The 56,930-nt window shown below is 31.8% G+C and overlaps 2 protein-coding genes across 2 annotated transcripts; one reads left to right on the forward strand and one right to left on the reverse strand.

The window, feature by feature from the left end:
* Nucleotides 1-9,791: 9,791 nt before the first annotated feature.
* LOC130943459 (E3 ubiquitin-protein ligase PUB23-like) lies at nucleotides 9,792-11,756 on the forward strand. The gene is made up of 2 exons (XM_057871343.1): nucleotides 9,792-10,372; nucleotides 10,871-11,756. Exons 1-2 carry the CDS (start codon nucleotides 9,907-9,909, stop codon nucleotides 11,707-11,709), a joined length of 1,305 nt encoding a protein of 434 aa, XP_057727326.1. The 5' UTR covers nucleotides 9,792-9,906; the 3' UTR covers nucleotides 11,710-11,756.
* Nucleotides 11,757-17,695: 5,939 nt separating this feature from the next.
* Nucleotides 17,696-19,217, reverse strand: LOC130946532 (E3 ubiquitin-protein ligase PUB23-like). Its single transcript, XM_057875299.1, has one exon. The coding sequence runs from the start codon at nucleotides 19,215-19,217 to the stop codon at nucleotides 17,979-17,981; it is 1,239 nt and encodes a 412-aa protein (XP_057731282.1). The 3' UTR covers nucleotides 17,696-17,978.
* Between the last annotated feature and the right edge of the window lie 37,713 nt (nucleotides 19,218-56,930).

Here is a 56,930-nt window from a genome sequence, read left to right on the forward strand (position 1 = left end):
AGGTCTTTTCTTTTCAAGTTATGGACAACGAAGTTCGGAAGATCTTAGTTAATTTGTTTCTGTTTAAATGCTATGTTATGTTGTATTAGTTACTTTTTTCCCTCGCCTTTATCCTTACAAGTTTTTATAAGAGGGATAGGAATTTGGATTATGTAATGTTTGTAAAATTAATTTTATGTGTATATATATATATATATATATATATATATGTATGTATGTATGTATCCTTTGCATGTATTGATATTCGTATGGATGTATGTTACTTATTAAAAGAAAAAGTCTTCTGAGCAGTTATACGATTTAAGTTTTAAACAGGCTCATATTTTAGTATTAAATATTGTAAAAGTCGTCGTAATTCTCGAGCTATCAAAGTGACGTAGTCGGAAGCGTGACATTCTGATAGTAAGGGTGTTACAAATTGCATAAAACTCCTTGTCATAAGTGGAATACTTCATTTTAGCGTCATTAAGCTTTTCACTGAAGAAATCAATTAGTCAACCTTCTTGAGAAAGTACAGCACCAATGCCAACATTTGAAGCGTCACAATCGACCTCAAACTTGGAATCAAAGTTTGGAAGTGCAAGTACAGGAGCCGTAGAAATCCTTTCCTTCAATGCCTCAAAACTTTGTTGCGCCTTAGCATTCCATGTAAAGGTGTCATGCTTAAGACATTCAGTAAGTGGAGTAGCAATGGAGCTAAAATTCTTGATGAATCGCCGATAGAACGAGGCTAATCCATGAAAGCTCGTTATATCATGCAACGTCTTTGGAGTAGGCCAATTAACAATAGCATCGATTTTGCTATGATCCACCTCAATGCCTTGACTTGACACAACATATCCCAAAATATTACTCTATTCGTCAAGAAGTCACACTTCTTGAGATTAGCATATAATTTTTGCTCTCGAAGTACTGCAAATACTTGACGTAGGTGGACTAAATGTTCATCATGATCCTTACTATATATTAAGATGTCATCAAAGTAAACAACAACAAACTTCCCAATGAAGGATCAGAATACCTGGTCGATCAAGCGCATAAAGGTGCTTGGTGCATAAGAGAGCCAAATGACATAACCGTCCATTCGTACAATCCATCTCGTGTCTTGAAAGTTTTCTTCCGTTCATCACTAGGCCTCATACGAATTTGATGATAGCCACTTCTTAAATCAATCTTAGAGAAGATAACAACACCATGTAATTGATCCAGTAGATCATCAAGTCGGAGAATAGAGAACCTGTACTTGATGGTAATCTTATTTACAACACGACTATCAATGCACATACGCCACAAACCATCTTTCTTTGGAACTAGCAGAGTAAGAACAGCGCAAGGGCTATCACTTTCTCTAACTAGGCCTTTGTCTAGGAGATGTTTTACTTAGCATTGCAACTCGTCATGCTCCTTAGGACTCATACGATATGTTGGCTTGTTTGGGATCACCGAACCAGGGACAAAATCAATGGCATGTTGAATATCTCGCATTGGTGGTAATCCGTTAGGGATCTTCTCAAAGACCACATCAAAAAATTCTTCAATCAAAAGCTTGACATCCTCATGCACAAACAAAGTCTCTTTGTTCTCTTCATAAATCAGTAAAAAACACATGAAGTTGAACTTTCGATGAGTTTTGTTAAGGTCTGACCTTGTGATTAAGGATGGCTCAACTTGCTTCTCGTACTCATCATGTCTTAATGGAGTCAATACAATCTTCACTCCATCCTTGAAGAAGGAATACGTATTCTTGAATCCGTCGTGGACAGCACAACGATCATATTGCCACGGACGTCCTAGCAACAAGTGACATGCATCCATTGGGATGACATCACACCATACATCGTCTGTATATTCACTCTCAATTGAGAATTGAATGCAACATCGCCTTGTCACTTTGACCTCATTCCCTTTTCTCAACCACTGCAACTTATAAGGGTGAGGATGTTCCTCAGTTGGAATCTTTAGCTTCTCCACCATATAAGTCGCAACAACATTCTCACAACTTCCGGAGTCAATGATGACCTTGCACACCTTTCCTTAGGCAGTGCACCTTGTGTGGAAAATGTTATGGTGGAGCCATCCTTCATCTTCAGTTAGCATGGCAATATTCAAAATACGGAGAACCACCAAAGCTTCACCACAATCCGCTGGAACCTCCTCATCAGCATCATAGTCAATAGCATCCTCCTTCTCGAGCTCTTCACTTGGCTCTTCATAGTTTTCTTCTTCAATTAGACTGATAACTCTTTGATTTAGACAATCAGCAGCAATATGCCCAAATTCTTGGCATTTGAAACACCTTCTGTTGGATTCAGTAGAGCGAGAAGAGTTGTGCTCCTTATTGGCTTGTGAACTTTTTAAAGGACTTACCTTAGAGGATTGTTGAGGAGTCCATTTCTACTTTGGAAGATTAACCATCCCCCTCTCTTTTGAGAAGCGATTGCTCTTCTTCTGTGTTATTTTCCTTTCAACCTTCAACGCTAGTCTTGTAACATCATCCAACATCCAAAATGGTTGTAGTTGAACAATGTTTGCAATGTCCTCATTAACCCCTTCCAGGTAGCGAGCAACAGTTTGTTCTTCAAGCTCTTGAATGTCACATTTCATAAGAAGCTCTTCAAACTCTACAGTGTATTCCTCCACGGTCAATGATTTTTGTTTCAAATTGTGAAATTTGATGAAAACTTCTTGCCTGTAGTGCTCTGCAAGAAACTTTTTCCTTAGTTCACGACGTATTTTATCCCATGTCTTGATCTTGTTCCGTCCTTCTCTTTCTCGCTGACGCTTGAGATTCTCCCACCATACTGATGCGTGCTTCTTTAACTTGATTGCCACAAGTTTCACACGCTTGTCATCTGGAATGTCTTTTAACTCGAATACTTTTTTCACTGTGCAAAACCAGTTGATGAAATCATCAGGTTGGAGTCTCCTTTCAAACTCGAGAATATCAATTTTGATTCCTAAATCTTTATTAGCTTTGTGATTCTTATTGTGTCGTGCTCTTCGTGTGGATAAATCTTCAGATGAAGTATAATAATGAAATGGATTTGCATTATCCTCTTCGTTAGAAGGACTGTCTTTAGTTTGGTTTCTATGATTATGTTGAGCAGCTTCATATTTTGCAAGTTGCTCTTACAACTTCTTAACTTGACGGCGTAATTCCTCCACTTCAATTTTTTGAATAGTTCTACGCTTCGGAGCCATCTTTTACTACTATGCAATGAGGCTGATGCTTGGATGTTGATGTTGTGATGATGATGAGGATGCACAATGATGATAATGATAGAAATGAACGAAGATAATCACCAACAGAAATAGCTCCAAAAAGAAGAGAAAAGAATGATATTACCCGAAATTTTGCAACAGAAATCTGTACTGATGACGACTCATACCAACAGCGAGAAAACCGTACTAAAGACCATACCCACGAACCAAATAAAATTTTATTGGAATTAGTCGAGGACCGACCTTGCTCTGATACCGAACTGACGCCGGAACGTTGCTTGGGCCACCAATCTTGGCGAGATTAATAACCCCACTATGGTGAAAGTAGCCAAGAACTCACCTTAGTTGGCGCCAAGTATGCACCTCTTACTCTCAAAGAGTCTAGAGAAAATTAAGCACATAACTTATTTTATATTCAAATCAACTTAAACTCTTAAATAAAAGGGGTGCATATACATATTTATACTAGTAGGAGAGGGAAAGCCTTTGAGTTTTAGGCGATGTGGGACTAATTCATATGCATATTATAATAACATAACTAAACTTTACTACTTTAAATAATATTTCTACTAACCTAATAGATGCTCCTGCATCAGTTCCGTCTGTGCTTCCTTCCGACAGTTCCATCTGTATCCGGTCTATCGATTTATGCATTTTTTTATTTCGTTGTTTTAAATAAGTTGATGTTAGAATTATTTAGCATATCTAAATATTTATTATGGGATATTACGTCTTTATTATTTTGATTCTTTTAGCACCTATAAATACATTTCTATATTATATCATTTTATATAACTTGAATACACACGACTTCTTTTTCTATATTGCCCTCTCTTACTCTTTCTAACAATATAGATTAAGAATTTTGAGACTTTAAGGTATCTGATAGAATGGAACACAGAAGCATGAAGATCACACTAAACCAGAAAGCTAAGAGTAAAGAATGATTGCAGAAATGTGTATCTTGTATTGAATATCTTGTTATCATGTATTTTACAAGTCTCTCTTATATATATAGGTAAATAAGGTACCTTGCTATCTAAAAGAGAGGGAAAATCAGTTGCTTCTATAACTACTTTTTACACCTGTTATAACCAATTCTGTTTTGGTTAACTAACTCTGGTTTACTTGCTTCCTAGGTAATGTGATCTCTCTATTTTGTTAATAATATAATATTGTTGCATTTCACTAATTAGTAGAAGAATATTTTAATGGAACTGATGAGGGTCCCCTGTGTGACAACAACCTTAATGGTTTGCATTAACATTTCACTGAATAGCAGAAGACTACAAATGTGTTATTAGAGCATATGTTTCTGCTAATGTTGATTATTACAATGTAAAAAAACAATCATCTATCTATGTACTACTCACTTGTGATTTTTAAGTATGAGAAAAATAATGAGTGTGATTTAAGCATGCATGCTTGTTGAATTTACAAGAGTGCATAGTACAATGAACTAACAAGTCATGCCAGCAGGTCATTTTATAATAGTTACATCAGTTATCTAGAAGTAACAACCATTAAATTGAAACTAATAAATCAGTGTGAATATGTGACATATAACACTACTGAATCTGCATACAACATTTCTATGTTACATATCATATGGATAATCATTCATTCAATTAAACCACTTTCAGTCTTTTTTTTTTTAATGATACCTTCTTCGAATTATTTTCTTAGCCACTGAGCCCAATTAGAAAGACCCCCAATAACTGCTTACTCTTCTTTATCATTAATATGATGTGAGATTTGTGTGTCAAAAACAAAAATATGATGTGAGATTTAATTAATTAAGATCCCATGCTACAAAACAAAAAGAGTGAGAGAGAGAGAATTTTTCCCTCAAAAAAGAAAAAAAAAAGTCAACAATATGCTTATCAATATCTAATTACGAATTATGGAATTTTAATGGCAGAAAATAATTTTGTATGATCATGAAATATTTAAATGAATTATACTCAATTCAATACTTACATGAATATTTTTTTTAAATAAAATATATATCGTATCATATCATATATATATGGTGGTGTCTCTGGTGGCTATGATTTTGGTGGCTAGTGGTGGCTATAGGTTGACCAACAAATGAGAAACTGACAGCTGGAGACTAGAGTGTGGTATATTGTCTTTAAGCCTTGTATTAATTTGCTAACTACGGTAAATTTTGGTTCGTTACCGCATGGCTAATAGTGTAAATAAGTGATGTGCCAAGGGATATAAATGTCATTTAGTGAAATGGCTTGTCGGCGATTGAGGGCGTGGCAAGCAACCACCGGAAATGGACGAGATGTGCGGTTGACATTGCTAGAGAAAATCAGCGTGTAGTGGAAGAAGGCTACGTGGTTTCGGTATCGAATCTTGTGGGCTTAATCACTTTAGCAGCAGCATCTCCATTTTTCAAGGATATCAAGCACGTGAAGCATATGAATGATGGAGACAGCAAAGCTTTTCATTTGAAGAGAATACCAAGCGCTGCAAATAAAGCTCGAGGGTGGCAGCGAGGAGGCTTGAGCACCTTGTCAGCGCAGCGACGGTCAAAAACACCAACAAAGCCAGAAAACTCGAGTGCGCACCAGGGATCAAGCGGTGGCGACAAGTAGCATAGATACGTGCAGCAGCACCTTCTGCTGAGACGGACTAGGTCGGATCCAGGTGCATCAGCCGTGGTGGGATGAAAATGGCCAGATATATTCTTGTAGCAAGTGTAGAGGAAAGTTCGACAAAGAAGGTGGAGCAGATCCATGGTAGTTCAGTAGAGAAATTGGGTTGGGATTGGGTAAGTTTTCTCAGTTCCGGTTGAAACCCGATCTATTTCGGTAAGGACCAGCTTGTTAGTTCAAAGCCAAAAACCAAAAAGACAAGAAAAAACCGATTACCAACATCTAACAATTACTGACCTGATTATGAAAGTTACTATTTTTCCAAACTTTCTTGGGAGAGTCAAACCACCACGTGTCATGTTATTACAGGTTTATCACTCTTAGCCACCATAGTCATAGCTTTTCCCAAGCCATCACAGTCTACACCTATATATATATGTAAATCTTAAATATTTATCTATTGTTTAGATTTAACACAGTTCACCGAATATCATATTCGCGTCCAAGAATTCTTTTTGACTATCATATCTAGCTAGGGAATGGATAAAGAAAATATGTCCTATTTTTCTATCCAAAGTTTGAATTCAAACTCATCAACATCACATACAGTAGACATCTTTGAAAATTCTGCACACCAATTTTAAATCTCGACAACCGTTTGTTCTTTGCACTGATCTATTAGTTTAGTAACATAATACACATCTAATTAAAGAAATGTATTCCAAAATACACATAAGAGGGGGGGGGGGGGGGGGAATGAGACAATTTTGATTACATTTCAATAGTAATATTACTGTATATATGCTGCAATTATATATTATTGTTGTTACATAAAATTTTTGAAATTACAAATGTTATTCTTGCTATTGCATGGGAATAGTACATAATTAAGGATTTCCCTAAGGAATGTCTTACGGATGGTTGTTAAGGATCTAAAAATAAAAGTTTTATATGAAACTCGTATATTTAATATTGAATTTAATTTTGATACACGCACTCTTAGTATAAAATAATTTTACACATGTATTTAATTACGTTAAAAAAAAAACTTTTTATATTGATTGTATAAATGATTATCCAAAAAACAGATATAATTAGACGACTATATAAAATATTTTACACTGTCATAATATTAAAATTAAATTTATTTAATATTATAAAAGATTTCAATTTTTTTCCATAAAAAATCGTATTTTTGAATAATTGACCATCAAAAACACTCATTAGCAAGTAAAGACTTTAAAATTTAGTTAATCTATTAAAGTGACCCAATACAATTATTAGACAAACTAAATTTATGAAGGGGAAGGGTTCTCTTGCACCGTTCTAAGATTTATTGAGCTTATGTTACACTTTCAGAATCTTGTAAAAATAATCAACGTTAACATTATGATTAAATAGTTTACTTCTGCATATATCAATTATATTTGTGTACGCCAAAAATTAATTATTAATTTATTATTGTACATAGAAATATATTTAATATTTTATAAAAATATTTTTGTATTATTGTAAATAAATTTGATTATTTTGACTATAAAAAATTTAATTATTTTAGTGATCAATTATTTTGTTAAAAAAATATGTGAATTAATATATATATATATAATATATATATATATATATATATATATATATATATATATATGACTAATTTTAGACACAAAACATGTTATATGGGAAGAGGGAAATGGTCTTCCTAAACTGAATATTTTTATATAAAAAATTTTTTATTTTATAGTTTAGCTTCCCTAATTTTTTTTTTCTCTTCTCAAATTATATTTTTCATGCAAGGCTCTTCTAAGTAAAAGCTCTAGCTTTATCCTTGAGTAATTTAGTAGTTATTTTTTAATGTATATATGATATCTTTTATTCAACAAATTAAAATTATATTATATTAGTGATAAACTTTCAATTTAACAGTTAATTTTGCGTAAGAATTGAATTTGACTTATATTAGTGTAAGAATATGTCTCCTCCATTATAAATTATTACAAATAACCTTTTCATTTTAAAAAATACTCATTATTGAGTATTCATAGCTACTTGAGCATCATTTAGTTTGAAACTTAGTTTGTTTTGCTTGCTCTGTTTCTTTTGTGTTTTCGAAAGTTAACAGATAATCTAAATAAATAGATTTTTCCCTACATAATGACAAATTGACAACAAAACTTAAATTTAAGTTCTTCTGCACAGTAGCCAAACTCTTCACAATCTATATCGACCCTAGTGCTTATTAAGGGATATATAGAAAGGGGAATGGTAGGGGGATAATGACTTTGTTGAACAATATGAACAACCACCAATCAAATAAAAATACATTACATCTCTAAATTAACCTTCTAAATTTTAATATTAAAATAAACATCTGTACACTAGTAAAATGAACATCCGATATATCTATTGTTTACATTGTTTAATATTTCTATTGTTCACTTGTATTTTTCTATATAAAAATTATGATTTTAAATAATATAGTTAATGCATATCTTAAAAATGTCCATAGATATTTGTTTTTATTTATAAATAAAGTATGTTAAGCTTGACTGAAAAAATTTTTAGACTATCGAGGATGAAATCAAAGTCAAAAAACAATACTCTCCATACTCCAAAACAAAAATAACATGTATTAAATATACATTTGTGGACTATAGCATATGCAAATAATTCTATCCAACGCAATACATGCATCAGGTGCGGTAGCAGCCGTCGTCTTAGATAGGTGACCACTAATATCATGACATGTGGCAGAGAGTGCAGTGTGCATCTAGAAATTCATGCATCTAGATACGCACTTCAAACTGCGGTAGTAGTTATGTTTGACCAAACAACACACCGTTGACAAACTTTGAGCCTTTATGACTCGTAAAGTGGTAATAACTACGATTTATTATATTTATCACATGCTTATTTATTTTATAGTGTGAATCAATTTTCTTTCCATTATATATTTCTATTTACTTTTTTGTTTTATTGAAATTAATAAATAAATTTTCTTCTTAATAAAAGAGATTCATTCTACAGAATGAAAATTTATTTGTGATTTCTTTCTTCTTTTATTCAAAAATTAACTAGTGTTATTTGATAAAGAATATTCATTAAGACTGAAGATCTAAAATATTTGCAGATTTTATTATTATTTTTTAGAATTATATTATATATACACTAAAATTAGTTATTAATATTATTAAAATATAAATATAAATTATATTTATATATAAATATATTGGTAATTGATTTTAATAGTTAATTTTAATATAAGAATAATATTTTTATATTTTTTATTATGGTTACTTTCTAGAAATTTCTTCTGTTACGTTGCCAATACATGCATGTATATATTTATATTATATGTCATTAGTGTATTAATATTCATTAAAGTATTTATTAATTTATTTTTTATTTATTGAATGCATATAATATAAAGTTAATTTAATTGGTAAGTATTTAAAATTTTAATTAAGAAACCTTGAATTTAAGTTTATAAATAATAAAATAATTTACATAATTATTTATTTAAGTAGTAGATTTTAATTATTTGGTTAATATGATAATGCAAAAATTAGTTATTCATATAAAATTATTTTGTTATGATGAAAATCTAATTCTTTTGGTAATTATACGTGATAATTAAATAGTATTTTAAGAAGTATATTTATGCACCAAAACTTTTTTACCATTAAATCAAAGTACTAAAACACACATTTTTATTTTTACTTTATCAATTTTTTATTTTATATAATAGATATATACATAAAATTATATATATTTGTAATACAAAAATATTATTCGTATATCAAAATTAATTATTAAAATCAATCACCAAAATAGTTTAATTTATTTTTAATATATATTTATATTTTAATATATATTTTATAATGATAGTTAACTTTAATTACTGATTTTAGTATACACATAGCATAATCGTTTTTAATAATACCTTAATTGATATATTTATATATAATAGCCACTTTCTCTTACCCAAGTAAGCAAAGACATATTTTCTTTGTTTCTCTCTTCATTCGAGAAACATATCTTCGTCATGCTTTACGTGTATTCCTAATAATCTGAATCAAGAATGGCGGAAATCAAAGTTCCTGAGTTGTTACTGTGTCCCATCTCGCTTGAGATAATGAAGGATCCGGTGACAACCGTAACAGGGATAACATACGACAGAGAAAGCATAGAAGAATGGCTGCAGCAGAAATCTAATAAGAAGGATTGTATGTGTCCCGTTACAAAGCAACCATTGCCGACGGACCCTCATTTCTTGACTCCAAACCACACCCTCCGGAGGTTTATCCAAGGCTGGTGTTCAGCCAACCAATCCAACGGCGTCGATCGGATTACCACCCCCAGGTCCCCTCTCGACAACTCCCAACTTCACAAACTCCTCACAGATCTTGATGCTCCTCGCACCTTTCAAACCTCATTGAACAAGATGCATGATCTAGCCACTCAGAGCCAGAGGAACCGCAACTTCATGGCTCAACAACCAGTACCCAAGGCCATGGTACAATTCATCACCACCACTTTCAAACAAGGTACTATCAAACCATTTATTTTGGTATTTGTAATAAGCCATAAAAATTCAAATACCATATTTTAATACAAAAATGTTATGGAAAAGTATAAGTAGATAATGAAAATACTAAACAATGTGAATAATATATATATTGGATGTATCTTAATATTAAGATTTAGATGAATAATTTAAAAGTGTAGTGTGTTTTTACTTTATTGAATCAATTTTAGAACCTATATTCACATTATTCACAAAAATCATTGTCTACCTAACAAAGTCTAAATATTATTTGTACAATAAAATCAGTTATCATATATTATGAATAAATAAATACATATATTATTTAACTCATTTTTAATATATATTTTAATATATACATAATATGATTATAATATTTTTTTTAAAATTTTAAATTAATATTAAAAAATACATAAAAAATTATATTTCTAAGAACAACAGCATCTTTCTACCAGTTTCATTTGAGTTCATTCTGATATTGTAATGTCTGAATAATTAGGCGAAACCAGCGGCGTTGAAGAAGCTCTGAGAATTCTTCGCTTACTATGGAGGAGCACTTCATCATCATCATCATCGTCATCCTCGCCAACTGGCGGCGGCGGCGGCACAAACATGAAGCCCCTGGTAGGTGAAACCTTGGACTTCATCAAATCGTTGACTTGGATTCTTCAACTCCCAATAATCGACAATGACCTTAACATGGTTAACGAAGCAATGCAAATTCTAAAGCTGACCATCGAAATCACCGATTCAACGCTCTTGGGAAGCTTAAACCACGAGTTCTTCAAACAAATCGTGAGCACCATGACGAGACTAAGCAAATCATCATCATCATCAATTCCCCAAAATGCCCTGAAATCCGCGTTACACGTGCTCATAGAAACATGCCCCTTAGGAAGAAACAGAACGAAGATCGTGGAATCCGGTGCAGTTGGCGAACTCATCGAACTGTCCATGGATAAACCAACGGAGAAGAACCTAACGGAGCTTATATTCAAGATGTTGGGTCAACTGTGCTCGTGTGCAGAAGGGAGAGAAGAGTTCTTGAAGCACCCGGCGGGAATCGCTGTTGTTTCGAAGAGGACGCTGAGGGTATCGGCAGCGACAGATGATGGAGCCCTTCATGTGTTATGGCTGATTTCAAAGTTTTCAGCTACGAATGAGGTGGTTCAAGAGATGCTGAGGGTTGGTGCTGTGTCAAAGCTATGCATGGTGATGCAAGCAGATTGTGCTTCTTATTTGAAACAAAAGGCAACAGATATTCTTAGGTTTCATTCAAAGGCTTGGAATAATTCTCCTTGTATTCAACTCTATTTGTTAACTAGACACCCAAGATGATCATCATCAATTAATCATTGCTAGAATGCTAAAACTTTTTTTTATAATTTAGTGTCTTCTAGATTATAATTAATCAGTAATGTTAAGTTTCAGGATATTTTATAAGAGGTTTGCTACACATATAAGTCTTTTTAGTTTATAAGTCTTACAAATTGGCACAAGCCTAACAAAAACACACGTATTACACTCCCACATTGTAAATAAATGCACGTTATTCAATCACTTCCTGTTTCTAAAGCGCGCTACTCACCATGCATTATGAACGACTCTTCTTCTTCTTCCTCCATGAAAACGAGTTTTTTGCCAAATTTTAAGATAATGAAACTTCAGAAATACACCAAACGATTACAGAAATACACCTAAAAAATTTAAGAAATACACCAAAAATTTATTGAAGTACACCTTATGCATAATTCAGAACTCTTTCTCTTTCTCTTCCTCATCTTCTGCTGCTTTTTCTTCTTCAAAAATGATTTCAGAGTTTGATGTCAAAAAATAATGGAAATAAAAAATAACAAAAAAAAAACAAAGAAAAAAGCACGTAAATGAAGAAGGAGAAAGAGAAGGCAAAAAACGAAATAAAAGAAGAAGAAGAAGAGGAAGAGGAAGAAGAACATGCAGTAAGAAGAAGAAGAACGTGCAGTGAAAACGTGCAGTAACGGTTTGAAGCACGTTAATATAAATGACTCGTAAAGACTTGTATAAAAAAAAGTTTGTATGTGGAGAATTATTCATTTTATAATTTGTAACTATTAGTCATTGTTAATATTTTTAATAGTATAAAATTATATCTAATAATATAAAATTATACATTTTTTATAATTAAATAAATATTGATTAGATTTTAATAAAATTACTGATTTATGATAGTTTTTCATAAATTTTTTTATTTTATTGATTCGATTACTAATTTAGATTTCAAATTTTATTGGAATGTGAGTTTTTTTTCTTTTTAAAATCAATTAATTTAATTTTGGAATTAGACTTCTGATCGTTTTAATTAATTTATTAATTTATTCTTTATTTTTTATACAAAAATTTCTCATATATAGACTTGAATTATATATATATGTTTTTAAAATATATTTTATTATACAAATTTTAAAAAAAACGTAAATTTATAAGAATCGAAGCCAAAACATATTAATTAGATTGTAAAATGCTTATTATCTTAAAGATAATCTCAAATATATTTTAATTATATATTCAATAAATAAAAGGGTAGAATGTATCTTTTAATATATATTAGTTCTATTCAATCTCCTATTACATATGTCACATAATAACATGTCATGCATTTTCTTAACTTTGTTATAAAATTAGAAATTAAGTATTTATATTAATCATGGTTTTTCACAACATTCCAGTAACGGAGCCGCTCTTTTATTCTTGTGGGAAAATTTGCTTCATGATGAAGATGCCAAGTAAATTAATTAAAAATATTTGAAGACTTGGACGTTTCTACTTGGGAAGTGTATATACATACAGAATTTAAGAGTAACTTGTGGTGTAAGTAAAAGTGTGGTTGCTTGGAAGATTGAAGATTCATCTGAGAGTTAAACACCTTTAACCCGACTCAATCGTTGCCTCAACAAATTTGAATTGAATTTCATTTTTATCCACAACAGAATTTTCAGGCTCAAATTAAAGCCAAATGATTATTATGAATTTCATCGAATTGAATGTTTCTTTAGTCGACTTGTGTGAAAAAGTTAAGTCCTGTCTGTGTCATATGTGGTGCGTTATTGTAGTTCATTTGAAAATTGAATTGTTGCAGCAGAAATTATAACTACTAGCTACTACTCTCTACTCTATTGGCGATTATTGATTTAGTCGATGCCCAACACACGCAACCATTGTTTTCTACACATCAAATATTGATATTATATCTCAAAGCTTAATTGAGACTTTTCTTGTTCAAATATAGTGTCTTATTATTTGAATTATCTGGAAACAAAGCAAGTTCTTCTTGGGCTTATTATTATTATTATTATTATTATTATTATTATTATTATTATTATTATTATTAAATTAATTTCTCAATCTTATACGGGTGTTAAATTGATCTTTGACCATCAGTATCGTAGTCAAAATGAACTTTAATTTGAGTTAGTAGTTGTCTTGAAGCTCACACTTTTGACGCCTTTGGATAATGACTACTCAGTACTCGCATGATTATTTCTCATAAACATTCCTAGTCGAGCTTAAAACAGTCCTATGTTGAGTGTTTTTTACTCCGTAGTAGGTAAGGGTGTTAAAAAAATTTTAACCAAACTATTTCGTATTTTCGTATAAACCAGTTTTTATTAAAACCACTTTATATAAATTATAACTTTAATCTTTTGTTTTTTTCTTTTTGGTTTTTTGGGGGTGGGGTTGATTAGAAGGGGCTAAAACGTCCAATTATAATCTTGGTATTAATTGAATGGGTCCAATTTTAAATTAGGGGTGAGCACGGATAGAGAGTATTCGATTACCCGTACGAATCCGAATCGAACTAATTAAATTAATTATGGAATCAACGGATAATCGAGTCCGATTCGAACCAAATCAATGGCTCTCTCTGGTAATTGGTTTGGATAACGATTGTGTGAGTGCGAAACTCGAACCAATCCGTGGACCCGACCATATATTAATTAAATAAAAAAATTAAAAAATATATATGTCTTTTAATGATTTTGAATTTCTCTCTATTACACTTTTGTATTTAGTTTTTAACGTGTTTGGTGTTTAACATATTTGGATTTTAATGTGTTTGGTGTTTAATATATTTGTATTTTAATGTGTTTTTTAATATATTTGGTGTTTAACATGTTTAGATTATTTCTATTGGTTTTACATGTTTATTGTACTTACAGAATTTTTAAGATAAAAATTTTGTTTTTTTATCAATTTCTGTTTTATCGAGTATCCAATTACCCAAACCGAACCAATTCGTTCATAATCGATTTGGTTTGCTTCGAGTACATACACAAAAAACAATGTAAATTTAAACCAAATCAAACTAATTACAATTTAATTGGTTTGATTCTAATTTCACCATAAATTCGAACTAATTCCACCAGTCTATTCTAACTATTGAATGAGTCCCTCCGTAGGCACCAACTATTAGGGAATAATTCGGATTAGATGGGCCTATAGAACCCACCAAAACCCCATCGCAACCATAATCTGGGCTTTATTCAACATTCAACTTTTAGATCAATAATAAGGGGTATTAGCATTGTCCTACAATAGATGATTGTCAATACTTTGGTAAAACCCATTTATATAACAGTCTCAAAAAAAAAATGAAATAAGCGATATTTAATTATTTATACGAAGAAAAATAAATTAGGGAGGAAAGGAAAGTGTATAAAAAGGTAGGGAGGAAAGAAGTTGAGTATAATAGTATATTGTTATTTTACATAGATATGTGAACAGAAAATGGAAGGGAAAATAATAAAGATGGATTCATTTCCTCGTGTTTTTGGATAAAAAGGTGGGTAAAAAACGCATATAAACCAATGATAGATTTTAATTACGCAATTCAGCCAAAGCAGATTCTCATTTATCAATCAACCAAAACACACTATAATATAATTCGAAGCAACAAAATTCGAATTAGATTTGTTCATAATTCGAATCGACTTAGCTCGAATTATGACCAACCATTGCGCACAAGTAATTCGAATCAAATTGCCACGAATTACAAAATCATAGTTCGAATTTAGTCAATTCGAATTACATGCATTTCGTGACATAGGAGAAGTTCGAATAGTATCAATTCGAATTACTCTTTTTTGCATGTATGGCACTGGCGGAGGAGAGAGAGACTTAAATGTGTTGCAGATGAAAGACTGAGAAGCTGATGACAAAGCAGCGCTCTGCCTCTCACCCAATGTTCTATGTTCTATCATAAAAGCAATTAAGAGTTAACTGCTAGAGTAATTACGTATTACTTAGAATTTTTATTTAACTTTTATTATTAAAAAAAATTTAAATATTTTTATTTAATACATATAAATAAATACATTTAAAATTTAAATATTATATATTTTTAATAAAAAATTTAAATTTATAAATTTAATATGTACTCTTAAAGTACAAAATAGATAAATCCTAAAATTTATGCTAAATTTAACAATTTTACCATTTAAAATTTTATTATAATTTTATATTTTATGTACTTAATTTATATTTTAATTTTTTATAAAATCCCAATTTTTTCTACTCTAATAATATTTCATTAGATTCATTACTCCATGTTACATTAGGTTAGCATTATTTTTCACATTTTTACTTGGATAGTTGGATATAAATCTTATAGTTGATACAAAAGATATTTACTTTATAATTTTATTTTTCTAAAAATATTATATATATATATATATATATATATATTTTGATGATTACACAATTTTAAAAATATTTAAAAAGTATTATTAAAATTAAAATTATATTTTTTATTATTTGACAATAATTTTAATTTTTTTAAATTAAAAAGTGTTTCTAAAAACTAAAAAAGTGTGACCTTAATTTTAGTAATACTATTTAGATATTCTCAAAATTTTATAGTTACCACAATATATATATATATATATATATATATATATATATATATATATATATATATAACCAATATTTTTTAATTTAAAATTAAGATATTTACCATTTTAATTAATTTTTATATATTATTATTCATCATATTTAATAAATAAAAAATGTGAACTCTAAAACTTATTAGAAGGCCTACAACCAAAACTAAAAGATTAAAATTATAAATCTACAATAAAATAAAAAATTAGTAGCCAGTAGTTACAATGGCAAATTTGTACCCTAACAAAAATATTAGGGATTAATATTATTAGATAGACAAAAAATATAGCCAAAATTTATTTTATTTAGCATTAATTATATAAATTTGGTTACAGAATATTTCATTAACAAAATTAACTATTAGGAGTTAAATAAAAATTTGATATAAAAACTTAGAAGAGACCAGTCTTCTTTTCCAAAATGGAGTAATAAATCTAATGAAATATTACTATAGTAGAAAAAATTGGAATTTTATAAAAAATTAAAATATAAATTAAGTACATAAAAATAAAATTATAATAAAATTTTAAATTGTGAAATTGTTAAATTTAGCATAAATTTTAGGATTTATCTATTTTGTACTTTAAGAGTACATATTAAATTTATAAATTTAAATTTTTTATTAAAAATATAAAATATTTAAATTTTGAATGTATTTATTTATATGTATTAAATAAAAATATTTAATTTTTTTTTAATAATAAGAGTTAAATAAAAATTCTAATTAATACATAATTACTCTCGCAGTAAACTCTTAATTGCTTTTATGATTGAACACAGAACATTGGGTGAGAGACAGAGCGCTGCTTTGTCATCAGCTTCTCAGTCCTTCGTCTTCAACACTTTCAAGTCTCTCTCTCTCCTCCGTCAGTGGCACACATGCAAAAAAGAATAATTCGAATCGATACTATTCGAACTTCCCCTGTGTCACGAAATGCATGTAATTCGAATTGACTAAATTCGAACTATGATTGTGTAATTCGTGGCAACTTGATTCGAACTACTTGTGCGCAATGGTTGGTCATAATTCGAGCTAAGTCTATTCGAATTATGAACAAATCTAATTCGAATTTTATTACTTCAAATTACATTATAGTGTGTTTTGGTTGATTGATGAATGAGAATTTGATTTGGCTGAATTGCGTAATAAAAATCTGTCCTCGGCTTATATGCGTTTTTTACCCTAAAAAGGTTATAGAAAAGAAGAGATAATAATTTAATATAATTTATCTGCCCTTATTCTGTAAGAAAATACTTTTTCTATCTATAATTTTACATTTATATAAAAAATTAATGGAAACAAGAAATCATAATTTCTTAAGTTTATCCATTAAAATAGTATAAACAAATATAACCAAAAAAAAAATTTCATATATACATTTCAAATGCAGAGTAAGTATACATATTCAACGCCTCTTCAGGTGCATTTTCTCTCCATTTTTTTTAATCTCTATTAGAGAAGCTACATATATACTTGAAAAAAAATAAAGAGGCAAAATCTATCACTATCAGTGTATATATGTAGGAACATGAAAAATCACGAAGTCGTTAATTTGTATGAGAACAATGTTGTGCAAAAAATTGATAATTATAAATCTTTTTTCCCTTGATATAACAAGATAGAATAGTTTCATGAGTCCTATAGTGAAGAAAAATGAAGTTATGAACTAAAAAAGAGATTAATTAGATGGTCATGGATACGATGATAACAAAGGTAGAGGAATACATGTTGAATTCTTCCAAACCTGAGAATGCAACTTGAGAATCTCTTTAGCCCTCTCTTTGGTCTTCAAAGCGCTATCAACTTGAAGCACCAAACACAGCTTGTTAACGGCTCCTACCTGCATCATCTCTTGAACCACTCTCCCGCTTCCACAGAACCTACAAACCGACGCTAATATCCTAACTCCTCTGTCACTCGCGGCGCGTGAAACTCTCAATATTTTCTTCGAAACCACGGCGATTCCCGCGCCGTGCTTCACCAACTCCGCGCGCCCTTCCGCGCAACCGCATAGCTGATCCAATGCCATTAACGCCAGCTCACACGTTCTTCTTTCCGTCGAATCAAGAAGCACTTCCACGAGCACGGACACAGCGCCGGCTTCCACCGCTTTGATTCTGTTTCTTCCCCATGGACAGAGCTCAACCACCAGCTTCAATGCCGCCTTATGAGCCTGCTGCGATATACGATCGCGTATCACTCTCGTGATTTCAAACAGCATTTCGGTTTTCGCGCTGATTAACTGGATCGGATTTGAAACCGCAAATGCCGATTTCAAAAGAAGTGTTGCGTACGCTCTTGATTGGCAGCTCCCACGCTTCAATGCTTGCAGCAACGATTCAAGAAACTGAAGGCACTCGTTGTTGATTAGCTTCTTGATCTGATTTTCCGAGAGATCAAGATGAAACAAGATCTCTATCGCAGTTTCAGATGGATCTACTCGTTCTTCTTCTTCGGCGCGATTGTTGTTCTTCATCATGATTGTAGCTAAGAACTCTATTGCACCTGAAGACTGGAAACAGCTCTTGTTCCTTTCAAAGAACGCCATGGATCTGAGTGTTGCGAGGCAGTTCTCCTTAGCCTCCGGGAATCGCTTCGCTTCGGAGATGAGTTTGGCGATGTGAGACGATGCGTCCATGGACGGTTTTGGAGTAGGGATACGCTCAATTCCGAGAGAGGCGTTTACGGTGCACCATGATTGGATGAGCCTTCGTAGGGTGTGGTTTGGAGTAAGAATAAGATCAAGATCTGTGTGTTGTATTAGGGACTGTTTGGTAACCGGGCATGATTTGTTTTTGCATGAGAATAACCATTTCTCTATGTTCTCTCTGTCGTAAGTGATACCGCTGCAAACGATTACAGGGTCTCTCATGAGTTGAAGGGATATTGGGCAGAGAAAATGTGCAGGAACCTCAATTTCATTATCCATGGAGATTGACGATGTAGCTGTAGTGTATTAGAGGCACATTATCTTTATACAAAGTTGGTGCAAACGATAAAGTCAATACACGGAAATTCAGAGGGGCGATTTAATTCATAATAATAAATTAAGGGTTTCGGAAGCAGTAATTAATAATAAATAAATTAAATTAAATTAGAGTGTAGATTAGTGGTAAGGTACTTATTTATTTAAGGAGCTAACGTCGGTGTTGATGATGATAGACGCAAATTGGATAATTGCAGACGGGTAAGGTTTTGACTTGCAATATTATGAACAACTAAAAGTACTAATATATGTCTGATGTCTGCGAGGACCTTAATGCTTTCATGGCTGGTACCGACAACTTGTAACGGAGGCTCATGCATTGTGTTGTGATTTATTGGATGCTTCTCACGCCTTTCTTGGCTGCTTCCATTAATGCCTTCTTTCATTCTTTCGTCACGGCGAGTTTAATATTAAGGAAAGGAAAATCATTGTTACGGCTCCTAAAGTTTGGTGACTAATTTATCAAAAAATATTAAAAAGTTAATATTTATTTTAAAAAATAAGTTCAACATCAAAATAAAAGATACCAACGAATTAACTTGGTTTTGGATATTTTTTAAAATTATTCATATATTTTAATATTTTTTATATAAAAATAAATTAAATATTAAAAATATTATTTACACATTAAAATTAATTATTATATATTTATATTTAAATATATATATAATTTAATTTATTTTAAATTTATATTTTATGATATATATTTTATATTAGTGATTAATTCTAGTTGTTAATTTAATGTACATGGTCGATTAAATAAATATGAAATTTGGAACAGTGTGAACAAAATTATAAAGATACAAGTATACAACTATGTTTTGTTCTCATTGTCTCACTGCGGGCAACACAACATTAATGCTTAGCTAGGGACTAGGGTAGTTGTTTGTTATTGTTAATTTAGCCACGACCATTACCGTTACGTTATTCACGTCCTTTATTTCTTAAATTATTGTTTCTGCTTTTTACAACAAAGTTTAATTAATGCTAGCACCAAATATATATCAATTCTGCTAAGTAATCAATAGAGTTAATTGAGCTCGATCTAAAACCCACCACAACAAAAAATTATTCTTTCATTATCTTCCAATTTATTTTAATTCAGACTTATATTTCACCATTTCACCTTTTCTTTTTACTAATGTCGTTCATCTCCTTTTCCTCTTTATCCCATTGATAAACCTCTCTCAAACGGCAAAACGTTGCTTACTTCCTTTTTCACGTCAGTTTGTCATCTTCAACAACACTGCTCAATGTTGTCTCTGTTTTCCAACTTGACGACGTTGTCACTGCACGCGAGGATGCTGTCGTTGTCAATAGCAAGTCCTCTGGCTTCCTCCACTGGTTCGAACTCTGGTCAACGTCGCCACCGCAGACTCGTCATCTTCCCAAACTCGCATCGTCGTGCCACCACTTTCAACCTTCCACTGTGCCGCGTCAAGTCCGCCACTGCCAACACGACACGTCGAGACGTATCCTCCTTTTCCGTTGCACGTTGCTGCTCGTCATTCACCACATTGGTCTCCAACAGATTAGTAGATGGTTAGGGTAGTTATAAGTAAGTTTAATTTTTTCGAATTGAAATTGGGTTTGAATGTAAAGAGGATGTTCATTTTAATTAATAGGCGGATAATTCTTTTCACATTAAATTGAATGTTCCATTTTATTATTTTATCGTGAAGAGATGGTCTTCAGATGATCGCGGTTGTTACTTTTGGGCTTAGATTGATGTTTCATTTGTTCCTGTACATGGATGTTTCCCAAAATTAATTTTTCAAGTTCTTCTTAAAGGTAAACGGATGTTGCTTTTTTCTGGATGTATCTCTTAAATCGTTGTAGAGGTTTTTGTTGATTATATGATTTGAACTGAGTTCTGCATGTTACTGGTTCTGTCTGAATTGTTGAATTCTGCATTGACATATTCTGCTAGTTTCTTTTTTATGTGATTGGGAGTTAGGAATAAAATTAGTTTAAATTTGCTTGAATTGAAGTTGGATTTGAGTGTAGTTATTTAAACATGGTACAAGGGTGAAATTTTTTTCTAATTTGTTAGATATTTCTTATCAACTAAAACGGATGTTTATTTTAATTAATAGGCGGATGGTTCTTTTCAAATTAAATTGGATGTTGCATTTTATCGTGAATAGATGAATTTTATTTGATTCTACATGTTGTGTGTGTATGTTTTGATGTTATTTTACAGGGCTCCATTGTAAAAGGATCATTGGTTATGCAACTTTCATATTATCGTAACTGGATACTACAGGCAGGAAGCATGGTAAATCAGCCACAAGCAACAAGTTCCACCACACTAATCTAGAATACTGGAGATCAAGTAGCAAGTTCCTCTTTTATTGTGAACTTGATAGATTTATTGCAGAAACAGTATCTCAAAATCAAAGGGCATGCAAAAATCTACCCTTATGTATGGGCTTTCTATATTGTTATATATGGTGGCTTTGGTCTATGGACTGTATATAGATGAAGAAAACTTCGAAAATTTGAGGATAGAGTAAGGAATCTTCAAGAGAAACTACGGAAGCTTGTTGAAACTGAAAAATCTACTACTTCTACTTCTAAGAATCTCCTAATTTGTCCATTTTTTGGTTTTATTATTTTTTTTGAGTTTCTACATATTGGCTTTGAGTTTCAATTATTGTATCTCTATGCATGTGTTTGAACAATTGTAGACTGGATGTGTACTTTCAGTGTTAAAGTCAAACCAATGGAAGTGATTGTATTTTTCATTGAGTTCAAGAGGAAAGATGAAGAATAAAGAAAACCCTTTTATTTAGATACTAGAAGCCAAGTATAGCATGAAGAAATCATTTCTTTTTTCTTTTAATTTTAGTCAATCTTTTGGCTTTTATTTTCTTGATTTGGATGATAATTTCAAAACTCAGAAGAAGGACTTTTTGGACCCGACTAAGAAATTTAAGATGTTCAAACAAGAAATACAAAAATAGAATGTTATTTGTGTAGAGTTTGTAAATTACTCTGTCTATTTAAGGTACTAATGTTTGGCATAATATATCTTTAAGTCTGAAAATCGGATATTGTTGTTGCTTTTTTTTTTCTTTTTTTTTCTCTTAAATTTTGTTAAACAAGCAACAGGATAAATACAAATATTTTTTTCTTCTTTTGTGATACTTGTATTTACTATCAATTGAATCATCTCTGCAGTCAAGAATAAATACAAGTAACTTATGTTAGGTATCTAATTATTTTTGCAAAGATCTAAATAGATGTTACTTCTGTCAAGCACTAAGATGTTTCTTTTTCATACTAGATGTTACTTTAATAGAAGCCACGTGAATGAAAAATCAAAAAAGTTTATCCTACATAAATAACCATAAATTTGTCATCATGCTAAGATGCAATGAAAGAAATCATAATATTCATTCAACTTATCTATACAATTTACAACACTGTAAATATAGGAATTCATCATGACCAAAAGTAATACAAGAATAATAATCCATTTATTATAAAAAGAAACATCTATTTGTTTAACAAAAGAAACATGTAACGTCATCCAATTACATTTTTGCATAAACATTTAAGTTGCCTACAACTGTAATTCAAGAAAAATCTCAAAATGTATCAAAAGTGTCTCAAACGGTGATGTCATTACATGTGTTAAAGACATTGGTTTGACAAGTGATCAAATCTTTTATTCTCCATTGATCATAGCAGTATCCGCCCAATTTGATGCACTTCCCTTGTGAGGAATGCTTGGTATATTTGTGTAGAAATTTACCTAAAAAAATTTTATATCGAAAAACATCCATATACAATAAAAAGAAACATTCAACTAAAAGTGTAACACCCTACCATACAGAATCTTATGCTTAAGTTATAATTCAGAGATGGCAAGGTATTACGACCTCTAAAATAAAAATTTAGTACGTATAGTAGTATGAATGATTGATTATAACTAGGAGCCTTTGTAGAAAAAGGGGTAAACAAAAATCGCAACTCGAAAGCGCAACACTCCGATCGATAACGTAACGAACAAGGATAACCAACGCGAGATTATATATATACAAAGGAGTGTCAAAAACAGGAATATCAAGACTCAAGATCCGGCTGCGAAAATAACCGGTCCGAGCATAGCAATATATACATATGATAAAATAAGGAAAACCCCAAAGGGACACAAATACAGAAACCTATTCTCCAAAATCTCCCATAAGAGGAGTCATCACAGTTTGTATTATTTAGTGGAGATAAAAGTATCTAAGCAAAATATATAAACCAAAACATAGTCCCGAGAACAAAGGATCTTCGCAAATCTAGAAGTCTCCAGCATGCCTCAACGGGAAACCTCACGTCCTGCATCTGAAAACCACAAAATCCGCATGGGTGAGAACCAGAGGTCCCCAGCATGGTAACAGCTTCCACATATATAATACATAATAATAGAGGAAAGCCAAAGGCAATCCTAGTACTTCCTCCAGATAATATCAAAGCTTATAAACAAGCTAAACCATATAAGGGCATCTGACTAAAGATTCTTCAGTCTAACTAATACTTCCCTTTGCAATTCCTTCAAACCTCCCAACCACCAGCAGGATATAATGTAGCAAACACAGTTATATCAAACAAGAAATATACAAATAGGAACAATTAAGGCAGTTAGACAATTAGCAAATAGTATGCCGTCAAGTAGGCAATCTCAAACAATTCACATAGTATGCATATGATGAATGCCTGTCCCTAGTGGCTGATGATATCATCTTGTCGGTTATAGAGCCAACCCGACAAGTCCTGGTCGCTAACCATTGGACTGTCCCTCTGTCACGCATCCCCAACTCGAGTTATACTCGTTATAAACTTGATCATAATCATGATCTATATCCATCACCCTCACTGGTGAATATTTACGGGGGCGAGCTCATCCAGGTCTTTCACAGTGCCTGACGATTGGATTTTTGATGGTATAGAATTTCACAAATGAATTCTCGTTGCAAGTATAGTTTCTAAACCAATCAATAATCCTTTCATTCAAAAAGTTGTTTGTCACTAAAACAAACCCCTATATTTATAAACCGAAGTATTGGACCTCGGGTCGTTCTCCCTAGGAATTACAATAAAGTGTCTTGTTATTGGTTTGAGTTGTTTTGGGGTTTTGGATAAGAGACATGAAAGTAAATGGCAATGAAAATAAACTAACAACTATAAAAGGCTCTTGGCAAGGTATGAGAACTAGAAGTTCTATCCTAGTTATCCTTCTCAATTGTGATGAGAATTGTTCATTGCTACCACTTAGTTAACCCTTACTAAATAAAGGAAAGTCAAGTGGATGAATTGACTTGAGCCACAAGTTCTAGCCAACTCCCAAGGAAAGACTAGCTTGAGTGCACTCCAAACCAATTAGCAATCTCTCCAATTATCAATCAACAAAGGAATTAGATAACTCAAGTGTCACTAATTACTCTACCTAGGCCAAGAGGAACAAAATCTACACTATATCTAGAAGAGGCATTTCAACAAACACATAGAGTGCAATACAAGTAAACAACATAAATTGCAAGAATTAAAGAGAAATCTAACTATAAAGGCAAGAGATCAATAATAGAAAGGCAAAGAAGAACAATTATTATGAATTACCTCTTATTGAATTGAAAGAAAATGGAAGGAACAAAAGTAGATCTACAACAAAATGCAAGAACAATATAAAGGAAATTACAACAAAAGAGTAGAAGAAGATGAATCTAACAACAAAGAATTGAAATGTAGAAGTAGAAGAAAGCAAAGATTAAAACCTAGATCTAAGAACTAATCCTAATCCTAATCCTAATTCTAGGGAGAAGTGAGAGCTTCTCTCTCTAGAAACTAACTTCTAGATCTAAACTAAAACTAATGGTAACTAACATCTAAAGTGTGAAGTGTATGAAAAGTATGTTGATTCCCCTTCAATCCTTGGCTTAAATAGCATCAGAAATGAGTTGGATTGGGCCCACAAGGCTTCTAAAATCGCTGGCCACGTGTTGCATTAAGTGGGTCATGTGCCACCATCGGCGCGTCCGCGTACCGTGCGCGTGCGCGCCCCTATGCGCAATGCAACTATGGCAAATCTTATATCGTTTCGAAGCCCCGGATGTTAGCTTTCTAACCCAACTGGAACCGCATCATTTGGACCTTTGTAGCTCAAGTTATGGTCGTTTAAGTGTGAAGAGGTCGGCTTGACAGCTTTCCGATTCTTTCATTTCTTCATGAGTTCTCCAACTTTTCATGCTTCTTTCTTCATTCCCTTGATCCAATCTTTGCCTCCTAAACCTTAAATCACTTAACAAACATATCAAGGCATCTAATGGAATCAAGGAGAATTAGATTTAGCTATTTTAAGACCTAAAAAGCATGTTTTCACTCTTAAGCACAATTAAAGGAGAATATACAAAACCATGCTGTTTCATTGAATAAATGTGGGTAAAAGGTGATAAAATCCCCTAAATTCAATACAAGATAAACCGTCAAATTGGGGTTTGTCAACCTCCCCACACTTAAACCAAGCATGTCCTCATGCTTAAGCCAAGAGAAAGCAAATGGCATCAACATTTATTCAATGTAACCTATCTATATGCATCCTATCTACATGAATGCAACTAGATGCAAAATGGTTGTACCTACTTGGTTAAAAATAAATCAATCCTCCAAGTCATACTTGCACAAGTAGGGTCAAGATCATATAACGATTCATGAATCCTTACCAATTCAAATATAAAAATTGAAGTTCAAATAGACTTGCAAGAAGAACGCTCATGAAAGCCGGGAATCAAGGAATTGAGCATCGAACCCTCATCGGAAGTGTTTGCACTCTAGTCGCTCGGTGTTTGGGGTTGATTCTCTCAATTCTCCCCTAATCATGCTTTCCAAGATTTGTTTATCTTCTAACAATCAACAATTATTCAATGCATGCATACATGTATCATGAGGTCTTTTCTTTAGGTTGTAATGGGGCTAGGGTCAAGGTAGGATCATATATGGCTAGTGGACTTAGGATTTGAATCTTTGATTAACTTAAACTTTTCCACCTAACCTATATAATAACCTATACAATTAAGTACTAATCTAACTACTCATTCCTCACTTTTTCACATACTCATGCATTTCCTTTTTTGATTCACATTCCATATGCATTGATTCTTTATTGTTTGAGCTTCACTTTGGGGCATTTTGTCCCCTTTTTATTGTTTTTCTTTTTCTTTCTTTTTTTTTTCTTTTTTTTTCTTTTTCACTTTTATTTCTTTTTTTTTTCATTTTTTTTTTCAAACTATACATAAGAACATCAATGCATAAGGTCTATACATTTAATCAATACATGAGTATGTACCCAATTCCCCAATATAAAAAAAAATACAAAACACAAACACCCTTTTATCCCAACCAATGTCCCAAAGTTCCCACACTTGAACGATACTCACATACACTAGCCTAAGCTAATCAAAGATCCAAATAAAGACTTTTATTGTTTTCCGCTTTAAGGCTTGTAATGTGCTAAATTAAAGAACAAAGTAGGTTAATCGTAGGCTCAAAATTGGTTACAATGGAGAGTAAAAGGTAGGCTATTTGGGTAAGTGAGCTAATGAAATGATGGCCTCAATCATATAAATGCATGAATACACAAAATAATGGACATAAAGAATCAAACAAATCGAAGATTACAATCATAGGAAGAGAATAATGCACACAAGAAGGAAAATAAGTGGTTATAAGATGTAACCACACCATTAGGCTCAAATCTCACTTGCTTGTGTTCTTAGCTCAAAAACCATGTTCCAAAATATATTCTTTCAAGCAAGTTCAACAAAAATTTTCAAATTGGTAGGTTGCCCTAAAACGGTTTCTCGGAAAAGAATTCATCACTTTAACCAAGTAGTCCTAATAAGAAGGAAGTAGTAAAATATGTACAAATTCTAACTAACATGCAACCTATCATGCAATGCAATAGCTAATTTGGTGTTGAAAAGGAAATTGTTACCCATGGAGATCGGTCGGACGACCTCCCCACACTTGAAGATTGCACCGTCCTCGGTGCATGCAAAGAAGAGCAAGGTGGACGGGTTGCTACAATTGATGAGCTCCTTCAAAAGGTTGTGCGGATGACTTGTTTGTTGCCCCATTTAGAAGCTTTCTCATTCCTTTCCATCTTGGTGGCCAACCTAGAAGGAGAGAAAAAGAAAGAAAATTAAGCCTATAACAAAGACATCAAAGCAATTAGAACATAGGCGGGGGCTAATGCCAAATAAGAGTATGGTTCTCTACTACATGGTAGCTACAACATGTGAGTAAGAAAACAATTTAAGTAAAGGGCATATCAACTAATACTTGATGCAAGAGTAAAGTTAAAGCATGGAGAGTATATGGAGCATCAAGATCAAATAAGGATTGACACAAACAAGATTAGTGACACGCATGAAAGCATTTGATTCTATCCTAATTCAATGATAAAGCGGTACAATAAAAAAAAATAATGGGTAATGAATTAGGAAGGACTAAAGCACTAATCTTATGTGTTGACAAATATTACAATTAATGTAACAAGTCATGAAGCACCAAAACAAATGCAAGAAATTCTCAACAATTGAGTGAAAGATGCAACACCATTATTAAAATGGCTAAAAAAAACGAAAACATGCTACAAAAACTAAATGAAAATGGGAAGAGTGGAAGTATGCGAATGTGATAAGCAAAAGAAAATGGAAGGGGAGAAAAAAAAAACTCTTTTTTTTTTTTTTTTTACCGACGCGTGCGCGTCATGCGTGCTTACGCGTCGATGTGCATATTGGTTGAAGGACGCGTACGCGCCAGGTGCGCGCACGCGTGCATCGAGTTAGGCCGGAGGCATAATGTCGGCCCAAGTCTGGCACAACTCTCGGGTAAAAGTACCGGGGGTGCAGATTGTGCAATCGACGCGCGCGCGCACAGTGCGCGTGCGCGTGCATGCCAATTTAAGATCATGTGCGCGTACGCGCCAAGTGCGCGCACGCGTGCATAGACTTATGCCTTAGGCCCAATGTTCGCACAGTGCAGGCCTAACTCTCGGGTTTTTGGCTGGAGTAGAATTTTTGCATCCACGCGTACGCGTACAGTGCGCGTCCGCGTGGGTGGTCGAAAAAAATGCTCAGGTACGTGTACGCGTCATGTGCGCGCATGCGTGGATGGTGTTCTGTTTTTCAAAAAATATTTTTCTAAGTTCTTACACCAATCCAAGCTTTTCAATCCTCCAAACAGCTACCAAAACACCCTAAAACCTTATTCAACATACTATACTACTAACTAAACTCAATAAAACAATAAAAACAAGAAATTAAACTAATTCTACCAATATTTACAAAAGATAAAAATGAAAATGAGAATCTACCTATAATGGCAACTCAATTCACTTATTAACAAAACTAAAAGAGTATGGAGAGAGTTTACCATGGTGGGGTGTCTCCCACCTAGCACTTTTATTTATTGTCCTTAAGTTGGACTTATGGGGAGGTTCTTATCAAGGTGGCTTGTGCTTGTATTCATCTTGGAACTCCCACCAATGCTTGGTTCTCCATTGTGCCCCAAGATTTCTCACGGATTGAGCCAAGTGTTGATGGAGTTCTTCACAAGCTTGGGGCTCCCAAAGTTGATCATCTTCTTGTGATCCGGGGTCCCACACTTTGTTTTCACACCCGTCTTGAGGTTGATCATCATTATTAGTCCAACCGGGTGGTGAGTAAGGTGAATTCTCTATGAAGTGCCCAACAATCCTCCTAGACCCATCTATTTGAGCACTATTCCCACCTTTGTATTCAACTTTTGAAGTATCAACCAAAATGAGCCTTGATTTGCAACGCCAACCACGAAACATCTTTCGCTTACGCTTCATCCCACAAAGCATCCTAAGTTGACCATCCGTTTGAAGCAAGCCATACTCAAGTGGGACAATAAAGCTAATAGAAATGAATTTTACCCACTCAAGTGAAGGTGTAGATGGCAACCTAGGCAAAGATGCTTCCAAAGATCTTGGCAAAGCATAGCCAACCCTCATTTTTCTATTTCTAGGGACTTCCACCTCTTCACAAGATCTCTTAATCTCAATCCTTTGTTTAACAATTTTATCTAAACCTTTTCCTTTACTCAAATCATAATAGGGAGGGTGAGAAAAATTTACCTCCTCAACGCTTTCAAATCCAACCGGAGAAGGTTCTTCATGCTCAAAGGATTCTTCACCACTAAGACTTGATGCTTGATCTTCATCACCAAGGGAACTCAATCCTTGCTCTATCACATCCAAGTCTTCATATGGAATATGCCTTGGAAGGTGTGCACTTTCCTCCCTAGCATCAATTTCGATCATCTTGAAGGGGTTTTCATCAACTCTATGTTCCCATGGAGGCTCCGCATCTCCTAAGTCTTCTACCACTTCTTCCTTGTTTTCAACAATTAAAGCTTCCTCCAATTGTTCCAATACAAAGCAACTTCCTTCATTTCCCATCGGAGTTTCCAATCTCTCCTTCATGCTATGTTCTTCATTTGATTCTCCACATGTAGCCATGGGAGTTCCTTGAGTGTTCAAGCATTGGGAGGCTAATTGATTTGTTACCGCATCCAAGGCGGCCATGAAATTTTGCACATCCCTTTTCATCTCTTCTTGCCCTTGAACAAGAACACCAAGGGTTTCATCCATTAGAGATTGGGGTTGGTGGAAGGATTCATCATTTTGGGGGAAGGGTTCATAGTAGGAAGGTAGTTCTTCTTGGTAGAGTTGTGGTAGTTCAATGCTTTCCATTCTTTCCACTTGTTGCACAACACACTCCATGGTTGCTTGAAATTGCTCCAATGCTTCCTTGAGATGATCCCTTGACTCTTGTTCCTCTTGGATAATGTGATTAGGATCATGTGGCTCTTGGATCAATGGATATGAGTATTCTTCCATGGGAGGTTGTGGTGGAAAGTAGTGTTCATCTTGTGGTTGAAAATTTTCGTATATTGGAGGTGGTTCATCTTGGTAATAATATGGAGGGGGTGGCTCTTGAAAATATTGATGTTGGAATGGTGGTGGCTCTATATGTGGTTCATATGGTTCATATGGTTGTTGGTAGGATGGATATGGGTTAGGGTCATATGAAGGTGGTTGGTAAGAAGGGGCTTGTGAGTGTGGTTGGGAGTTATGTTGAGGATATGGTTCATAGGCATATGGTGGTGGTTCTTGAAAGTCACAAGGAGATTCACCATAGCCATTGGATTGATATGTATCATAGAATGGTTCTTCTTCATAGTGCATTGGTGGAGGTTGTTGCCATGAAGATTGATCATATGCATATGGCTCCTCCCACCTTTGATTGTTCCATCCTTGATGCATCTCTTCATTGAAGTTCTCATCACCTACAACATAGTTGTAATCACACTCATAGCCAAAGTGAGAATTCATGATGGCAAGAGAAAATGAAAACAAAATCAAATAAGAAGCAAGAAAATTAAATCCTAAAACTAGTAAGAGCTAACAAAAGCAAACATATTCACACTATTCACATATATACAATAACCAATAACATAACACCATTGCAATTCCCCGGCAACGGTGCCATTTTGACGATTGGATTTTTGATGGTATAAAATTTCACAAATGAATTCTCGTTGCAAGTATAGTTTCTAAACCAATCAATAATCCTTTCATTCAAAAAGTTGTTTGTCACTAAAACAAACCCCTATATTTATAAACCGAAGTATTGGACCTCGGGTCGTTCTCCCTAGGAATTACAATAAAGTGTCTTGTTATTGGTTTGAGTTGTTTTGGGGTTTTGGATAAGAGACATGAAAGTAAATGGCAATGAAAATAAACTAACAACTATAAAAGGCTCTTGGCAAGGTATGAGAACTAGAAGTTCTATCCTAGTTATCCTTCTCAATTGTGATGAGAATTGTTCATTGCTACCACTTAGTTAACCCTTACTAAATAAAGAAAAGTCAAGTGGATGAATTGACTTGAGCCACAAGTTCTAGCCAACTCCCAAGGAAAGACTAGCTTGAGTGCACTCCAAACCAATTAGCAATCTCTCCAATTATCAATCAACAAAGGAATTAGATAACTCAAGTGTCACTAATTACTCTACCTAGGCCAAGAGGAACAAAATCTACACTATATCTAGAAGAGGCATTTCAACAAACACATAGAGTGCAATACAAGTAAACAACATAAATTGCAAGAATTAAAGAGAAATCTAACTATAAAGGCAAGAGATCAATAATAGAAAGGCAAAGAAGAACAATTATTATGAATTACCTCTTATTGAATTGAAAGAAAATGGAAGGAACAAAAGTAGATCTACAACAAAATGCAAGAACAATATAAAGGAAATTACAACAAAAGAGTAGAAGAAGATGAATCTAACAACAAAGAATTGAAATGTAGAAGTAGAAGAAAGCAAAGATTAAAACCTAGATCTAAGAACTAATCCTAATCCTAATCCTAATTCTAGAGAGAAGTGAGAGCTTCTCTCTCTAGAAACTAACTTCTAGATCTAAACTAAAACTAATGGTAACTAACATCTAAAGTGTGAAGTGTATGAAAAGTATGTTGATTCCCCTTCAATCCTTGGCTTAAATAGCATCAGAAATGAGTTGGATTGGGCCCACAAGGCTTCTAAAATCGCTGGCCACGTGTTGCATTAAGTGGGTCATGTGCCACCATCGGTGCGTCCGCGTACCGTGCGCGTGCGCGCCCCTATGCGCAATGCAACTATGGCAAATCTTATATCGTTTCGAAGCCCCGGATGTTAGCTTTCTAACCCAACTGGAACCGCATCATTTGGACCTCTGTAGCTCAAGTTATGGTCGTTTAAGTGCGAAGAGGTCGGCTTGACAGCTTTCCGGTTCTTTCATTTCTTCATGAGTTCTCCAACTTTTCATGCTTCTTTCTTCATTCCCTTGATCCAATCTTTGCCTCCTAAACCTTAAATCACTTAACAAACATATCAAGGCATCTAATGGAATCAAGGAGAATTAGATTTAGCTATTTTAAGACCTAAAAAGCATGTTTTCACTCTTAAGCACAATTAAAGGAGAATATACAAAACCATGCTATTTCATTGAATAAATGTGGGTAAAAGGTGATAAAATCCCCTAAATTCAATACAAGATAAACCGTCAAATTGGGGTTTGTCAGTGCCCGGCCACACTTACGACATAGGGTCAACAGAGTATCAAGTCTCAACCTGGAGCACGTGGTGGCTAGCCACTGCTACTACCCAGGGAAACTCGTATCTCAGATAGTGGAAGTGCAAATCACAATTATCAACAATTCAGCATAAACATGCATGAATTCTCATCCATGGATCAACATCCATATCAGCCATCCGGCTCACGGTTCAGTCCAGAACCAGCCAATATTCATATCATACACAGCCATTCCGGCTCACGGTTAAATCCATAACCAGCCACCCGACTCATGGTTAAATCCATAACCAGCCGCTTCATTAACAATTACAGCCTTTTGGCCTATGGCATAACAAGCACTTCCACCACCATCCTCCGCATCTCACATAATCATCTTTGATCTTCATTGATCATTCATTTTTCCCTTGCTTCACTCGCAAGTTACCTCATTCACTAGCCCCTTTTTAATAGCTAGGCATGTCATAATGATTTAAGACATAAATGGTGAGATCGGAGGCTTAGAAGTATGAGATTTGGCTTTTAAAACTTAAAAATCAACTTTGGAATGAAAACAGGGCCACGCGTACGCGCACTCCACACGCACGCGTGGATGGCCTCAAAAACTCATCGACGCGCAAGCGTCATGCACTAAAAATTTGCCAATCAACGCGCACGCGTCAACCACGCGTACGCGTGGGTGCTCTCGTGCCCCAGGCACAAAGCTGGCACGGTTCTGGCACAACTCTCTGGAAAATGGCTGGGCATTGGGTGCAGCACAATCGGCGCACCCGCGCACATCAAGCGCACGCGTTTATGGCGCTTTCTGGAAGATCAGCGCGTACGCGCCAGGTGCGCCCACGCGCAAGGGATCATTTTGCTAAAAATTTTTCTAAGTTAAAAGCTGCAGAATTCACAGATTCAACCCCAATCTTTCGACGGACATAACTTCCTCATTTTAAATCGTTTTTCACCCGTTCTTCAAACGGCATGGACATCCCGGATCCAATTTCATTTCTAAACAAATTTGGTACAAAACAGAGATCCGTAGTCCAAGTTATGTCCCGTCAAAGTATGCCCAAAAACCATATTTTTCATACAAAACCACAAAGTGCCATTTTCAAAACAAGCCATTTCCAACTCTTTTCAAAATCTATCAAAACATGCCAATTTCATCCCTTTTCTTTGAAATCAATCAAAATATATCAAATTCAACATCAAGCCTCCTCAACTCACACATTGACACATTACCACAATTTATAAAATCACTATCTCATCTTTTTAACCCACTTCACCCAAGTGGCTCAAACTCAAACATATTGACATATCATATACTCTTCCTCATGCCAATTCTCAACAACACCAATTCCAATAAATCACCATTGTACACAATTAATATCATACTCACCACCAACATGGTTCAACCCACAATTCAACCATAACCAATCATCAAGCATATATCACAACATGCATATTTCTCATACATCATACTACCAATGCATCAATAATCATCATCACATATATGACCACATCATATATTTCAACCATTCAACAACATCAATAATTCAATGCCTATCTTAGGGCCTCTAGCCTAAGTATTTCCTACCACATTACATATTAGATACGGGAAACCGAAACTATACATTAGCCGATTTCCCAAACTCAATCGGAGCACTTCCAAACCACTTATCCACAAGCTCTCAAGGCCTCAAAACCTCCAAGAACAGATTTTTCACCACCAAACCCTCTCCAAGCTTTTCAAAATCACCAATCAAGCTCCAATATTCACATATACACAACCTAAGCCACAATCATCATACCCATACACAACATCTCAAAACCCAAACATCATAAAATCACAAATTACACTAGGGTTGAGAATCTTACCACACCCAAGGTCCAAGGAGACAAGATTAACCTTCTCCTTCAAGAGAGTTGGGTCCTATAACATCAAAGAGCCCAAAATCTCAACATTTTTGCTCATAAAACTCGAAAACAAGGCTGGAATTTTGAAGAGCAAAACGTGGCTTACCTCAAGATTAATTGTATGGGTTTTGTAGAGCTCTCCGCGGTAAACGCGTGGCCGCAAACGGAGCGGCAATCGGAGCTCTAGATCAAAAGTTATGGTGGTTTGAAGATCAAGTGAGAGAAAGAACTTGAGAGAGTATTATTCCCTCCATGGCCTCCATTTTCAGCATGTGAGTGTGTTTAGTGAGGAGAGAGAATGCTGAAAACTAGGGTTTTGGTTTAGTTATGTTGGGCCAAAGGCCCACTTTGGGTCCGGTTTGGCCCGTTCGGTCCAATCTTGGTCCGAATCCTATAAAATTGGTACCGAAAATCTCGTCTCAATCTCCTCTATCACATTTAGCCATAAAAATCATATTTTTGGCTTTCTATAATAAATTCTCATTTATGGGTTAATTAGCCGTTAATTAATCGAGTTTTACAAAAAGCAAACGAAAACATCCACAATCCTATACTAATTACACCAAAAAAATATGCATAAATGTATGCAATTACAACAGTGCACACAAGATGAAACTTACAAAGGTAATAGCGCCATATGAATCCTAGCAATAGAGAATCTAAAATATAAATTATAATCTATAAATAATAAGAATGAAAATAAAGAAACTTAAAGAAAACAAAAAAGTCTAATTTCTTTAGCCACTTCTCCTCTTAGGTAAGATGGGAAGGTTAATCTACAAAAGCTAAAGGAAGATAATCATTTCCATGATAACCATTTTTCAAACCCCGAAATAGAAGAGAATACGGCATTATGAAATTACGAGGGAGAGATGACACTCTGTAGGGACGACGATAACAAGAATAGTTCGAATGGGATGGGACACAATCGCAGAGTGTTATCGCGACGTAGAAAAAGAAGAAGAGAATACGGCATTATGAAAGTTGTTTTACAAAAATTATTTTTTCTAACAAATTATTAATTAATATCAATGATTCAAATTAATTTAATAAAATAAATTAAAATAATTATAATTAACTGAATTATTCAATTTTTAGTTGTTTAGATATTTAGTTTCCTATACTTTTTCAATATATATATATATATATATAAGTATGAGCACGAGATAGGTGCTTGCATTGCGGTAAATTTCAACATCCACCAGCATGGACACATGGATTTTAAAATATATAGAGTTAACTAATAACTACGCTAGAGGCCTTACTTCTTTTTGAAAATTAAATCATAAAAAATATTGTTTATATATTAAATTAATTATTATATAAATACATATAATTTAATTTATTTTTAATATATATTTTAATATCCACCTAGTATAGTTATTAAATAATATAATAATTGTATTTCCTTAGCAGGCACCTACGTTATTCAATAATCGCTGATCTTCATTGTCTCATTCATTCTATAATACATAGTCAAAGACAAGATACACTAAAATGTGATTACTTTGTTCTTCTGTACATGTTGTATACGTCACAAGAGGAGAAATACGAGTATATACAACTAATTAATATTTGAATATTGGGCACACATTATTCTAACGTTGTGGGATAATGCACCAATAATATATGCGCTCAGAAAAACATACATTTTGCTCAACATAGAATCGCTCACCATTGAATGCACGCATACTCGAAGAAATAGTATACAATAACAGACAGGAAATTAAATGTTTACCTAGAATAATTTAGGTTTTAGGTTATTACGAATCTGGATATTAAAATGTACAGTTGTTGCTTGCATTGATAATGTTTGAAATTTTCTTTAAAAATATATTCCATGCATATGCTTCTTCTCTCCCCCTTCCCCCAAAAAATAAATGGTATTATTATAATTTCTAAAATGTAATGGTAGGTTTGTAATTTAAGTCAATATTGGCGATCGGATCTAGATATCCATGTGCTGCAAAATTCAAGTTATCCTTTCACATGGCATGATAAACTTCGTGGACTACTAGTAACTCGTCCACAAAAGCTAATCCAACTGAAATTTTGAAACTATCATAATTAAAAAGTATGTTTAACTCACATCACTTAATTTGTAAATTTTGGCAGATTTAATTGAATGAGATGGACCTTTTTTGCAGATTCATCTTTTTTGTAATTAAAGATGATAATTAAAGATGTTAAGTTATAATTTAGATTATACTGTATAGTTGATTGATTACAAATTTAAAGATGTTTAATTATATATTTTAGATAATAATTGTTTTATTTTTTATAATATTAATTTTATTATTTTATTTCAAAAAATTAATTGATAATTATATTTATTATATATTTAAAATAATAAAGACTTTAATATTTATAAATTTAAAAATTATAAATTAATTATAATTGTTGTGAAATCATATATATTGTTAAATATTTAATAATTTATTAATAAATAAATAAAAAGAGAATTGGCGGGCTTTGTCCACCATTCTGCCGTTAACAGATCAGAAAAGAAATTTGAGATCGCTTCACTTGGAGGCAGGACAGGCTAGCATGCATCGCCAAATGATGAGCTTTTGGTAAGACAAAACGGAACAAAACGGACAAATCAGTTTGTCACTCTTAATTACTAGTACCAATTTATTAAAGGTCATTACCGATTTCACAGAATAAACAAATTTGCAATCAAAATAATAAATAATTAGGTTAAAAAAAAAAAAAACGGTTGTCTTAAATTCTTTGCACCAAATGCCACCGTATAAATTATGAATTTTACTAACATGTGTTCTAAGATATATTTTAAAAATATTATAAAAAAATTTATTAAATGTTATTGAAAAGATAAATATTTTTATATTTTTGATATATTAAATATATAAAAAAATTATTATTATTATTCTCTTAAAATGTGTCTTAGAGTACAAAATACTTAAATTTATAAATAATTAATATAAAATTGATCTGTGTTAATCAAATAATTAACTTATTTATTCACCTAAATAAGTATTAAGAGAATCAAATTTCGTTTAATGTATGTAATAATTTATTGACCAATAATACACTTTTAAATAAATTGATTTGTGAAAAATTAATCTTGAGTCTTTTGAATTAAAAAATACTGTAAAAAAATTATAAATAACGAAAAATTCGTATAGATAATTAACTATATTAAACTACTACGTCAAAGTTTTTTTAACAAAAAGTGTGCCGCTAAAGTAACTTAATTAGAGTAATAAATATTGCTATACTTTTGTTTGGTTCTCTGCACTTTGATGTGAAGGTGAATTTATTTTGATGGGTACGTTGAATTGCGTGGGAACTGAAACCGTGATGAGTCAAACATAGCAGCGGCTTAAGGCAGCTAGCATTTGCAAGCAACCATTGCTATGAGCTGTGTGCCTCGTGATATTAATAATGGCCACAATTTCCTTCTTTTTTATTATTTTATTTAATTTAAAAATAATATTACACATTTAAATTTTTTTATTATTTAAATTTAATCAAATTAATCTAATATAATAATAATAATAATAAATTATTATTTAACTTAGTTAAATTTAATTTATAAAAAAATTTAAATATGTAGCATTTACTCTTAATTTGATTGGGAGCTACTACTAAAAAATTGGTTAGCTGTATGTGTTAATGCCACTATGTCAGAACAAGTAGCGGCAGATATAGACCAGGGCAATGCATATGAACAAAGAGATGCATTCATTTTTTGGTAGTAAGTAACAAGAAGGTTCATTCACTAACGGGATGCGAATTATGATATTAGAAAATTGTTAAGTTTGACACTAGCTAATTTTATTAGTACCTTTTTTATTTGGATACTGTCTGGTATGAAAAAATTTTGTGAGTAAAAAAATATGAACTTTTTATTTCCACTTTAAAAAAGTATATAGAATACAAAATTTTAATATGATAATTTTATCTCTATTTCTATAACTAAACGAATTTATTGATTTTGTATTTCTACACGAGAAACAAGAGACAATATTCAAATTCATTATTTAAGTTTTGGTTTGATGTAGTGTTATTAGCAGCAGATCTCTAACCATTTCTTAAATGGTATAAGATAACCACAAACAATTAGATATAACAAATATATACATGGATCTTTGCGGAGATAGACATGCTTGTTTTGGGGAAACATTGAGATAGAGAACAATATAATCTTTTTTAAGAAACCAAAAAAAGGGTTTAAATGTGATCGTATTAATCTCTTTTAGAACAATATAATCTTATTTGGAATAATGTTGATCTATCTTATGATTAAACTTGCTTTAGCCTTTGATTTTAGGCTATAATGGATAGGCAAATGTAAAAACGTCAAAGAAGATTTAAAAGGACAAAAGAAAATTATAGGAAGAAAATCAGAATTTGATGTTAAAGCAAGGTAAAGAAAAGCATATAGCAAAGGAATTATAGTTATAAAATCCGCAACGAACAAGTCAGTTCAATTAAAAAATTGATAAATCAAATTATAAATTGATCCAGCACTGGGCACTGTGCAAAATTATCGTGCTCCAGCAATCCGCGCATGTCCAACGTATACTCCAACGCCTTATTTTTAGAAATTTTTTCAAAATGTTAAGGTTCGGTTCAAAATTGTGTCTTCAGCATTGCTACATACTTGCACTACCATCAAGTTAAGTAGCTCTTTAATACCATATGTGTTAGTTATATTATATATAGAAACATTTCATCAGTTTATACTTATTTAATTTATTTTTATCTTAATTTTAAATTTATTCATTCTTAAAATGAAATATATTTTTATTTGGATAAAATATTATTTTAGTCTTCAACATTTAGGTCAAATCTTAATTGAATCTCTAACGTTTTAAACGTCATATTTTAGTTCTAAAAAGTTTCAAAAGTCCTATTTCAATCCTAAAAAGTTTCAAATAGATTTAATATTGTCCTACCATTAAATTTGACATGAATAATTAGCATATTAAAGAGTTAATAACGTTCAATTTCAGTACATAAATAAAATCGACCCACCAACGATTATTAGCGTAAAAGCTTTTTTCTTTAAATTTGGAACATTGATGATTGATTTAAGTGATAGAGTGTGTGCAGTAAAGGAATACAGAAAAGAGCAAAGTGAAGGAAGAGAAGTTAGTTAGAGTTTTTGTTTTAAGTATGTTGAGCTGTCAAATTAGTTATACAGAACCTTTTAGATATGTTCCTTCTCCAATCTGTTTTTATATACTGAAATTGCAATCTTGTGTAACTGATTTTGTTTTTATAACAACAATGCACTATAAAACTTCTCATCTCTTCTTTATTCTAATCTGATTTCAGTTTTTCTCTCTCTCTCTCTCTCACTCACTAGTCTCTGGTACCTTTCATGATAACAGAGCTAGAACCTCACCACAGCAATGGCTGCCATAAGCAACAATCAAAGCTCTGCACAAACAGCGAGCACTCCTCGTTTCACAACAAATCTGATTTACATGAATCTTGACAATGATAATTTTCTACAATAGAAGGATCAAGTTGAAGTAATGATTGAAGGCAATGATCTGTTAGATCACATCATTAGACGGAATATTCTTCAGCAGTTTCTCGAAAATGGAGAGTTAAACCAAGATTTTCAGAAATGGAAGAAACAAGACGTATTGTTGAAATCCTGGTTATTAGCTTCAATGTCAAAATCATACACAACTCAAATGGTTGGATGCATCTTCACCTATTATATCTGGAACAAGTTAGAAAGTCATTTTGCTTCACAAATTCGAGCTAGAGTAATGCAATTGAAAAATAAGATGAGCAATACACGAGTTGGTCCTTCTATGAGTGATTATGTGCTAACAATTAAGAGTACAATTGATGCAATAGTATCAGTAGGAGAGACAGAAGATTATACACCACTACTCACTTCACTCTTAACAAGAACTCAAGGAATCACTATAGGAGAGCTAGAGGCAGTGTTGTTTACACATGAAAAGCATGATAGAGAGATTTAGAAATCCAAACTTATACCACTTGTTGCAGGCTAATGTTGCTGAATCTAGTTATGCATGTTCTTATGATCAAGAACAACCTCAAGAAAGGTTTCAGGTGAATTTTGTTCAAGGAAGAGTGTTTAGAGGAGGCTTTAGAGGTAATGAAATATTTATATAAGAGGAGCAAGGCAATCACAAGGTTATGGCAGAGGTCAGACATAGTATGCAAATATAACAAGGGCTCACGGTTATGGAGCACAAAGCTATGGCAGAACACAAAATTATGAAAGGATGCAAGATCGACCTTAATGTCAACTATGCAATAAATATGGCCATACAACAAGGTCATGCTGGTACATATATGAAGAAGATCCATTATCACCAAAAGATCAATTCACACAAAGACATTCAGAGAGAGCTCAACCAAGTGAGTATCACCCGAGTGCACATTTCAGCAGTGTGCTAGCCAAACCCTACAACAATTCATGATCCAATGTGATATCCTGACTCATGAGAAACACACCATATGACCTCCGATTTAGAAACTGTGGCTGAAAAGAAGAACTATTAAGGCACTGATAAAGTCATAGTTGGTAATGGAAATGTTTAGCTTTAAACTGTGTTGGAAAATCTTCCTTTAAAACTAATTTGGGCTTTGAAATTCTAATCATGCATAAACTGTTATTAGTGCCTAATATTACTAAGAATTTGCTAAGTGTCTACCAATTTTATTGCGATAACAATGTTTTTTTCGAGTTTCATTCTCATGGTTGCTATGTCAAATCACAAGATACTAAAGAAATGGTGAAAAGGGGAGATATTGCCCAAGAGATGTATCGTTTGCTCAATTTTTATCCAATTCATCTGCATTAGTCAGTTCAATGGAGTCAACATCGAATAATTACATGCTTTGGCATGCTAGGCTTCGTCATGCCTCAACAGCTGTTGTTTCTAATGTTCTAAAGTATTGTAATATTCCTTTTTCATCAAACAAATCCATTTGTAGCTCATGCTGTATTGGAAAATCTCATTCTTTACCATTTCCTGAGTCTAAAACCATGTATAGTGCTCCTTTAGAGCTGGTTTATTCTGATATCTGGGCCCTACTCCAATTTTTTATTCAAATGAAAATCACTACTTTGTTAATTTTGTTGATGCTTACTCAAAATTTACATGGCTATATATGATTAGAAGTATAGCTCAATTGAAGTCAGCCTTTTTACAGTTTCAATAAATGGCTGAAGTCCAATTTAACACTAAGTTGAAAATATTTTAAAGTGACAATGCTGCAGAGTATGTTAGTCTTTCAAAGATGCTCCAAATGCAAGCGTAATCCATATGTTCTCCTGTCCTCATGTTCATCAGCAAAACAGTGTAGTTGAAAGGAAGCATCAGCACGTAGTTAAGATGGGATTAACCATGCTAGCAGCAGCTTCTATGCCTATAAAATTCTGAGAAGAGGGATTCACTACAGCAGCTCAGCTGATTAATGTTCTTCCAACTCCAGTGCTAAGTGGCATGTCACCAACTGAGAAATTGTTCAATAAACAACATCCATATGAGAATTTGAACGTGTTTCGTTGTTTATGTTTCCCTCATCTCAAACCATACAACAAGAGCAAGTTTGATTTTAGATCCGCCCCTAGTGTGTTTATTGGTTATGGAATAAGGAACAAGGAACAAAGGGTATAAATGCTTGCAACTATCAGGGAGAGTCATCATCACAAGAAATGTGGTATTTGATGAAACCAAGTTCCCATTCAAAGACCCAGATTCAGAGTTCAGTGCTGTAAATCAAGATAGGCAGCAAACAAATAACTTTATGCCACTTCCACCACTACCAATACTTCGTAAACACTCAACAATCAATTTAAACCAAACACCCTCACCATTTCTCCAAACCACAAACCAAACATCTCCATCAAACCTCAACTACATTTCTCAAACTTTTCACATCTTATCTGTTCTGGTAACTAGTCCAATTTCTCAAGCTCCACTAAGCAACACCAATCAAACCACTACTCATTCCCTTTAATCACAATCTTCCTACATTAATTCTTCACCGGCATAGCCTATCCATCCTTTGATCAACACAACTAATCATATCAGTTCATCACATACAACGCCATCGGACACTCCAATTTCAGTGCCAATCTCCAATTTTGAAATTGCTTTCCTCTGGTCCTCTAATGATGCAGCACAGCATGCTATAGCCAATACTCATTCCATGATTACTCGCAACAAGTCAGGCTCTTTGATACCAAGAGCTTTCCAAGCTACCGTTGAGCAAAGAAGCGTTTAACAAGCTATAGCTAATCCTTAATGGAAAAACACAATGGATGTTGAATTTGAAGCTCTCCAAAAGAATTATACCTAGAAACTTGTCCATTACCACCTGGCAGAGAGGCCATAAGTAGCAAATGGATATTCAGACTCAAGTATAATGCTAATGAGATTTTACAAAAACACAAAGCATGCTTGGTGGCTTAAGGATTCTTTCAAAGGCCAGGGTTTAACTTCACAAAAACGTACAGTCCAGTTGTTAAACCAATCTCTATCCGAATTATCTTGTCCATAGCATTAGCAAGATGCTGGCCTATAAGACAGCTAGATGTAAACAATGCCTTTTTGCATAGAGAGATCACTGAGGATGTATACATGCGTAGCCACCAGGATACACAGTAGAGGATCCTACCTTTGTGTGTAAGCTTTCCAAGGCCCTTTATGGATTAAAGCATGCACTTCGAAACTTGGTATCATAAGCTCTCTATAGTACTTCGAAACTTGGGATTCTCATCCACTAAGTCAGATGTTTCGGTTTTTGTGAGGCACATGTTAACTCTTCGATTACGTATGTCTTAATCTATGTATGTAGATGATATTATAGTGACTGGAAGCTCTGCTGACGTTATTTCTGAAGTGACTCAAAAGCTGAATTCAGCTTTTGCACTAAAGGACATGAGTGATTTGCATTATTTTTTAGGCATTCAGGTGATAAAATTGGATTATGGAAGGCTGATGTTGACTTAAGGAAAATATGTTCAAGATTTACTGTTAAAAGCTGGTATGAATGGTTGCAAACCATGTCACACACCACTTTCGTCCACTGTAAGAATCGAAGCAACAAGAGGTGCACTATTTGATAATTCTCCTTTATATCAATCAGTAGTGGCCATTCTTCAGTACTTGATTGTCACAAGACCTGATTTAGCATATAGTGCCAACAAGGTAGCCCAGTTCATGCAAGCCCTTTTGGAGAGTCACTGGAAATTGGTCAAGAGAATTCTGATGTGAGTGGAATATTATCATATGGCCTCAAGCTTCACAAAGATCCCTCGTTGAGGGTTACTTCTTACTGTGATTTTGATTGAGGAGGCAATCCAAATGACATAAAGTCAATTGAAGGTTTCTGTGTCTTCGTGGGCAGGAACTTGGTGTCTTGGCAATCAAAGAAACAAGGGGCTATAGCAAGGTCAAGTACAGAAGTAGAGTATAGAGCCCTAACAGATCTAACAGCTGAACTGATTTAGATTAAAAGTTTCATAGGTGAATTGAAGTGGAATATGACAGAGACACCCGTGGCTTACTGTGACAATCAAAGTGCAGTTCTTTTGGCTACCAACCCCATCTTGCATTTGAATTCAAAACATTTTGAAATTGATGTACACTTTTTAAGAGATTATGCATCCAAGAAGATGATTCAAGTAAGTCATATACCGAGCTCTGTCCAAATAGCATATAGTTTCACAAAGGCTCTCCCTTCAACTGCATTCATTCAACTTAGAGACAAACTCAATGTGCAGAATTTGGCAAATTTAGCTCCCTTGAATTTGAAGGGGGATAGAGTGTGTGCAGTAAAGGAATATAGAGAAGAGCAAAATGAAGGAAGAGATTTTAGTTAGAATTTCTGTTTTAAGTATGCTGAGCTGTCAAATTAGTTATACAGAACCTTCTAGTTAGGTTCCTTCTCCAATCTGTCTTTATATACTGCAATTACAGTCTTATGTAAATGATTCTATTTTTAGTTTTTTACAACAACAATGTACTCCAAAACTTCTCATCTCTTCTCCATTCTAATCTGATTTTAGATTCTCTCTCTCTTACTAGTCTCTGGTACTTTTCATTAAGCTTTGAAATTTTTTTATAAGGAGATCTAGAAAAAAGTATTACAAGAATGTTTTGGTTATGTTTTTCTAAGAGATGGAAAAAGATATGACTTAACAATAACATTGATAACATTTACGTCTTTCACTATGTTAACTATTCGTATCAAATTTAACGGTAGGACAACATTGAACCCATTTGAAATTTTTTGGGATAAAAATAGGACGTTTAAAATGTTAAAGACTAAATTAAAATTTGACCCAAACGTTAAAGACTAAATTAAGATTTGGCCTAAAGAATCAAAATAGTACTTTATTCTTTTTATTCAACTATAAATTTTATTAAAATTTATAAATTAAAAAATAAACAAAACTTTTTTTTATTAATCACAACTTATTTTTTTTCATGATTATATAATATTTAATAATATTATTTTTCAATAAATATTTGTAGTATATAATAATATGATAGCTATATACATTAATTAATAAATTTTGAAAATTTAAAAATAATAGTTATTTTAATATAAAAATAGAACAAAAAATACTTATAATAAAAAAGAAAATAAAAAAATTATATCATTAATTAATTATATCAAATTAATCGATTCAACCAGTAACCGAGTCAATTAGCGGTTCGATTTTTATAATTATAAAAAAATATAGATATTTTGATTGCCAAAATAAAAAACAAGGAGGTGGAAAAAAAGAAATTCTACCACATAATTTTTTTCAATACATAGAAGATGTACAGATTTGGATGAAAAGGAAAAATCGGATCAAGAATCAAACTTCTATTAGTGTTACCACTAACATCGTACTTATATTCATTTATGGTTCAACTATTTACGTTGGAACTCAACAAATCCATATATATATTCATTGTTTCAATAATTTTTCGGCGATTACGAGGAAGCCGTGTATGTTGAGGCCCTGTCTTTCCATCTCTTTCCTTATGGTTTGAACACCATTTTTTTGAATCATTCGCAAGACGGATAAGGCGATGTCGATAGAGGTATCTACATTTTGCATACATATCCAAAAGACCAGTTCCTATAAACACATCATATTTAGGAGTATGCCCTATTGTTTTTTTACAAAGTCATACATGCACACATGCCCAGTGTGTATAACTCTCATTTGAGAAGATGCTGAAACAACACAAACTATGGAAGCATCCGACAGATTGACCAACAAGCTACCAAACAAAGACAATGCAATAAAAACATGATCCTAGTTCCCATCGTTCATGGAACAATGACCTGTTGTTATAATAGCATTATTTCACGCGACAATATTTTTTTCCGACATTTCATTGAACACTCTTCGTGCAGATTTTATATATTTATTGCTAGCATAAGCTAGATAATGTATCTTTGGTAGTCAGAACCAAAGAATACAATACAACAAAAGAAACACACTGTTTCTTGGAAGACAAGTTATCATGAGGTAAATTGCTACCCATAAAGGAAGACAGAAGGTAATGTTTTATCTAATGTTTTCAGAATTGGAATGACTCACCCGGTTAGATTAGAAATCCGGTGAACTGGTAACAAAATCAGTTTAAATGAACCAACTGACTAAATAAGAAAGAGAACTGGAACATATATCCGGTTTGAACCGGTCAAATTTGACAAAAACCGGCGAATGACGGATTTGAAAAAATCCAAACTGGTTCGAACTCTATTTTTTTTCTTCAGTGAAACGGCGTCGTTTCAATTATATTAAAAAAACTGAACCGAAAGCAAAGAAACCCTAGCTCGAAGCCATTCCCTTCCCCCAAACTCATGAGAGAGATCTGAGAGAGACCCGTTCAGCCAGCGCCACCTCCATCGAACGGTGCAATGTCGACAGCTACTGCTACTCAGAGTCATCATCCTGTGCCACTGTTTTGTCCTGTGTGTCCGTCGTCTCCTGCTACTGCTATTGCTCGTCGCCTCCTATCCGTGCCGCTGTGTGTCTGTCGTTGTCCTTCTTTTGCCGGTCTGTTCGTCCCTGTCGTCATCATCGGTGTTGTGCTTCTTCTCTGATCTCCCTCTTCTCTACCGACGGTGCATCAGTCCTAAGGTATGTATTTTTATTTTTTTTAAGTTATTCAGCATTTCAAGTTTTCAATAATTTAGTACTTTAGTTAGAATTAATTGATTAATGATGTTGATTATCTATGTTGATTATATTTGATTGATTATAAGTATATAATTTTTTTATTTCTGTTAGATTGTTCAATTTTTTATTTCAGTATAATGAGATACCGAAATCCGTATCTTTTTTAGTAGATCAGCTATCTCTTCATGGTGCGGTGACTCTGTTTTCTAATCCTTGAATGATTTAGATCTCTTGTCTTCAATTCTCCTACTTGTTTGAATGTCCTTGGTGTTTTCTAGAGATCTTATAATTTTTGAATTGGTAAATAGAGAGACATCCATTTTGAATGCATAGGGTGAAGGTTGAACTTGAACCTCTGCCAAATTTTAACAAGCTTCATCATATTTGGTGAATGAAGTTAAGCTACCAAGAGATTGATAACTTGTTGAACTTATATTAAAAGTATAAGAAAAGGTGAATGAATGAAATGAATTCAAGATTGAAAATTATTATGATGGGTTAATTGGTACATATTTGGTACAAGGTGTAATATATTGTTGATTATAGTGTAATATATTCTTGTTATATGTAATATATTATTGTTATATTTGGTTGCTATTGTATATTATTCTTAGTAGATTATTATTGTATATTATTCTTATGGATTAGTCATTTAATCTTGGTAGATTAGTTATTCAGTTCTGATTGAGACTTAATATTTATTAAAATGTTATTGAAGATATATATTTTAAATTTTAATTATTAAATTTTTTATTACTTTATATATTTTACTTATGTGAAACCGAATTAATCGATTGAATCATTAACTTACTGATTAAATTAATGACCCAGTAATCCAATAACTTAATTGGTTTGATTAACAATTTGATCCTCACAACTATGGTGTTATCAACTTTCACTTTCATTTGGAAACTCAAATGCAAATGGAGGTACTAAGCCATCGAATGTAGTAAAGAGAATCAGAAAAGAGATCACCCAATTTTTTTTTTAATTCATGTCCCACAATAAGAATTGGACATAAATAAAAACATAGTAATAGGACAGACAATCTTAATCCTATGAAAAACACCATTCCAAACTTATTGAGCCTTATTTTAACATTTGGCAGCTTAGGTCTGAGACTTTGCAGATTAAAACAAAGTGGAGTGGCACAAATCCAAAGAAAAAAGCCCAATAAAAAAACATGATTAAGTGTGGTTTTTTTTCTCAGGGTACAAGTTCTCGTTATTAATAATCAAATTATTTTAATAATATTGTAATTCAATTCATTAATATTGTAAAAAATTACGTCAATAGTAGATAATATTTTTCATTTCATAAATCCATCTTTTAGGTTTTAAATTTATGTTACAATCTAACTCTTAAATTTGGCCTAAAATTGTGGCTAATCCAAAAACATCTCTCCTTGAGAATTTATATTTACGAAAGAATTTGTGTATCTCGTATGAATCTATCTAAGATTATCTTAAAATTTTTGTTTTAAACATTATAAATAAAGAATTTAACACATGTTTAATATAGATTATTTATTTTTAATCTTAATATATTTTAGATTTTTACTGACTTAAATGTCAGAATCTCTTACAAATACAATTTTACTGTAATAAAATTGTCAATTTAAAACAAAAAAATTTGCTACAGTCTTATATTCCAATCTCACAAGTCTATGTTTTACGACTACCAGAGATAATCTAATTCTTGCCTTAATTCTATGCAAACGCGTATGAATAGTACGAAAATTTTTGTTGATGATAAAGGCAATGTAACTTACTCTTCTTTCTTTTATCTTTTAATCTTTTAAGATAGTTAGTATATAGTCTTATAAATTGACATTGTTAGAGTTGGTGAGTCCTTCATAATTGATTGCTGAACAATAATTTAAACTTATGCATGTCTCTTGTTTTTCAATAGAATCAAGACTAAAGGGGACAAGAATCCGACCACAATTCTGTTGGTTTGCCAATTTTGGTCTCCAAAACAGAGCATTACTTTTCACCATATATCATCCCATCCATAACATGCGGCATTATTTCTCTCTTATCCAATTTTGAGTGGGCTTCCTAGCTAGCTAGCTACTTCAATTCCAATAACTTTCGAATAATCGTTGTGGAGGCAAACTTAATTGGCCACCATTACTCAAGAATTTGTCTAATTTTACCCTGCACAACTAACCATATCCACAAACCAATTTAGCTATATAGAGACAAACGATATATATGGTGCGTCTTAATTAATTCCCATTCGGTGGAAAATCCACGTTGCAGTGTTAGTAGATAGTATTAATTTTATGTAAGAGGAACCACAAACTTTTATTCCTTTCTCTTATTCTCAGTATTTTTCGTGCGTATGGATTTGCTTAAGTCGCCACTAAAAAGAAAAGAAAAAAAATATAAAGGCTTGCTTCAATTTATGCTCTCATATTCACGACGCGTGGGAAAAGGCTTGCTTCTGTTATTCATGAATCTCGCTGTCTTAATTTAAAAATAATTAAGTTAACTTAATTCAATACATATACACATACAAAATTGATCGGTTAGTTATAACTTTGCTTAAGAGAAACCTATAAACTCATGGAAAAAAATCAAATAACTACATGCCAAACTCAGGTCACTATAAGAATTTCTTCACCAATATCTCTAAACAAACCTAAAACGGATCACTAAAGCCGATTTACCGGAGAATTAGCTAAAGTTTCAAAAAGAACAGTTGAGATATACAAATAATTGTTTCAAACACAAATAACTTTATAAATATTGGTAACTTACTAGGTCACAGGTACAAAATTTATTTTATATTGTCTCTACAGCTTACATTTTTTTTTATTTGAACGTTGAAATAGCTTTATAAGTGCCCACCACCATTGTTCTTAGATAAAACCAACGTATCATCCTTCCCGTCTAAGGAAGAGCGAGTTCAAATACTAAAAGAAGAATCGATTACTCACATAAAAACAAAAATTATCCTTGCATATACTATACCACATGTAATATGTGGTGGCACTAGTTTTAGTTTCACATCGGCAAAACCAATTAAGAGGAGAAGATTTAGCTATTATAAATAGGACCTTGATTTTTCATTTACGACCTTCTCAAAATTATATATTCTTTTACACATAATTGTAAAGAGAACAATTATGAGTAGTGTCCATAGAAAATGTAAAATTGATCAAATTTCGACATTAATTTAGTGTGTTCTTTTTTTTTCTATTGTTATGTATTTATTTATTTATTGAGTTTATTGGGTAGATTATTTATAAAACAATATTGTATAGGTAGGGTTGAATATTGAGTGAGACATCAGTATAACGAAATGTTGTGTTAAGCAGTGTCCCAATACAAGTGTGATTTGAAAAAGTCTAGGGAGCCAATGGCCTAAGCGTACAATGTGTACAATGGAGGTTTAAGAAGTATTAGAGATATGACCATTAGTGTTACATTATCCTGTCAGGTTACGCTTTTGGGATGAGTGGTTCGATCCTTGATGAACCCCAAAATCAGTTTAATTTTTTATTGAGATGTTTATTATCCTTGGTCCAAAAATTTAGCCCATTGTACACATTGTACACTTAAGCCATTGGCTCCCTAGCACTACCCGTGTGATTTAGGGTTCATTATATTATATTCAATTGAATTTGTTTACGGCAAACTCGTAGCCAGCGCAGGTGATCTGAAAGGGTTGCTTCCAACTTCCAAGGACCGCCAGAAAACAGAGCTTCTATGCTCTGCCCTGCCTCATGGAATTATATGCACGTGTATCTGATAACTCATAAGAATATAATCTTTCCTTTTAAAAGTAGGTATTCTTATTTTTTAAGATTCTTATAACAATAATAATACGAGTGAGTCAATCATCATGATGACGTAGACAGCAGTACTAATTACTATGAGTCCGAATAGCTGAGTGAGTTTACCTAAATTTGAGACACTGGAAATTAAACAAAAAACCTGGCCAGGAACCTGAAACCAGTCCATCCAGAATAAAAGTACGTACATATGTTCCCTATATCATTATTACTGCTCTATCTCAGTTTAATTTGTTCTCTATAATGGTAGTATAATAATTAAGTTATGGAAATGCAAACATATGGTGACCATTTTCCAGCTTCAAGTTGTACTAGCTAGCATATGATCGTTGTTCATTATTCTTGTCGGTTCATGCTTTATGTATTTACAAAGTTTGGTTGTGATTGCATGCGTACAGTTTATACTTTATAGATATCATTTTATGGTGATTATTTTTATAAGTATGCTTTTATATAAAGATAGTATTATTATTATAAACGGTTAGATAGTTTAATCAAATACACTAAATCAAATATGCAAATATGCTTATATTAGATGTATACTAAAATTATTTATTAAAATTTGTTATTAATATAAAATACATATTAGAATATAAAATATGTTTTGATCTAATCTTTTTTGTGTAAGATATATCACATCTTAATCATTCTTAAATCTCAATTCAGCTCTCACCCATTAATAAAATTGGACAAATCGACTCCTACAATCAATTGTGAAGGTGAAATTCAATAATAATGTGATAAAGATGATGGTGATTGACAAAGAGAAAACAAAAGAAGAGGAGGAACAAAAGAAAACGAAGAGGAGAAGAGAAGAGAAGATTTTTTGGTTTTGGAATTTTTTTTTTTTTTGTAGGGAAGGAATTTTTAGTTTCCGTAACAATTTTGAATTAACATTTGCATACATTTAACACGTCAAACGAATAATTTGGTGTCAACTAATGTAAGGGTCGATTTATCTAATTTTATTAATGGATGAAAGCGGAGTTAAAGTTTAAAGATGATTAGAATGCGATCTGTCTTACAAAAAAAAGTTAAAAGCCAAAAAAGATATTTATCCTTTTTTAAGAGTTATCTAACCATTTACATTATAATTTTCGTATAAAAATGGCTTTATAAAAATATGCATCTCACTTTAAACATTAGGTATGTTTGATATATATGTAATTGAAGAAATCGATGATGATTGACTAATTAATTACTTTTTTGTGTGTAATCACGGGTTAACTAAAACTTCTCTTTAATTTTTCTTTATATTAGAACCCACATATAATGCTCTTATATCTAAAACAAAAAATAAGAATAAGAATAATACATAATCACGTATTTATTCATTTGCCATTTGATTAATTTACAGAAAAGGGTGTTTTATTACGTCATGGATAAGATGCAATTCAACACTAAAATTAAGTTAAAAAGGAATAAGTCCATACAATAATATATCACAAGGAATCTGTTATCCCTTATGACCTATCTCGAGAATTATAGGTTACCTCTTGTGGAAATTATATATACACATAAAAAGCAAGAGAAAATAACATTCTAGGTTTTCTTTTTAATACACTAAAATTTAAATAGTTTCTTATGCATGTATGCTATAGCAGAATGATGATTGTCCACTAGTTATTAGTCTTTAATTTCTAATTTTTCTATATATGTTTACACATACTTTATAGGTTGCGCAAGTGGGAATTTAATTAGATAGGGACAAAACGAACCATATGCTCTTAACTTTCAGTATTTCGAATTATTTTCCAAAACGACTGGTGTCGCTTTTAATGAAAATTGTTAATTAGGGGAATGAAAAGTAGTATGTAGTGGCTTCATTGTTTTGCTAAAAGTTTCCATGCTCCTCGTTACGTTTCAAGTTTCTACTGGTCAGTAATCTGACCTCTGTTTTTTTGTTACTCATCACTAAGATTTTTTTCTATTTGATCAACTCCATATATAGCCTTTATAATTTCAAACATAAAAACATACAAGACAGATATAATTAATTTTTTAAAAATATTTTTTATATTTAAAAAATAGTTATATAATCTATTTTTAATGTATATTTTATATTTTAATATATATTTTTTTATTTTATAGTATTTTTTAGTGGAATAAATTTACCGTCACTACAACAATATAAACTATTTTTTAGGATTATTATGTGTCAAAAAAAATTAAAATTCGTCAAAAAAATAAATGTTGACACTATTTTAACTGTGAAAATATGTTAATAAAAGTTTTGTCAAAAATAGTATTTTTAACATATAAGTAATTGTAAAAAACGTTTAAATCTTATTTTGATAAATATTGGCCGTAAAAAATAATTTATTAAAAAAATTTGAGAATATATTTTTTGTGATACTTGTTAATCGTCAAAAATACTATTTATTTTGACACTTATTGACCATAAAAAATTCTCAACAAAAATTTTTAACAAAGAATGAGATAAGATCTTGAAACTGAAGAATAAACTGAGATTTTGAAGATGAAGAATGAGTAATATGATCTTAAATTGAGAGTAGTGTGATGCCAAAATTGACGGAGCTCAATGAAAAAAAAAGAATAATGGAGTAAGTTGAAAATAAATAAGTGTCAAAATTGAGGAGTAATTTTTTACAATTAAATTATTCATTAAAAAATATAAAAAATTTGACATTTGTAATATTTGTCAAAAATATATATTAATTTTTACTCTTAACTATAGCCGTTAAAAAAAATTATGTTAAAATAGCTCTCTTTTTTTATAGTGCGTGAAGTTGAGTTTTATTTAAAAATTTATCGTTAATCAAACATAATAAATTATTGTATGTGCAATGTGAAATTCTTTCAATATGTATTATATAATTAATTTAGTAGTCGATTTTTTTATATACCTATTATAAGATTATTGAATAAATCATATTTTTTTATGTAATAATTGTAAATTAAATTAACCCAAAGAATACTCTCTCACGTGTAATCTTTAATTATTTTTTAAAGTGACAGATCAGATAAAGTGATTTAATAATAGAAAGAAGAAAGTTGAGTGTTAGAAGATTAGTAAAATTTATTATTTTTTTTTGTTAATAATATTTAAAAATATAAAATAAAAATATATTATTAAATTAAAAAAATTAAATTAATAATAACAAATTAAATTGGGCATTTCTCTAGTAGGAATGCATACTAAGAACTAACAGTAGTGCATGTATAGATAGGGAAACAAAAGACCCTAACAATTGCAACTATCACATTTATTTCAAATTAAAATATTTTTCATTTTAAAAATTTGGTATATATATAATTTATATTTAAATATATTGAGACACTAAATTTATATATATTTAAAAACAATAAAATATATATCAAGTGCCGCCATTCTAGGCATCATGCTGAGCTTGCAAGTATAAATGAATAGCTATCTAAGTGTATATATATATATATAACTAAATATTTAACTTCCAATTTCTAAAGTAGAATTGGTGCTCTAAGGTTTCCAATGGTCAACCAAGCTTTATTTTACAACTTAATTAGATCCTCAAATTAAATTCATGAACAATACTATATTCAACAAAAGTTATTACCTTTTGTTAATATTTAGTTAACACTCTAAATTATAATAAATACTAAATTCTAAATTAAAAACTCTAAATCTTAGTCTTAATAAGAATATAAAAATAAAATATTAATAAAAAATATTAATTTCCTAATATTTTTCTTAAATTAAATGATATACTTGCTAATATATTAAATAATAGTTGCTATGGCTTGTGATGAGGCTAAAGAAACATATATAGCTCTTACTTACGTTGACGGAATCATAGAATAAAATAACATAAGTATTATCAATGATGTCATCAACTACTGATTAATTTATCAGTAGGTCAATTTATTAGTGCCACATAAACTTTCTTATGCTTGTGAATTTTATTGGAGCATACTAATTATAATTAACTAGGTGTGCCCTATACTGCTTATGCAATAATGATGTCTAAGTTGCCATCTGATTCATTTCATTACTCTAATTACGTATACTATATAAATATGATGAAGAATGACTTGATTAAAAGTAGTAGAACTTGGATTGGATTCCCATTAATGCATAAATTAATAAACCGAGGAGTCAACGCCAAATTAAACAATCGTTCATTTGCATGCAATATTAAACGATATAATAATCAATAATGCCTAAGCTTGATTAGCTTCCGTTGCTTTCTTATATTTTCGTCTCTATTGCAGCGAGCACCGTTGCATTGCTGCATTTCTTAACCGGTTTAATTATTATGTTGATCTTCATAATTTTATTAAATTTTTAATTAAATTTTTATATTTTTTTAATTAGATTTTTATATTATTTTTAATTTTAAAATTAGATTTTTTTAATATAAAAAATATTAAAATTAATTAAATATTTTTTTATAAATTAAAAATATTTATAATTAAAAATTTAACGTATATATTTTAAAAAAAATATTCTATTAATTTTAATATTTTTATATAAAAAATAATTTAATTATAAAATAAAAAATAATATAAAAATTTAATTAAAAATAAAAATATAAAAATTTAATTAAAAATTAAATAAAATTATAAAAAACAACAGAATAATTAAACATTCTTAATATCAGTCACTTTATAAGTCAACAAATCCATTATTGTTAGATTTTAAATGATTTATATAAAAAAAATTGGAACAACAATATAATAGAAAGGTAGATCAACAATATACATAATTGTTATGAGTTCATTAATAATAATGAAAATGTTTGATATTAATATTACTTTATTTAATATTTATTAATTATTAATATTAATAAATATTAAATAAAATAAGTTTTGATTTTTTGTTTTTTTTAATATTATTGTAGTTCACAATCTTGTAAAAAAAATTAATTAAAAATTATAATTTTTTTCTTATAATATATACTTATACTGATTAAATTTTAACCATCAAATATACCAATGGCAAAAAGGATAATCTAAGCAAGCAATTCAAGTTGCAGGCCTTTTTTCTTGAATAATATTCCAAATTCCATCTAAAATTCTCCTATGAAGTGTCACATCATCACAATTCTATTCATTTATCAAATGCTCGTATATATATATATATATATTGGAAATGAATCATGCATTTGTGTCATCCTCGCCACCGCTACTTTGCTCTAAATTAATTAATAGTTTAATAACATAGATTTAGTGTACAGCTTGTGAAATGTGAATCTTCACTCCCAAATCTCAAACTTTAATTTGCTACTTATTACTTATCAGAACTGGATTTTCATGATAGTTTTCGAAATTATAAGTATAACTATACTCATACTCACACAACTTTTTTAGTAATAAACCATATATATGCGTTCGTGAAAAATATATAATGGTGCAGTCTGGATACTAGTTCAAGATACACAGTATATGGCTATATGCCACATAAATATATGATTCATATAAAAATTTAGACAACTTTTTAGTTGTAAAGTAATTTTAAACTTTTAAAAAAAATATATATAATTGATGATAGAGTTGGGAGTAAAACATGTGTTATTATTAGATGCTCATCATCAAGTTTCTAGGAAATTTCCTACAATGGTTTATTACCAAGAAAACTTTGGTAATAAATAAGAATAATTGTGTATGTATGTGATTCTTATTGAAAAATATTGATGGCAGCAACAGCCTTTCATTTATCCTATTCATCATAATTCTCACCCCATATGCATGATCCGAATGTGATTCTTTCTTTATTAATTTCTTTTATTGTTTTGAAAGGAAAAATTATATCAAAATTTGAAAGGGGATTGTAGCTGGCGCAAAAGCTTCAACTCCACAAAATGTGTCTGATATTCCGAATACGGTACAACAATAAATAAACTTGTTATTGCGAAATTGTTAGCCTGTATAGGCTGTATATATGGATTCATTCATCGTTTTAAAAAAAGAGTTTAATTTTGATGCACTGACATTATAAAACGTTTTACATAATCGTGTAATTATAATTATTTTTTAGATGACTATTTATACGGTCAATATAAAAGATAATTATTTTTGTTAATATGACGTTACGTGATTGAATACATGTGTAACCCAGTTTTACTAAATTTAAAAAAAAAATACTCATCTTTACAAAAAAAAAATTTACCTAATTTTAAATGTTCACATAGATATAAAAAATGATAATTCCAAAAAAGGCTTTTAAAAAATTGTTCTTAATTAATTTACTTTTTCTTCAATTATTTTGTTAATATGTCATGTTATTTAACAAAAGTATAATTGAAAAAAACTAAAAATCATTTAAATCTCGCTCTTTAAATATATTATTATTTAATTACTAGAGTTTTAAAAGTTAAAAATGAATAATTATTTAAAAATACAGACTTTATTCGTTATTACCCCTCAATTATATACATAAAAGTTACATTTAAACCCAAAGATATTAAAATGAGGTTTTCCTTTAGCACTTCAATAGCATGCCTTTTAAAATATATATGGCGCCAAATCATCCAGTCGCCCTTTTGGCTAAACTTGAGCAGATATTTTAATTAAAAAATATTATTAGTATATTAAAATTAGTTATTTATGTATTTGTGTATAAATAATAAATATATATATAGTTTAGTTTATTTTTAATATATATTTAATATTAATAATTAATTTTAATGATTGA

This window comes from Arachis stenosperma, chromosome 8 (assembly GCF_014773155.1).
Source record: "Arachis stenosperma cultivar V10309 chromosome 8, arast.V10309.gnm1.PFL2, whole genome shotgun sequence".
In the NCBI taxonomy this organism is placed as follows: Eukaryota; Viridiplantae; Streptophyta; class Magnoliopsida; order Fabales; family Fabaceae; genus Arachis; species Arachis stenosperma.

Excerpts from the sequence above, each read along its gene's own strand:
- LOC130943459 (XM_057871343.1), top strand. The coding sequence starts at position 9,907 with ATGGCGGAAATCAAAGTTCCTGAGTTGTTACTGTGTCCCATCTCGCTT. Across the intron at positions 10,373-10,870 it reads CACCACCACTTTCAAACAAG|GCGAAACCAGCGGCGTTGAA; the intron begins GTACTATCAAAC and ends CTGAATAATTAG.
- LOC130946532 (XM_057875299.1), bottom strand. The coding sequence starts at position 19,217 with ATGGATAATGAAATTGAGGTTCCTGCACATTTTCTCTGCCCAATATCC.